Below are 72,089 nucleotides of genomic sequence, written 5' to 3' on the forward strand. Positions count from 1 at the left end.
ACCATGAAATTAGTCTACTGCTAAGAAAAAATGCTCCGTCGGTGGTACTTTTTCTGTCATCTACATCTCCTACCCAATTTGCATCTGTGTATGCACATAAATCAAAATTTTCATCTTTAGGATACCATAAACCAAGATTTGTTGTGCCTTCCAGATACCAGAAAATCCTTTTCACATCTGATTCATGATTTCCCTTAGGATTACTCTGAAATCTTGAAACAATACAAATTGCATTCATAATATTAGGTCTTTTTTGTTATCAAATATAGTAAACCTCCTATCATAGACTTGTATCTTGTTGGATTAACAGGTGTTGATTCATCCTCCAAAGATAGTTTATCAGTTGTAGTCATAGGTGTGCTTACCGGTTTAGAGTTTTCCATGCCAAATTTCTTAAGTAATTCCTTCAAGTACTTTGATTGATTTATGAATATACCTTTATCAGTCTGTGAAATATGCAATCCTAAAAAGAATTTTATCTCTCCAATCATGGACATTTCAAATTCTTCCTGCATCTTATTAGAAAAGTCTTTACACAATCCATCCTCTCCTCCAATGATTATATCATCAACAAAAAATTCAATAACCAAGATGTCATCATTAGTCACTTTGTAATATAGATTGTTGTCAGCATTACCTTTAGTGAAACCAATCTTCAAAAGATATTTGTCCAATCTAGCATACCAAGCTCTAGGAGCTTGCTTCAATCCATATAAAGCTTTCTTTAACCTACAAACCATATTTTTGTCATCTGTCAAAGAAAATCCATCAGGTTGTTCAATGCAAACTTCTTCTTCAAGATCTCCATTCAGAAATGCACATTTAACATCCATTTTATATACTTTATAGTTCTTGTGTGCTGTAAAAGCTAAGAATAATCTGACTGCCTCAATTCTAGCTACCAGTGCAAGGGTTTCATTGTAATGAATTCCTTCTTTCTATGAATATCCCTTACACACTAATCTTGCTTTATTTTTAATTACCTTACCATCTTCATTGAGTTTATTTCTGAATACCCATTTAGTTCCAATTACATTTTTTTCTTTAGGCTGGGGAACTAATGTCCATGTGTTATTCTTTTCAATTTGTTCCAATTCATCTTCCATAGCTTTAATCCAGTGTTTATCTTCACATGCCTTATTAACTGATGTTGGTTCAATTTGAGAAATAAGACATACCTCTTCATTTGCCAGTCTTCCTCTAGTCATAACTCCTTGATACTTGTTCCCAATTATCTAATTTTTAGAGTGATTCAATCTTACATACCGGGGTGTTTTTACTTGCTTTTGTTCCTTAAACATTGTGGAATTTTCAGATAATGCCGGTGTGACTGGATCAACATTCTGTACTGGTGTACTCATTGTAGGTTCATTTGATATTATCTCTATTATCAGTTCAGAGTCCATGTACCTTGAATTATCTCTAAATTGTTCATCAATCTTCACATTTGCACTCTCAACAATTTTCTGCAATCTCTTATTAAAACATATATATGCCTTGCTCTTAGATGAATAACCAAGAAAAATTCCTTTATCACTTCTAGGATCAAATTTGCCAATATACTCATCTCTTCTAATATAGCATTTACTTCAAAATATTCTGAAATATTTAAGAGTAGGAGAATTACCAAACCATAGCTCATGAGGGGTCTTACCGGTTTGACCTTTGATGTGAACTCTGTTGAATGTGTAAACAGTTGTATTGATTGCTTCTCTCCAATACACATGAGGTAGATTTGCTTTAGATAACATACTTCTAGTTGCATCCAAAATTGTTTTGTTCTTTCTTTCCACAACTTCATTCTGCTGGGGTGTCCAAGGTGCTGATAACTATCATTTAATTCCATTCACTTCATAGAATGTATAAAATTTCTTAGATGTGAATTAACCTCATTGATCTGATCTCAAACATTTGATTTTCTTACCAGTTTCATTCTCTACCATAACCTTGAATAGTTTGAATTTCCCAAAAGCTTTTGATTTCTCCTTGAGAAAAGTAACCCAACACATTCTAGAATATTTATCAATGATTAGCATAAAATACCTATCTTCTTGTAAACTTCTAGTTCTTGTTGGACCACATAAATCAGTATGAATTAAGTCAAGAACATTATTGGGATTTTCTGGTATACTCTTAAAAGATGCTCTAACTTGTTTTCCAAATTGACATTCCTTACATACCAGATTATGAGGCTCAACAATCTTAGGTAAATCTCTTATTGCCTTAGTTGTATTGATTTTCACAATGCAATCGAAATTTACATGACAAAGTCTCTTATGCCACAACCAATTTTCATCAATATGTGCAATTAAGCATGCCTTCTCACTGTTATTCAAATGAAAGATATTACCTCTAGTCTGACTACCGGTTGCAATTTCTAAGCCAGTTCTGTTCATGATTTTACATTTACCATTCTTGAATTGTAATTGAAATCCTTTTTCAATTAATTGACCAAAACTCAAAAGATTATGTTTCAAACCTTCAACATAGTAAACATTATTTGTATTGTGCTTACCATCAAAAGATATAGTGCCTTTTCCTCTGATCAAACAAGCTTTTTCATCCCCAAATATTACTAGACCTCCATTGTATTCCTGAAAGGTTAAGAATTTACTCTTATCACCAGTCATATGATGTGAACATCCGGAATCAATAATCCATTCATCTTTATCTTCAATCTTAGCTACCAGGGCATGCTCTACCAGTTGAATAGAAAGTGTTGGTTGATCTTCTGTTATAGCAACAAAATCCCATCTAGTGTGTGTCGGTTCCTCATAAAAATCATCAGTAACTCCTTCATCATCATAGTAACATGATTTGTCTCTATTCTTCTTAATTTTGTACCTTTGATATTCAAGGTTAGGCTTGTATGTTCTTTTAGCTTCTTCTTTCAATCTTGCATGTCTATCAGGACACCTAGATGCCATATGGCCAATCTTATTACAGTTAAAACATTTAAATGGTGTTTTACCTTCATACTTACTTCCAACTGGACATTTAGGCATTTTCCTTGCAAATAGTGCTTCAAGTTCTTCCAGTTCTTCATTCTCCTTTCTAATTTCTTCAAGTTATCTTGCATAAAAGGCTTTCCAATCAGATTTCTCAGATGATGATGATGCCTTGAAAGCTAAATCTGTCTTAATAGCAGCAACAAGACCAAATTCCTCAAGTTCAAAAGCTAAAAGTTTTCCAACCAAAGTGTCTCTAGATACTGATGTATTATGAATTGTTCTCAATTCATTTATAGCAGTAACTTTCATTTCATATGCTGGTGGCAAAGCTCTTAAAACTTTAGAAACAATTTCATCTTCACTTAAGGTTCCTCCACAACATTGTATGCCCAAAACAATTTCATTTACTCTTTCCATAAAAGCAAAAATCCTTTCATCTTCTTCCATTTTTAGATTTTGATACCTGACCCATAAGCATTCCATTTTTACAATTTTGATAGTGGTATCACCTTAATTCAATGTCTCCAATTTATCCCAAATAGCTTTAGCAGTAGATCTATCTGATAATCTCATGATTTTTTGATCTGACAATGTGCTCAAAAGTGCTTCTCTTGCTTTGCAATCATTTTCCTCATCTTTAGCCAAGGTTGGTGGAATAGGTTGACCTTGAGCAGGAACAACATAGCCATTCTTTGTAACATCCCTTATGTCCTTCCCAATGTAATTGAAATGTGTTCACATCCTGATATTCCATATGCCATAGTTAGTTCCATCAAGTTTTGGACTATCCTTCCTGAAATAGTTAGAAGACATTAGATCTCCTCAAGCTGTTAAACTTCTACAAAAAGAGGACTAGGCTCTGATACCAATTGTTAGGTCCCAGAGGCAACTGAGAGGGGGGGGGTGAATCAGTTGTCTATTAATTTCAAACCAAAACTAACTTAACCAAAATTAATTCTTAATGCCGGTAAACCAAACTTTAATGTTGGTAGACAGTTTTATCAGTTAATTGCAATACCGGTAAAGTTTAATGCAAGAAATAAAAAAGCAATAACATCCACAACACATAACATAGATATTTGTATGTGGAAACCCTATAAGGGGAAAAACCACAATGTGAAACCTTACCCACAATCAGATGATACTACTGCAGATAGTATGTGTGTACAATATGGAGTCTGTACATGTAGAAAGACCAACTACCTAGAGATCATTGCTCAATCATAAAATGGGAGTCACACTGACTACAATTGGATGGTTAAATCCATTGATAATTTACTGTTCAAAATAGCATCTTCATATGCTGGATTCAGTATTGGTTAAAATCTGATTTGCCTTCTTCAAACCTTCCTTCAATCTTGAATGATGTCTGTGTGTATAGGTCTGCTTATATTTGCATATACCTTATTATATTTCTCTTCCACTATCCTTATTTTAATCTCACAAATGAGATCTTACATTTATACCAAAACCTAAGACCAAATGAGTAGGTCGACTCACTAAAAGATATTACAATAAAATCAAATTACAAATGAATCAATATGTGATGCCTCATGTCAGCTCAATACATTTACAATAATAATGAATCATCTTGATGATGTGCCATGCTGATCTGGAATATATATGCTTGTCGGTGCATATCCTAGTCCTATTTGTCGATAACAACAAATATGCAAACCCTAAGAATCAATGGTTAAAATTTTCCTATGGGAAATCATCCACCCTAAGAAGCAAATATTAGGAGTAGTTTTAGAGATCCACAACAATGACCAATTAAAGGAGGGCCTAGGGAGAGGAGATAAGAGCTCAAAACCTAATTTGACAATTTACAATTCTCATCCTTAGAGGGAGCCCAAACAAAGTTATCAACAACCTCTAGATTAAGGAATCTCAATGGTTTGAGAATCCTAACTAGTTCAATAGAAACATCTCTTAGGGGAGGAGCAAAATCCTCCATAGTGAATCTCCATAAAAGAAAAAAGGAACTAGGAACCCAATAGTCAACCAAGAAAACACCCAATTTATTCACCAGAGCCAACTACAATGCCAAGAAAATAGGGTGGCTCCACAAAGGGGTGGTCAAAAGCCAAGTGTCATTTAAGAACATTATGTTTTTCCCATCACCAACCTACTGCAACATACCTTTCTGCGTCAGATTTTTTTATTTTACCACGTTGTTCCAAATGTAAGATCCCGTCGTGAGGTCATAATAGTAAAGAAAGGATAAACCATTGCCACCTGATGCCCTCCTAAATGGCACAAGGTTAGCAAATGATAAACAACACCAAAGACACAAAAACCGTTAGTGTTAGTCAATCAAAAACTAATCTAAAAAGGCATACCAAGAGAGACACTAAAAGCATGCTAATATATCTAATAAACAAAGCAAAGATTATGAGGCATCTCCAACTGCCTCTTAGCATGGCTTTAGCTTCTTCTCCCTTGTTCCTCTCCTCTCCAAGTTCCAAAATAGTGTAGCTCTCAGCAGCTTTTTGCACTATGGATGCTTATGGAGGATTGAGATTGTAGTATAGCTCTAAATATGAAATGAAAAGCCAAATACTATGCTAGTGATGCTAAAATGATTGATTTTACCAAAAAGACAAGATTTTAGTTATGCTATGCTAAATGCTCTCTAAAAATGTCTATAGCCTAAATGCATACAAGTTTTCAGGATCGGGATTATGAAGAAATGGGCTCTATTTATAGGAAAAATGGAGCAATGGATGGCCAGGATTGAAAGGTTTAATCAAGGGTCAAGCTTGAAAGTTGGGGATCCATGTGCACAATTTGAACCAATGAAATGGTGACAAGTGTCAACATAGAGTTGGGTTGAAAGAAGGGGTTGGAGGCATTGAATGCCTGAGAAGACCTCATGGTTATCTAAAGGTTAAGGGTCAAGTCTAAGTTAAGATTACTCATTGGATTAAGAGTTAATGCAAGGATAAACCTTTGTGCAAATGATTAAGAGATAATCATGGTCAAAGCATTAAAGGCCTGATGAGACCCTTGGGTTGGGTAAAGGTTGAGTCAAAACAAATGTTTTAACCATGTAGGAGGGTTTGGGTTAACCATTAATGGTTATTGGAGACTTTGTGGATTAAGTGGTTGAAAGTTGGAAGCTTTTAATGGCTATCAAAGACTTTGAGGAATTAAGTGGTTGAAGGTTGAAAGCCTTTAATGGTTATCAAAGACTTTGGGGTCTTTGAGAAGTGACTCCATTTTGCTTAGGAATGTGACAATAATTAGGGGATGGATTAGACTAATCAGGAAGGGGTTAGAAGAATCTAGAAGGGGATTAGATTTTGCAAGTGGATTTGGTGGGTGAGGGAAAATAGGATTTTATTTAAAATAAAAATTCATTTATTTCAATAAACATGTGCAAGTTGCATTTGTAGGAAAGTGCAAGTGGGGTGGGGATAAATGAATTAAATAAATTTTATTTAATTTATTTAAAAGAGGAAAAGGGTGATTTTAATTAAATAAATTGATTTTATTTATTTAATTGAATGGAATTTGATTTAATGAATTAATTAAAATAAATTGAATAATTTATTTAATTAATAGAAGAATGTTTGGGGATGAATTAATTAAATATTAATTTAATTAACTGATGGCTAGTGGATTATTAATCAAATAAATATGAAATATTCATTTAATTAAAATGGATAGATTTGTGTGACTACACCACCATTTAGATATTTGCTTGATATCACCTTAGTCCAATCTTGAACTCCTTTGGAGATTTTCCATCCAATTTTAGCCATTAAGGCGAGATTAATAGATTTAGATTCTCTGATACCAAGACCACCATTAAACTTACTAGAGCAAATCATGTTCTAGTCCACCAAGGAGATTCTATTTTTAAGTTCCACTCCTGACCAGACAAATTATATATCCAATGTTACTAACAACTTTTTAAAATCATTTACTATTATTTATAACTTTCTTATAATTGGGGTTAAAGAAAAAGTAAGATGAACCAAAAAATATTATAAATAACAACAGTGGGAGGGAAATATAAAATGTTGTAAAAACATACACGTAACATGAAAAGGACAACTGTTACAAAATTTATTAAATGATAAACACGAACAATTAATTTCAATGTGTTTTTGTTATTTCTTTTTAATGTTTTTGTTTTATGTTTTAGATTTTAATTTATTTATATTATGATTATAAAAATAATTTTAGTCAAAATTAAAATTAATGAGGATTAAGATTAACATTAAAACTAGTTAATTAGTATTGAGTTTAAGATTATAGATAAAAATAATTATAATTTATTTATTATCTTTTTTAAATAATTATATTTATGGATTAGATTTAAGATTAAATTTATTATTGTAATTATAATTAGAGATTACATTACAATTATAAATATATAGTTTTAATTAAATCACTATTACACTTAAAATTAATTAGGATATATTTTGTTAATTTTAGATTTAACTGTTTAGAATAAAAAATTTAATTTGAATTATTTAATATTTTTAATTATATAGTTTTTCAATTTTAGGATTGATACGTATATAAAATATCAAACATAATTTATTAATTTAATTGTATTTACTTTGTTTATTATATTCTGTAATAGTGAGTGATTGTGGTATTCTAATATTATGTATTATATATTATTTATATTTATATTTTTATAGTTGTTATTATAATTATATACTATTTAATTTAGTCTAATATATATTAAATCATGATATTATTTAAAATTAATCTATACAAAGTTAGCAAAATTAATTAGAGAGGGGACTTGTGTGTGTGTGTATACATACATACATACATACACACACACACACACACACACACACACACACACACACACACATACACACACACATATATATAGAGAGAGAGAGAGAGGGGGGGCGGGGGTGGGGGGGGTGGGGGGGGGTGGGGGGGGGTGTGCAATTGAGAGATAAGGAAAATAGAGAATGACATATAGATAGGTAAACATAAAAATAGAGAAAAAAAAAAAAGAGATAGAAATAGGAGGGGTAGATATAGAGAGCTAGAGAGGGAGAAAAAAATAGTGCCCTACCAATATCTCTCTTTCTCTCTCCCTCCCTCCCTATCTCCATATCTATCTCTCTATCTATACATATCTCTCATTTTTTCTTCCCATATATCTATATCACTCTTACTTTCTCTTACCATATTTTGGTATCTCTCCTTCTTTCTCTCTTCATCTTTCTCTCTCTCCATGTTTATCTCTCCATCTCTAACGCTTTATCTACCTCTATGTCATTCCCCCCTACCTATATCTCCTTGTATTGTTATCACTCTATCACTTTATTCCACCAACTATATCTCTACCTATCTTACCCTCCTCATCTTCCTCTTCCTCTATATCTCTCTTCTTCTCTATCTATATATTTATCTCTCCTATGTCTATCTATTCCTCTTTCCTCTCTCTTTATCTCTCCCTCTCCTTCTCTCCATCTCCATATCCATCTCTATCTCTATCTTCATCTATCTATATATATCCCCTATCTCTATCTCCTTACCCCTCTCTCTCACACTTCCCCCATCTATCTTTCCTTCTTTCTATCCACGTATATATATATATATGTCCCTCTCTCAATATTGCAAATGTAACATGAGCTTGTTGGTAACAGCCTCATTATCTTCCAAATTCGGTGGTTTTGTTTAGATCATGTTCAAAAGGATGCATGCATACTTGATTCAAAGCTATCACTTCTCCATATCATTTCCTAAATAGCCTACCAATTGAACTCATGTACTGCACATATGTATACAACTAATAGACCCATTTTTTTTTCTAATTAACTTTCTACACCTTTTCGACATGCCCCATTTTACACTAAGATTAACTAGTGATTTCCATACAATCGTATACTTGATGACTTCACATTATTTATACAAATTCCTTGTTGTCCTGATTGAATGATATGAACATGACTACAATTGTCTTCGCATTTTCCAGGAACTAAAGGAGGTCGTGGCGTGTAATTCACTGCAAACAAAGTATTGTTTTGTTCAATCTAGTTACTGTTCACAAATTGAATCCATTAATTTTCACATTGATTTTTTTTTCACCAATGAAGTCACTGCGGGGTGCATTGTACTATCATTTCTCTATCAAAACCGAAATTATTGAGCATGTTGGACAAACAAGTAGTTTTTTAAAGCCTTCAAAAGACTATTACTTTTACCCTTTCAAATGATCGAATTTCCATGGACATAATTTCATGGTGGACATCCCTATCTATCTAGTCATCAGATTCAATAAAATTCGAGTGTTACTGTGCCTCTCAAATATGATTTTGTCTGTTTCTTCCTCGCTCCTTTTGTCGAACAACATTGAAAAAAGTATTCGCAAGTTTTTTAATCACAGTCACGAGTTGGATCAAATTTAAATCTCTCCATTGTCGAACAAGTAGCTTTTAATCTGTTCATCAATATCAGGATAGAGCAATGGAGAAAAATCTGTACACAGCAGTTATATCAGGCAACTTAAAGGCACTTACAAGATTGCAAGGTGACGGTCTCAACATTCTACAACAGCTTACACCCACAAGGAATACTGCACTTCATGTGGCAGCATATCATGGCCACTTACAATCTGTGAGAATGTTGCTTTTGCTGATGAATCAAGACATAGAGGCTGGTAATCAGGATGGCCATCGATTTCTAACCGCTAGAAATGAGGAAGGTAACACTGCCTTACATGAAGCGGCCATTGGAGGACACTACGAGTTAGTAGAGGCTTTATTGGACTATCACACTAATCTGGTGGATATAATCAATCACAACGGGGAGACCGCGCTCTTCAAAGCTACAGAGGAAGGTCATAAGAAAATAGTTAAGAAACTTTTACCTCTCACATCTTCACCCTACCACAGGAGGACATCTGATGGCCAAACCCTTCTGCAGTGCGCAATCTACAACACACACAAAGGTATCCGAATCAAATCTTTCGATCTTTCTAGCTCTTTGTAAGGGAAATCTTTCACAACAATATTATATATAATTTTCTAAATATTAGCTCCTTGTAATGAAAATGTTTTGCAGGCGTGCTTAAAACTTTAATTGCTGTTAATCCAGAGCTCCTTCAACAAGTTGACAATTTAGGGAGAACCCCATTGCATAACGTTGCCTGTCTCAGTGGAATATCGCTTATTGCGAAGATTCTTTTGGAGAAAGATAGTTCTTTGTGTTATAAAGTGGACAACAATCAGCAATCAGCACTTCATATAGCTGTTAAAGAAGGAAACCTGGATTTGGTCAACGAGATATTAAATTACGCCAAAGATTGCATTGAAATTGTGGATAATGAAGGGAGAACTGCTCTACACTTGGCCGTTGAAAATGCAGTAGAGATATTTGACAGAATCTCCAGAAGTATAAAAACTCTGGTATTACTGGTAACATCAAGGAGGCTGATTAATAAACCTGACAAGCTGGGCAGAACAGCTCTAGACATAGCAATACACAACATGGGCAATGACGAACGCCTTTTCTATGGGGTAAGGAATCCATATCCTTCGTTTTTAAATTGAATTTCAATTCCTATAAGTATTCATATAAATCAATAGATTTCACTCAAAACCTATATAATACTGCTTAACTTACATATTCTATATAATACTTTCTACTAATAATATATGTAAACGAATCAAAACGAATAAAATCAAACCCTAGCATGTTCACAGGTTAGACTAAAATTTTCCCATTTCAGATCTCTTTCATTTACTCTGGAAGTTATTTCATTAGACTAAATTAAATGTTTAATACCAATCAGTTTCCTTTAATTTAAAATATTTAAATTTTCGTATAGATAAAAAGGTTGCTAGAAACAAATGGTGCACGAAAGACTGCAAAGACGATGGAGGAAACAAAAGAGTGCTCATTAACATCTCCAAAGTCATCATGGAAATTCCAACTTGTTTCAGTAAACGCAGTGTTGATCGCAACGGTAGCATTCGATAAACCTTTCAATCTCCCGGATAAAGCACCCTCTCAGAAGTATCGTGTTTTCTTTCCTATAATAGTGATGTCCGACGCATTAGCATTCTGTAGTTCAATTACATCCGCAGTTCTGCTAATTTATGCACTTTATGGTAAACAAGAAGACCCTTTGCTTCTCAAAACCTCTCTCACAGGATTATGGATAGCCTTGATATCTCTATTGCTGACATTTGGGGCAGGCACTTTCATCATCGTGGAACCACACAATAAATTGGTGGCAGTAACTGTGTTAGTAATGGTGACCATTGTTCCGATTTGCATAAGGATAATGATATTCCGTTCAAAGAAATACATCTTCAGAGAAGACGAACATCACCTCTGGACACTCTTAATAGTAGGCTCCATCCAGATGACACTTTTATATACACTTAGGAATACTGTTGGAATCTCGTTAGGAGAGGGAATGGGTATGGTTCTGGGTTTGATGATTGTGTGGATTGGCATATCTATAGGCCCCAAGAAATTCTTTCGTCCTAAGCGCGACATTTCCAGAGATAATGGGTATTACATCTGGTTTTTGCTTATTGGTTCGATGGTGGATGCCTTGTTTATTTTGGTTTTATTAGCAGCCCAGTTTGAATGGTAATGATGAAGAATTGGGCATTTTGGAATCAGCTCTATATCTTTAAGATATTCTATTAGCCTTATATATTTTTCGAAGAAAGATACTATATATGGCTTTTAATTAAATGAAATATATATTCAAAATATGGAGATGGGTTTTTAGTTTTAGAACTAAATGTAATATCTATATTTTTAGATATAATTTTTCTTTTTCACTTGAAATTATTAGATCTATATTTTTTAGATATATTTTTTTTTCACTTGAAAGTATTATTTACAATTTTCACTGATAGACTTGTTTAATAATAGGGATTTAAGTTAGATTACTCAAGTAAAGAAAACTCATAAACAAAATATAGACAATCAAGTATCAATTAACAAGAAAGGGGAACTCTTATGTATTTTATACTAAATAAGGCCAAGTAGGGTGACCATGTAGATTTAAAAGGGACATTTAAAGAAAAATGTAAATAATAACTCTTAGCAAATCATACTATATGTATCAATCTACATGAATAATTTGTTGCTAAATAATTATTGTATTAGCTTATGGGTAGAGGACCAAAAACCATCATTTAAAATTAAGAAGCCATGTATGCAGCCATGAATGTAAGAAAAAAATATGCCCTTAATGTTATTATCGTTCAAGATCATATTTCATACAAAAATTAAATGATATAAAATTGTAATATATAATCAACCCTCTAAAAATACTTACAAATATTAGCTCTTATAAAATATATCAAGGTGTGTTGCTATTGCACTACACAAATTGGTAGAACAACTAAGACTAAGATGCTATGGAAGAGGATATATATTTGAATTATTTTGGAAAGTAGTAAAAGAATTAGATGGCAATACCTATTGCGTTGACCTTAGGGGTGACAAAGTCAATATCTAAATTTATGTACAAACGCGTGTGTAAATATTAAGCCTTTTGGTAAAGTGGACCAAGACTAAATAAAGAACTAATATATACTTAAAGTTCTATAATATTAATTGTATATTCATCCAATTTTATTCATTTAAATATATTAAAAAATTCAATAAGGAAACATACTAGTAGTGCTTTTACAAATTTTAAGGTTTTTCTTGAGTGTCATAGGGCTTATTCTTCCATCCTAGCTAAAACCCTAAACACTTAGCATGGCTCTTGTGTTTTATCTTATAATTTTAAGTTGACATGTTTTGCCAATTACCTATCACTTAATTTGTTTCATCAAGTCTTGTTGAAAATGTGATAACGACACTCTTTGTCCTTGAGTATACTAATAGTCTTATTTTAAGCACATGCATTTAAAATAACTTGTCATAAATTTTACCTGCTCGACAATTTTGGTATCCACATTTATGTACATGGCATCTTCTCATTCCATCACATCTAGGTCCTCTATCATGGTTTAAATTCTGAAGTAAAAGTCCTCCTTGCAAAACCAGAATATCCTCTACTGCCTTCCATGTAACCTGCCATACCAGCCCCTACGCTAAGTTGTCATCATATCATAGTTATCTTGTCTATTGCAAATGCAATCCCTTTCTATTACCAAAAATTGTGAATCCCCGATATGTTGCCCTGCCATTTAAGCGATTAATATTTTCTTTATCACAATTAATTGTTCTATTATAGGTTCCTTGGTGGGGCCCATCTTTGAAGTTGTGAAAGACCAATATCCTGACATAGATCTTGTTGATGTCCAAGTGGTAGCTCCATATTGCTATTGCAATTTCGTAGCATGAGGATTTCTTTTCCTCTCTAGCTTTGTGCAACCGCTATATGTGTGCATGGTAGTACCGAGCCATGGGGCCTACTCTTTGCAATGTGGTGGCATTTCACACATCCTTAGTCAATCATGAAAATATTTTAAAGAAAGCTTCATTTCCCGTGAATCCATGAGATTGCACCATATATCCTTAATCATTTTGATATAATCAAAAGTGCATGTTTTGTAGTTGTTTAATGCTAATTTTTTTTATGAATGGTAGCCATTTCTATTAGTTAATATAGAGTGCACTATTCAGAAAAAAAAGGTAGGGGATACAGGATCACCCTTTAGGAATCAAATGTGCAAAGCCCAGATAGCCAAAAAATGCAAGCCAAGCCTAGATAAAATGTAAGTGGCTAAAGAAGTGACTAAAGGAGGTGGATTTCTATCATCCTTAGAACCCCAGACATTAGCGAGGTCAAGGTTATCATCCACAAGGGACCACCCTTCTTTAGTAGCAATATTTTCTTTCTCCTTGCCTTGAATAGTACGAGAGAGTGATATTGTCAGAGCTAGATGTCACAAACCTTTCGAGGAACTAGGACATCCACTATCAACACCAAAAGTTGGCTACCACTGTTACCAATAGAAGTCAACCACTCACTAGTACCACCAATAGTTGCATCCACACCCCTTGATCCCCACCCAGAAGCAAAGATCCTGCATAGCAAAGAGGTAAAGCATTGTCTATTAAAATTATTGCCACCACTATATTAGTGGTGCGGAGCTTGAGACTATGGGATCTGAGACTGGCGAGTTGAAGAACTACAACCATGGTGAGAGCCACGAGACAAAGATCGATTACAAGTGGTAGAAGGACTAGCAGAGGTGTTGGCTAAAGGATCTAGAGGCATTCTTGTAACCATACAATAGTATTTAATTAATGTTCTAGATGGGTATAATGTTGGACCACCTCCAATGCAACCTTGTTATCTTTCACTTGAATTTGAAGGATCATATTATTACATATACATGCTTTAGTGAAAAATAAAACATGACCATCAATTGAGTCATGAGAAAACAAAACAACATTTCTATCTTCCCATATTGTAAATAGGCTTTTAACCCTAAAAGCATGCCACATATATTTAAATTTGAAGGAGATACAAGGTGAATCCTCACAAAGGGCCATATACCAATAAAAGGGCTCTGGTTGAAAGGCTAAAAGAAATCATGAATCAAATTCCATAAATTTTAGGCACAACAATAGAATCAAAAAAGGTGTATGAAAGTTTCAAGTTGTCTATACGAAGGTCAACACAGATTAGGAGTACCCATATTCGTCAATTGAGAACCTAGAGGAAAGCCTTGGAAAATAATGTACACCAAGAAAAATGAGTGAGTTTGGGCTCAAGGATACAAAACCAAATATTATGGAATCTACGACTCCAATTTTCTGAGAGTATTTTAAATGCCAAGATTCAAAGCAAGCACCATAGGCAAATGCAGAGAGAAGCAGCAGTACCCTAGCCAAGGTTCGTAGCTACAAAAAGAGGTATTGGGGAACCAACACTAATCTTTCTACCAAGTTTTCATAAAATGAATACCTAGCTTGTGTAGCATACTCAAAGGCAAGAAGACTTGATAGTGTCAAATGTCTGTCAATTTGGCCAGTCAAGCTAGGATGGGGTTCAAGCATATCTTACCATGAGTGGATATTCATAGCAACTCTAGAGAATAAGTTTTGGGGAATGCAAGTGTCATCCTTCCGAAGGTGTAGAGAAAGAAATCTGGGCACGTGGGATGGTGGAAGCTACTGAAACCGAATGAGTGGAGACCACAAAATATTTTGCTGGTTGAAAGAGAGACCATTGCTAAAATTGAACCTAGTTCACCATAGCCAAGGTTTAACAACTTCCCAAGAATGTGATATGCTCTTGGAAATGAAGGCCCCTTTAATACAAATGGTATCCTTCATACTAAGAAGGGTTTGAAAGCTAATCCCCTTCTAAGAAGGCCTGCTAATAGGAAACCTTAATGAAGTATGATGTCATAGAAGGATTTTCCAAGCCTTATTGCTAGAAATGTCATGAATGATCCATTTAGCACATAGGTGTGCAATGGGTACACTAAAGAGGTGTGGAAGGTCAATTAGGAAAAAAATTGGTCTATTTTTTACATGTATTTTTTTAGTACAAAAGAGAGTGGGAGATAGAGAGGTTTAGAAAGAGGGATAAATAAAGAGCGCAAAGCGAGAGAGAAAGGAGATAGAGTTAAGGGATAGAGATAAAGATGAAGATAGAGAAGGAGTTGGATAGAGAGAAAGATAACTTGGAGGAGAGAGAGGTAGAGAGAAGGAGATGGTGAGGTAGAAATATAAAGATATAAGTAGAGATAAATATTTTTGAACTATATCGGAGCCTACCAGATCATGTCGGGTCCAAATCAACTAGAAACCACTCAACGTACTGGGACCAGAAGGGTGCCAATAAAGAATCCAAATAGTTACTGTTGGAATCAATGAAAAAACATCAATGTAACACATAATCAATTCCTCCAAATGACCAACAATCTTCCCCTTTGGCATTGATGGCAACACTAGATGTGAAAAAAAACTAAGTACCAAGAATGCCAAACAAGTCTCCCCCAATGGAAGACAACCAACACTCTCCCACATACATATGTAGCAATGAGGTTCTGAAACAAAGACCAAACTCCTTCTATGAATGATATCTTTGTAAAGCTCTAAATTGTACACATATGTCTCCATAATCAATATCTCTCCCTTTTACTTTTTCTTATTAGTATCTCTCCCCCTTTTGTTTTTTCTTTTTCACATCAATATCTCTCCTCCTTTGACATCAATGCCAGAATTCTAACAAATATATCAAAGCAAAAACATAAACCATTGAATCACAAAGCTCACTAATCCTCCTGAGCGGTAGCATCCCCACATCAGTACCAGAATGAATAGTATTTTTGATAATGCATACCAAAATGATGCCAAATCGCATCAATCAAGTCTCTGCCAAAGGGGCAAAAACTCCCAATCTGTCTCTTAGGTACTCAAACGATTCCTTGGGCAAAGGTTTAGTGAAAATATATACAATCTTCTCTTTATTGTTTACATAAACCAATTTAACTTCATTTGCTTCCACCTTTTCCTTCAAAAAGTTGTACTTGATAGATATGTGCTTTGTCTTAGAATGAAATATCGGATTATTTGATATATCAATAGTAGCAGAGTTATCACAGTGAATAAATACCAATGCATTACAATCCACCTTTACATCCTTTAGCATTTGCTTCATCCATAAAACTTGTGTACAATTCATAGCAGCAGCAACATACTCAGCTTCAGCAATAGATAAACAAGTACATGATTGTTTCTTGCTGATTCATGAAAACAACTTCTTTCCAAGAAAGAAAGCTCCACCGGAAGTACTTTTTCGATCATCAACATCTCTAGCCCAATCAACATATATATATGCACATAAAGTAAAGTTATTATCCTTAGGGTACCACAAACCATATTCTGACGTACCTTGTAAGTATCTAAAAATCCTCGTAAGTATTTGATTTACCTATTTAATATTTAATATAGTTAAAAAAGATAAAATATCAAAAATAAATTTAATAAATATTGTATAAATTTAAAATAAAGTTCAAAATATAATTATAGTACAATAGTTCAAATTTTAAAAGAAAAAAAATAGTATCAAATTTTAATATAAATTTAAACTGGAAATAGAGTTATAAAATGCATAGTCAAATTATATAATTTTTAAATGTTAATAGAAATAAAAATTTAAAGTAAATTAAATTACTAATAGACAACAATATCCTTACTATATAATAAGCTTATTAAGTTAAAAAAAAATCAAATAAAATAGTAAGTTATATCTTAAAGAATATCAGATGCACATTTGTATATTAAACAACTTATGCTATAAAAAGACAATGAAGGAAAACTTGGCCTAGACATAAGAGATTGAGAATTCTTTGGCATATAATATTAGTTTGACTATTAAGTGAAGTGGTGAAATGAAGAATTGACGTAATAGAAAGAGTTGTTTGTTTATAAAGTATTAAAAAAATTAATTTGACTATTTTATTAACAAGATACAAACATTTTGAAATTATAATAGAGTTAAAACCAGTCATGTTTTAACTTTTTAAGTAATTTTAAAGGGTCATTTTTTTCCTCTAGATAATCATTTAATTGGAAAATAATTTCTAAATTTTAGATATTATATGTAATCTAATATTGTTGATGATATATTATTTAAGTGGATTAATGGGAAAATTAAATAGACATCTTGATTTTTGTATACTTATTAAAGATATGTATGCTAGTTAATATCAATAATTTAAACATTAATTGAAATGTAAATTACTATCATTACTAATCAATATAATGCAAACACATTTAAAATATAACGTAATGAGTATAAATATAAAATTTTATAATATGGAGCTCACATAGGCAACAGAGCTAGCTAGCTTGGGTCATGGGTTTTCTCCCCATAGGTCACAAGTTTGACTCTGAGGATAGGATTTCACCCGATGCACATGGAAATTAGGCTTCTTTGTACATCCCCAAGGACTATTCTTGCCTCATCTTGCCCCTAATGGGTGTTGGGCTGGGTTGTGGGGATACCATGGGGATACCCTATAGTTTGCAAGGATGACCTCTTGCACCATTTCTTTTTGTCCTCATAGTTGATGCCCTTGGATAACTTTTACATCACGCTCAATCAAACCACCTCATCCCTAGTATTTCTCTTCCCAGTAATAGTGCTTCTCTTAACTTTCAATTTGTTGATGAGAGCATGATATTCATTCAAAACATTATTGATGATTTCAATAATTTGCTTGATATATGCTTAAATATATTTTTTATTTTCTTGGGCTCTAAACTTTCTATCCATAAAACTAAATTCTAGATTATACACCCCAACACTCATCCTCCTTAGATTCCAAAATAGTGGCAAGAAACTAAGCATGTTATCATTACTAGATATATTGGCATTCCCTTTGCTACAAGGGTTTCATTGAAAGAAATGTGGAGGTGCTTCCCAAACAAGTTTAAAGAATTTTTTTTATCATGGACAAATTGGTTTTTATCTAGATGACTACATTTATTCAAAAGGCTAATATAATTATTTTGGCTAGCTAAGTCTATACCTCTTCTAGTTTCCCTTTAAAACTTGTTACAATCAGTTAATGCAACTCTTATGATATTTTATCAAGTTGATAAAATGTGAAATAAAAAAGGCATGTGAACTACATCTTGGTCTCATTGCATTCTCTCAAAAGACAAGGGTCTATTGGGTATCAAAGATCCTTTCATCAAGGTGTCTTCCTCTTAAGTAAATGAAACAACAGAGCTTCAGAAGGAAATTCACCTTGAAGACTCCTATTTAGGTTTCATATTCAAAGAATAGCTAGGGGTAAATAATGATGTGCTATCCAATGGTGTGGAAATATTATTTTAGCTCCTTACTTTTAGGCCCATAGATCAACTAGGATCTTAATTGCATATGTGAAACTTGGAAATATATCCCACACAAGCTATCTTGGTTTGATCAAACATTTAAATATAAACTCAATTTTGTAATGTCTTCAATTTGGTGGAATTGTTTGATATAAGAAAATAACAACCCACCTTCTATGATTCCTAGATTCAAAGCTAAACAACTCTTCAAAAAAATAATTTAAACCTTAAAATATCTTTGGGAGTTGTCAAGCTTCACATGGAAATAATGACACCATCTCAAGTCAACTTTCAATTTAAACTATAATGGTAAGATTTCTATCATGGGAATTCAAAAATTTGTGCATTCCAACCTCCTTTTTCGTGCCCTAATGGTTGCAGCCTTGGATTTTTCCATCTCAAACTCCTATACAAGCATGTGCTACCTAATCTACCCATCTCTAAATAAATCAACTCACTCTAGAGATGCAAATTTTAGTGGCCTACATGGAATAAATGTAGCTTACAAATTTGGAAGTCTAATTTTGATGCCTAGTTTGAATTCACTACTTAGAAACTTCTGCATGCTAAACTCCCAGCGAGTTCCCACCTAAAATTCTTTAGCCCTCTCCCTTATGTTCCTTATCCAATAGGAATGAAACCTTAAAACATTACTTCTAGGTCTTCATCATGTCAAAGTGTTACAAGCTAAACCTTTTGCCCCCCTTCCTACACTTTTCCAAATTCCCATGGTAATAGAAATCATCTCTTCTAGGATATTCTTTAGTTCATAAAATAATGTCCATCTTTTCTCATTTGACCATTATCAAATTAATTTGGAAGTTTATGTGTCTTGCTACCCTATCATACTCCTTTTCTCCTTAAGACCTTAAAGTGAATACTATCTACTCCAACATTCTATCCCAAATGAATTTCATAAATTTAATTTTTGATTTATTCTTCTAATCCCAACTCTATTTAAAAAAATAATTTAATTTTCATACTTCTCGTAAAACCATCACAAATATTTTTTAAAATACGGTCATGGAGACGCTAAATTATGAATCACTCGAAATAATACACATTTTTGTTGTACAAATTTCAAGAATAAATCCACTAATAATATGAATGTAGCTTCATAGATCTTAAACATAAAGGTAGTTGTATTAACACTAACAAAATCACCATGGTTGGCAAATACATTAATGTAATATATGCATTGTAATTAATTACGATTGCATCTTAATTATATTAAAGAAGCTATAATAAATTTTTACTATTAAGAGAAATGCATAAATTTTGTTTGCCAATAGGGGAGGAATGCCAATTACCACCCATGTTCCACTTATTGTTCACTCATTCCTCACTCAACCTCCCAATTTATAACTTTAAAGAAACGAAGAAAATGATAACGAAAAGCCCATTAATGGATTTCATGTGTACCAATAGTTGCCTACTTTTCCCTGAGTAGTTAGAATTTGTGTACTTTAATTAAAGGAGTTGTGCAACTTTATTGGTACCCATAGAAAACAACTATTGGGGCATTTCTGCATAAGTATTGGCAAATTTTTAGGTAGTTATAATACATGATCGTTGGAGCATCTTTAAGTAGGTATTGGGTGACACTTTGAAATGACCACTTTTTACCCCATGCATGCATAACAGATCTCATAGTGTGTGTCATTACTAAGAAGAAGCCATGACAATAGTTTTAAGCAGTTAAGTTACATATAGAGACAACCAGAACAAACGTCAAATTTTGATCTAGACCTTTTAGGATTTGTGGGTTTGTGAAGTTAGCTATAGCAGCAATAGTATGCTTCCCCTATCCATATCAAAATAATTTAAATTACCTATTGTGTGGGTGAAATAGAGTCATTTTATAGGCATAGATAAGTTAATATATGGTAAAATATCAAATTTGTCTAGTTGGAAGCAACAAACATTTGAACTCTACAAATGTTGATTATAACTTTTAGATGATTCTAACACATTTCTATGAGTTTGATGTATTTTTGTCAGCAATAAGATAAAGAAACCGAATTAACATAATAAGTAGAACATCCAAAACCTAACCTGTACAACAAACAAAATTAATGTCATTTTTAGAAAGAAAAAAAAAAGTGAAAATCTTACAGTTGGAGTTGTTTCAAAGTTAATTTCAAAGTTAATTATACTTATCTTTAAATTGGAAAAATATAATATAATATAAATAAGATATAATTAATTTAAAATTTAATAAATTTTATTATAATATACAATATATTAAAAACAATCATTTTTAATATAAATTAAATATAATATACTGTGAAAAATAAATAATATATATAATGATAAAATCTAAAAAAGAAATAACAATGGAAAGACATAAATTTGCAATACGGAAATCCTTCCGCAAAGCAACAAAAAATGCATATCTCCTACAATTTAAAACTTGCACTTAATTAGAATATGGGAGATAATCTTTTTCGTATGGCTTAATCAACAATTAAATATCAACATACATTTATTCTTAAACAAAATCTAATTTCAAAATAAATTAAATTGTCCATAAAAAATCAAGCTAAATATCACATTTAATTTATTTAAATTTCATAAATATAATTTTATATTTATTATTCTAATCCCTACAACATTTAATCTATCACATTTAATTTATTTAAATTTCATAAATTTAATTTTTCATTTATTCTTCTAATCCCAACTCCATTTAAAAAAATTATTCAATTTTCATACTTCTCGTAAAATCATCACAAATATTTCTTAAAATATGGTCATGGAGACACTAAATTATGAATTACTGAAACAATATGTATTTTTCATTGCTCAAATTTCAAGAATAAATCCACTAATAATATGAATGTAGCTTCATAGATCTTCAACATAAGGGCAGTTGTATTAACACTAACAAAATCCCCATGGTCGGCAAATACATTAATGTAATATATGCAGTGTAATTGATTAAGAATGCATCTTAATTATATTAAAGAAACTATGATGAATTTTTATTATTAAGAGAAATGAATAAAGCTTATTTGTCAATAGCGGAGGAAAACCAGTTACCACCCATGTTCCAATTATCATTCACTCCTTCCTCACTCAACCTCCAAATTATTAACTTTAAAGAAACCAAGAATTTTTGCACTTTATTATCAATAGCTATCAACTTTGCCCCCACAGTTAGAATTTTTGCACTTTAATTGAAGGAGTTGTGCAACTTTATTGGTACCCATACCATCGAACCATTGGGGCATTTGTGCATAAGTATTGGAAAAAATTTAGGTGGTTGTAATACATGGTCGATGGAGCATCTTTAAGTAGGTATTGGGTGACACTTTGAAATGACCACTTTTTGCCCCATGATTGCATAACAGATCTCATGGTGTGTGTCATTACTAAGCAGAAGCCGTGACAATAGTTATAAGCAGTTAAGTAACATATAGAGACAACCAGAACAAGCATTGAAATTTGATCTACCATTTAGGATTTGTGGGTTTACGAAGTTAGCTACGACAACACTAGTACGCTTCCTCTATTTATATCAAAATAATTTAAATTACCTATTGTGTGGGTGAAATAGAGTCATTTTGTAGGCATAAGTAAGTTAATATATCGGTAAAATAACAAATTTTTCAAGTCGGAAGAAACAAACTTTTGAACTATGCAAATGTTGATTTTAACTTTTAGACGATTCTAACACATTTCTACAAGTGTGATGTATTGTTGTCACGAATAAGATAAAGAAACCAAATCAACGTAATAAGTCAAACATCCAAAACCTACCCTGTACAACAAACAAAATAAAAAGAGGCACATGAAAGCATCTACTTCAAGATTGAAATAAGTAAAGATATGCAATATTGGAGCATGATAAGGATGTAGATGTGTGTCAGAGTAAAACAAGATAAAATGATTGCACATCCCATGGAAAAGTTGTGGTAAAATGGTATAACGTGCAATAATAAGAGATTCTATCACACATTCAAAAGAAAGAGAAGGAGAAACTATAGAATCTGAAATGGCCCTGTTCTTTAAGCCAACTGATAAACCAAGATAATTATGACAGAAAGAAACATATAACAACAATTATCTTACTACAAAAATATAGATAACACAATCCAGAATAAATAAATCAGAAGTGCCCCTGTTTAAGAACTACACACATAATTTTATTATAGTAGCATACTCTTATTATTGCAGCACTAAAAAATTACAAAGAGGCTGGCTATTTAATGAGTTCACAGCCTTTCAAAAAAACAATCCACGCTATCTCTTAATTTAGACTACTATTCACTAAACTACATGCATAATCAGTTGCATTACAACCTCTACGGTGGGAAAAAGCAAACTGGAGTTTACTGTTTCAAACAAGAACTTATTACATGCATTATTCCTAGATTTTATTCGATCACCTATCCTAAAAAAACTAACTGCATGCATAGCATGTTTTATTTGATTGAGCAATAAAAAATATTAACTAAACTAAAATAATATTCGATCCTCATAAATTTAGCTACGTGCATGCATGTTGGAGTTTGGCGGTGGAACTTGGACTGAGCCAACATAGCGGTGGATGCAAAGAATATGGGTATGCATGGGGCTGCATGCTCGAGCAGCATCAGTTCTCAACAGAAACAATTATTCATGCTCATCCATCCAAGCATTTCGACGATACGAAATGAAAGATTAATATAGAATTAAGTCATGAACTTCAAATAAACAAACACATTCCACAATAAAACAAGATAAGATGAAACAATTATTCATGTTCATCCATCCAAGCATTTTCACAACATGACATGAAAGATTAATATAGAATTAAGTCATGAACTTCAAATAAACAAACACATTCCACAATAAAACAAGATAAGATGAAACAATTATTTATGTTCATCCATCCAAGCATTTTCACGACAGGAAATGAAAGATTAATATAAAATTAAGTCATGAACTTCAAATAAACAAACACATTCCACCATAAAACAAGATAAGATGATTGCACAAACACATTCCTCAATAAAACAAGATAAGATGATTGCACAAACACATTCCCCAATAAAACAAGATAAGATGATTGCACATTTTGTAGAAAAGCTGTGGTGAAATGGAATAACGTGCAATAATGAGAGATTCCATGACATATTCCAAAAAAAACAAAAGAGAAGCAATTATGTATTCATGCACATCCATCCAAGCATCTGGACAATAGAAAAAGAAAGAAACAAGTAAAACAAGGATACGGAATAGAATAACGTACAATATCGAGAAAAAAACCTGTTATGGAATAGAATAACGTACAATAATGAAAAATTCCATAGCCATAAACAATTATTCAAATGCATTTGGACCACAGGAAAAAAGGACTAATACAGAATACTTTCCAACAGACGTCTAATCGTGTCATTTTCAAAGTATTTGACATACGTCAATCTTGTGAGCCTTTTGGATGGATTACTCTGTTTCCTGTGGTCCAAATTCTTAAAATGCCGCCAACCCTATAATTCAAGCGGAAAGGATGACGACGTAGGGGGTAAAAATATATTTAGGTTCATCTAAAGATAAATTCTAGTTTCTTCCTATTCCATATCACCGGTTTCTCCTTCATCATCATTTTCCATATATTTTTGCCTGTTTTCTGTGACGGGTTACACTATTTCCACTATTGCGAGGGAGTTTTCACTTTATTATGCTCACTTACCGAGGAAAGTCCATAGATTGGCGTGCCAAAAGGAGAGCACTTAATAAAATATTTAAATTATTTTTAACTTTTTAGATTTAGAACTTTATATTATTTTTTTACATACGTATCACATTTTTCTTTTTCCTTCTATGAACACGGAAGGGATATATTTTTTAAAAACAAAATTTCAAGTTTGAGAATAATTTTTTTTATTTTTATTTTTAAATTTTGCTTTTTAAAAAGCTTTTATTAGTGAAGTAATAAATATAATATATTAATATTAGTTTTATACTTAAAATTTTTAAATAATAAATTAAATGTTTAATATTTTAAAAAGTATATTCTTATTTATTTTAATGATAATTATATAAATAATTAAGTGATTTTGAAATGCATATTATATAAAAAAATTAATAATATTATTATTTAATTTTGATAGATATATATAGAAAATAGTAAATTAAATATAATTATTCTTTAATTATATATTTAAAACTTTCACATAAAATATTGTATGTTTCAAATTTTTGAAATTTTGGTTTTTATTCATTTTAATAATTATAATATTATAGCATCTATAATATATAATTAAATTATTTTAAGATATATATATTATATGAAAATATTCAATAAATATAATATATGAATATAAGTTTTATATTATAAAAATAATAATTATTAATTATATATTTAATATTTTAAAAACATATATTCTTATTTATTTTAATCATAATTACATACATATATACACATGTGTGCACGACACACACACACATACATACATACATACATACATACATACATGTCATTTTAAGAAATATATTAAATGTAAATTTCAATAATATTATTTTTTAATTTTTAGAAATACATATTCACTCTAAATAATAGTAAGTTTTTACTATATATATTTTTAATTATATATTTAAAAATTTATATTTAAAAAATAATTATTTTTTAGTTATATGAATAAGATTTTTGAATCTCTTTTATTTTTATTTATTTGAATAGTTATAATATTATAGCATATATAAAATATGATTAAGTGACTTTATATATAATAAAAAATAGGTAATATTATTGTTTCACTTCTAAAAATACAAATAGGTAAATAGTTGTAAGTTTATAAGAAAGATAATTATTTTTTAAAATAGTAATATGAAAAAAAAATTATGAATTGATAATTTACTTTTTCAATTGGTTTTATTTCATTTTTAATTTTTTAAGTATTTTGGGTTTACTTATAATTTTTAATATAAAAAATAAAAATTTTGGGTATACTTGGCATATGGATGTTGACTACTACACATTACACTATTTCCTCCCTTATTATCATTGTATGATGGCATCACAAAGAATTATAAGTTAAAATATATTTTAATCATTATTAATAATAAATGTTATTTGCATTCTATCTAATATTATATGATAATTTATAAACTGTATTGGTGCTATTTTATGATTATAGCAACAATCTTGTTGTATATAATGATATTATATTTACATTATTCATCAATAACAAATACCAATTTAATATTACATAATAAATAAGAAATTATTTTAATATTATTTTGTATTTATCTTTTCTTAATTTAACATCATTTGTAATATTAGAAATGATATATACTTTAGTTAATTAAATATATGAAAAATAATGACATAGTTTAATTTAACACTCCCAAAGGTGAGAAACAAGTATAAACAACAAAAGTGACAAAGAAGATACAATAGATCAATTGCAATGAAGTAAAACTTATAAATAATTTCTGACCTCATACATATTCAATGAAAAATGACACCTCCTATGCAATTTGTAAGTAGCTTCCTTCCTTGGCAATTTCTTAGTAGCTTCCTTTTTTGGTACTCTCTCTATACAATCCCTCAAATGTTTTACGTCTTGAGAAGTATATGTGGATAAGGGAATTAAAAGATAGTGCATATGTGACAAATAAAATAAAATGAGGTTATGCATGTCAATTCAAATATTTAACAAAGGCATAGCCACCATACTAGGTGTAAACCCATGTCAAAATATTCATTGAAGAGTTAGTTACAAATTGGCCCAAACATCTCTCTCTCTCTCTCTCTGTCTCTCTCTCTCTCTCTCTCTCTCTCTCTCTCTCTCTCTCTATATATATATATATATATATATATATATATATGTCATGTATTTGTGTGGTGTACCTGTTATACCTGTTCCTGCAAACACAAAACACTCAATAAATCATTACAAGCATGGTTAATGAATTTGAATCAAAGAAATATAAAACCATAGCTAATCAATCTATTGCCTCCTAGTAAATGCAAGTATGAATTTTGCTCTTAGATCTTGTTATGCAAATTCTAGTGACTTGACTACACTTAGATGGAGGATTTGAATAATGAAGATGCATGATCTAGCAAGAATAGAATGATTAAGCTATATGAATTCATGATTGATCTAGCACGATTAAGCTAAAATTGAGCATGATAACATTGCTAAAAATGATAAACTATAAGCTAGATGCCTATAGTAACAATGCATAAATGAAATATAAAATGATATGAATTGGGACCCTTTGTGCTCCAAAATGGCATCTATTTATAGGATTTCCAAGGCTAGGGGTGAGGTGGCAGGAATCAACGCTCAAGATTGATCTAAAGATATCAATGGTTAAATTGGAGGAGGTTGGCAAAGGGGGTTGGATTAAAGGGAGCATCTATCATCTCTATGGTGACAAGTGTCAAGAGGCTTCTAGAAGAGCCTGGATGAAAGGGGACACTTACTGACAAGTGTCACAAAGGTTCTAGAAGATGTTAGATGAAAGGGAACATGGGGGTAGGTAGAATGGGTTAGGTTTACGAAGGGGTGGGTTAAGTGGTTAAAAGTTAGGAGAATTTTAATTTATAAATTCAATTAATAGGAAAATGGCTAATTAATCTCAACAACTCATTGATTTGATTTATTTTAATTAATTAGAGGATTGGAATAATGATGGATTATTGAAATGAACTTATTTAATAAATCCTTAGATTTATTAATAAGTAGATGAAAGGGGGTATTTAATCAAATTATTGATGAATTCAATTAAATTGGGGAGAGAGATTAATTAAATAATTGCTTATCCAATTAATTATCTTCAGACCATTTTTTAGGTGTATACATTTTTCCCCTCTTTGAAGTGAGGTGTGATGACACGTTGATTCAAAGAATATTCTCATTTTGATGATATTGGTTTGATAGGATGCCCTAGCTCTTGATTGCTAAATTCTGGTATGATGATGCCCCCTCGGGAGATTAATTGAGATAATTTATCTTTGGATTTTTTGCGAGATTGATATCCTGATAGATTTGATTTGATTTCTGCAACTGTGGTTTGATGAAAATGCGAGTTCTTTGATTAGCTTGATTGCTTAGATGAAGAAGATTGAAAAATCTTGGTTGATTAGATTCAGTCTGGTTTCAGGAATGACACCTCCCGTATAAGACAAAGATGATCAAAGCGTCTGGTTTTAGGAAGGATTCATCCTATTTAAGACATGATTAGAACATCTGGTTTCAGGAAGGATACATCATGTATAAGACATGAATCAGAATTAGATTGTCTGGTTTCAGGAAGGATACATCCTGTATAAGACATGATAGATTGATTAGGTTTGATTGATTAATTTGATAAAGTTGATATAGATAAAGAATTGACAATTTATTGATATCAAGTTGCAAAAAGATTTGGATATGCTAATGTTGATTCCGTTGAGAGAGATAGCATAAGATTTTTGTTGGGTTGACAATATCTAAAGATGTATGAGTCATTCGCCTGATTGCATGTACACTTGTGATGATACTTTGATGATTCCTACGATATATTTAACCTTGGATAAAAGGAGCATGCAGGATCCCATGCAATAATGAAATGCAAGCTAAAATGCAAATGAAAATGCAATGGAATACAAAGACACAACTGGACCAATCACTGGATTATTTTGCATTTTTGTCATCATTGAGCTTTTGAAATGTGGGAAGTGAGTGCAAACATCAATGGTATAATTAAACCATGATGACCTGAGCACTTTTTTCCTGGATTTTGATATAGCAAGTTAGCACAAGCATCGAGGTATAATTGAACCGAGATGACCTGAGTGCTGCTTGCATAAAACAGGCAGTATTAATCATTTCAATACGCAAATTAGAAATGTCTTCAATGATGCTCCGATGATCATGTCTCGAGACAAATTTGCACATATTAATGATTAATTTTCAAACAGAAGACAAGAAAAACATCATGTTCCTTCCTTGTTCCTCTAGTCAAAGACATCTTGGAGTCACTCAGAAATCATGATAGCTAAAAGCAATATAGAAAAGTTGAACAATCATGTTAAAATCATTCAAAAAATATTATCCACTAAAAAGTGTGTGATGTGCTTAGATTGACTTCGTGATAGCTTGATAATTGATAGTTTGATCTTGTGTTCAATGTTGGATGTGTCTCAGTTTTTGCTTGAGAAGAGTTGTCTAACTGTTGTTCTACCTGTTTGATTTAGCTCAGAATGATCAAGCGTTTGCCCCCAGCTAGGTGTAGCATTTTTCCCCACGCCTAGAAATAAGGTTGTTATGATATATCCAATTATCCAAACCATGCCAAGAAGCCACCCGGGATGTCTATGTATGTACAAAGGCTTTATGATGGTCAGCGCTGATGGAAAATGAATGAATGCAAGGGGAAAGATGCATGAAATAATAGATGGAAGAGCTAGCGGACAGATAGCACCTATTTGCCAGGTTTTGACCATCTATTTTTATTGCACTTTTTCTCATATTTGATTTTTTGATTTTATTTTTCACTGTTTTTTATTTTTTTGATTTTTCACTGTTTTTGAAATTTTTTGATTTTTCTGTGTTTTTGAATTTTTTGATTTTTTTCTATTTTTGAATTTTCTGATTTTTTAGAAATAATTTTTTTTTCAGATGCATTCTATTGATAGGCTCCTCGAGTTGATCTTCATCCTGTGTTGATAGCTAATATGCTCCTGACCCAAATACTGCTTGACCATAAATGGATCTAACCAGTTTGGTTCAAACTTTCCTTTATTTTCTCGATCTGCCTGGTTGCGTGGATTTTCCTTTAGCACTAGTTCTCCAACTTGAAAGACTCTTGATTTAACCTTATGATTATAACTCCGACACATTCTTTGCTGATATACCTTTAGATGATCAAAGGCATTTTGTCTTCATTCATGGATCAGTTCTAACTCTTGTAGTATAGATACTCATTGTTCTTCATCTGGGATGAGACCTTTTAGTGATACGCGTAGAGAAGGTATCTCTACTTCGATTGGCAATATGGCTTTTGATCCATATACAAGAGAGAAAGGTGTGGCACCTGTTGGTGTGTGGATACTGGTGTGGTAGGCCTAGAGAGCAGGATTCAGTTCAATGTGCCAATCTTTTCCAGCATCGTTCACTGTCTTTTTGAGGATTTTGAGAATAGTTTTGTTAGATGCTTCTGCTTGCCCATTTCCCTATGGATAATAGGGTGTGGAGAATCTGTGCTAGATTTTGAACTTCTCACAGAGCTCTTGTACATCTTGGTTCTTGAATGGTCGCCCATTATCAGTGATAATGGTCATTGGTATTCCATAGCGACAAATGATATAATTCAATATAAATGCAGCAATTTGTTTTCTTGTGATGTTTGTGAGAGGTACGGCCTCAATCCATTTTGTAAAATATTTTGTAGCTACAAGGATGAATTTATGTCCATTAGATGAGGAAGGATTTATCTTTCCTACTAGATCCAAATCCCATTGACAAAAAGGCCAAGATGTTGCTAAAGCATGAAGTTCTTATGTTGGTGCATGAATCAAGTTCCCATGGATCTGATATTGTTTGCATGTTCTAGCTATCTGAAAAGAATCTCGTTCTATAGTTAGCCAATAATATCCCAAGCGTATGAGTTTTTTCGAAAGGGTAAGACCACTTGAATGAGTGCCACAAATGCCATTATGGACTTCATGTAAGGCCTTCTCAGATTCTTCTTGTTCCAGACATCTTAAGAGAGTGCCATCTAGACCTCGTTTAAATAGGGTATCCGCGATGAGAGTAAAATGAGAGGATTGGTGAATAAAGTTTCTCTTTTGGTTTTTCAATAAGTTGGGAGGTAGGGTGTTGTCTTTCAGGTATGTATAAGTTTGGTCATAGTGGGAGGAATCATGTTCGACAAGGTGACAGATGGTTTGGGAATCAGGACAATTATGAGCAGGGTAAAACAATTGTTCCACCAAGAATTCATAATGCTGTTGAATTTCTTGTGTCTGAAGGAGAGAAGCAAGTGTAGCCCTGGCATCTGCTGCTTTGTTGTCATTTCTTGGAATCTGCAGGAAAGTTATTTCTACAAAGTACTTCTTGATATCATCAACCATCTTTTTATAAGGCATCAATTTTTCATCTTTTGTTTGATAGTCATCATTAATTTGATTGATGACGAGCTGAGAGTCTCCTTAGACTTGTAGTTGTGTAATGTTCCATTTTATAGCCATTTTGATACCTGTAACCAAAGCTTCATATTCTATTGTGTTGTTGGTTCATGGAAAGCTTAATTTGTATGCTTTTGGGATTGTATGACCTTGTGGTGTAATGAATAGAATACCTACTCCTGGTCCATGTTGTGTTCCATTATTGATGCTTTCTCCTGGACTAATATTCGGGTGATGTATTGTGAGATATGGATTGACCCTACAGTGTATGTATATGACCAGTCGAAATTGATTTGCCCTTGTTTGGAGGATTCAAAATATTGTTGCCTTGCTAGTTCTAATAGAGAGACTGCTGGATGTAGATCAGTTGTACCAATGATAACTGCCTTTGCTAGTGCTATTATGATAGATGACTTCTCTTGATAAAGTTCAGGTAAGGTGTCAAATCTCCCATCTTTCGGTGCCTCGAGGAGGTTTTCACCATTAGATGCGTCCTTTATTTTTACTTTTTCTCTATCTAATATTGCCAAGAAATGGTTTTCAACATTAGACTTGATATTGTTTTCTTGATTTTTACTTTTGCGACTAGGAGATTTGGCACCCACTTGACATGAAGATAAGTTAGTGGAATCCCTAGTGAAAGTTGTTGCAGGTTTGATTTCATTAAGATATATGGATATGGCATGGTCATTAGGTAAGGTGTCAATGGTAGTATGTCCTTCATTTTCCCAGTCTATAGGTTCAGGATAGCTTAAGGATAAAGGATCCTCAGGTTGAATTATGTCAAAGATATTTGGGGTCATGATAGAGATGTTAGAGCTTTTAGTATGTATTTCAATGTCTAGAATGATACTCTCATCAGAATGACCTCGCATAAGAAACTCTTGATCGTCCTCGGTTAAGTCCATATCAACCATATGTGATTCTGATTCAAGCAGGCTAGTTCCTAATGTTTGTTCTGCATATGCGTGAACTACATTGACTCCTACATCTTCTTCTTCCCTTTCATTTTCAACTTGCTCTTGTTTATTTTTCTATGATAGCAAATATTCTCTGGTCCCTTGATCGTTTAGCTACATTTGTTTTTCCATGTTTGATAGAATTGCTACAAATGATTGTTCTTTGGATTGTGTTCTTGTAGATGCTGCCTCTCTATTATGTGAAACAATGACCTCTTGAGCTGATTTCAAACTACTACAACATTGTAATGGATTTGAGTTTGTTGATATTGTGATTTCCTATCCATTGTATGGAAACTTTAAGCATTGATGACTTATTGATGGAATAGCTTGTATGTCTTGTATCCATGGTCTCCCCAAGAGTATGTTATATGGTAGGTCCAAGTCTAGAACTTGGCATGCTGTGTCTTTTTGTAAGGGTCCCACTGTGAGGGGTAATACCATAATTCCTTTAGAGTAATGTTCTTCTTCACCATATGCTTTGATTTTTATCCTTTTTAGGGGATCAACTGCATCTTTTGAATATCCTAGAGAACGGACAAGACTCAAAGAGCAAATGTTAAGCTAGCTCCTCCATCTATTAGGACTTATTTAACAAGCATTTTATGAATGAGGACTTCAATTTGCAAGAAAGCGCTATGGGGATGCTGTAAGGAATCAATGCTTGGATATGAAGGAGATGAGCTTTGAATAGGATCCTCTGAAATAGGTTTGATGCAATCATGGATGTCCCTTGGGGAACTTCCTCTTTGGATGTATTCTTTGTTGATGATGCTATGGAAGATTCTTGCAAGCTTTTAGGAAGTGTAGGAAAAGATGCCTTTGGAGAATCAATTTTCTTATGGGGGGATGAGCCATTGCTAGACATAGGTGCATGATCTTGATCTTCTTTATCCAAATCCTTTAGGGATCTTTTTAAGAGTTGCATAAAAGAGCCACCTTTATTCAGAGATGTGTTTGAATCCTTTTGAGGTTTTAACATAGTTGGATTTTGATTTTGAACTTGTTTGATTGCTCTGATATGTTGACTTGTTACTTGCATTTTGCTTTGGTATGTCATGTTGATATGATTTTTAGCTATTTCAAATGTTTTTGTTTCCATTTCAGGGGTTTGATTGTCTAAATGTTGTTTTGATAAGTGATCAATTGTAAATGTGGGTACACTAGAATGATATGACATGCAAAGATAATCCAGGTGTTTAAAATTTTGCAAGTTTTGCAATCTTCAGTTTAGGAGTGCAATGATGATGATTTGATAAAAACCAAGTCCAGTAGGAACAATATATCCTACAATGTGGGACAAGATTATTCTGACCAAATGTTTCAGTTTCATGATAAAGGATGATTGATCCTGATGAGAAACTATGTTTGAGTGATCAGTTTACCAAAGAGGGTGATAATGCACTTTGAGATGTTTAGATCTTGAACTTGTTAAGGGTGAGCACTTTGAAAATCTTAAGGTGTATATTTTCTAAAGTCTGATTTTGATGGATGATAACTTCACCAAGTAGACCAAGCAGACAATTTAAGCACAAAGCGATAGATAACAGGTGTTTATGTTGACTACAAATTTATCAGGCAAAAATGACAAATCTGAAATAGGCATGCAAGACACAGCTCTAGATTGACCAATACAGAGTTTCATATGACTAGATATGCAGTTTAGAATGACACAAGATATGAGTCTATATGATGAATCAAAAAATTTCATGTAAAAAGCAGAGGCTCATACGACACACTTTTCTGAACCATACGACAAAAAAACTGACTTGTACGACACCGAATGTTGTGTAGCATGACACAAAATTTTATGTAAACAGGTTCATATGATAGAGATCCTAACTCGTATGACAGATAACCAGACAAAGATAAAAAATGTTTGTTTGGTTGAATTTTTGATAACTGAAGTTTAATGTTTTGCTTATGTCTTCTAGTTTTTGGATGTTTGATTTGTCGATTTAGGGATGAATACACATCAAACACATGATGTGATAAGTGACTCCAAGCATGCTAAACCCTGAGGAAGTTGGTTGAGAATGAAAACCTTTGCTTGCTGACTTAGGTACACACCCAATAGCGAGTCAAAATACGACCGCTGAGTCTCACGCAATGGATTCTCAACGCCGTATTATCCGACTCCAAACGCTAATGGGGGCATGATATGGAAAGTGTCTTGGGAGAGTTACTAGTTTTAGGCCCAATATGGAAAGCTAATGTACTAAGAGGGGAGGGTTGAATCAGTACTTCAAATCCCTTTTATCAACAATATCTTTACTGTTATGTATAAACCAAAAACTGTTGTAACATAACATAAAGCTAAAACAAATAAATAACAATCATACATGATTCACTCCATAAAAACATATATTTTGGTTATGTAGAAACTCTTGGTTAGAGAGAAAAACTGCGGTGGGGATGGCACCCACAACTTCACTACTGCAATAATAAAGATTGCTTGGTTAGAGCTACATGTTTGGCTATTTTTGATAGCTTACCCTGTTAGGAGTATCAAGATCTATTAGATCTACCTTGCTAAAAGATTTTACAACACTTAATCTAAATGTTGCACCTGGTTAGAGGCTTTACAATTTATAGACTTGATTAGAGTCTTTTACCTGTTAAAGGTTTCTCTTAAAACTTCAAAATTTTCAATAAAATCTTTACAACTATCTGCAACTTTACATCTGGAATGTTATAGCAGATTCTATGTGCTCAAAATAAGATTACCTTGCCTATAGCATACCTCAGTAACCTATAAAGTAACTTGGTAAACCCTTCTGTTTACTTTGTTCTGTGACTGTTCTCTGAAATCCTTCTTGGTGACCTCTGTGTCTCTGTAACAGTCATAACACTTAGTGCTCTCTCATGATTCACATAAGTCTTGCTTCACACTTGTGTATATCCATATCTCACATCTTATATCCTTACTCCATGTTGTATAAATAGATCTCTTATGTCGGTGATCTGATTCATTGCTTCGATCTTACAAACATGATTTCTTGAATGAATAACCATGCAAAATACTTCATTGGTTATATGACCTCAAAATCATACAAAATCTTTAGGTGCAATTTCCAATGTGATAATGGTTCTATGTTCCTCGATCTTGTAACACATTTTCATATGTGTGTCCAGGTTCAATGAATCTGGTAACACGTTTCACTTGGTGTATATCATCTCAGTGTATCATCTTTGCTACTCGATAGACATGGAATGATGCTCGGTAGACAGCTCGATGCATACTGGGCTCTGCAACTACTTTCTTCTATAACTGACTAGACTGTGCATACCGACTGAATATTTCGATAGTAGTAACCGACTAGAGTATATAGAATGACTTTGGATATAAAACTAATGGCAATTTGATAAGTAGTAACAATCTCCCCTTTTGACATTAGTTGAGATGTTTGAAAAAACTACTTTCAAAGTCATAACTCAAAAATCTATATACTTTACAAAATTTGACTAAACATACAGTATATACATTTGTCAATGAAATAGTATATTTAGATATACTCCCCTTATCAATATACTGTACAAAACTTGATGATCAGTGTGTTGCTCTTGTTCTTTTCTTACTGTTCTGTTCACTGCTCAATTCACTACTCACTTTGCTCGGTATACTCCCACTGTATACTACACTCTTGTTGTTTGATACTTTGAATACTATACACTCTCCCTTTTTGACAAACATCAAAATTCAATTACCATTTGGAGGTGGCAACTGGTCAAAAATGGATTTGTACTTTGTCTTGGCTTCAATGAGTCCGATAGAGAGTGCATCCTTTACACTGTCCATTAAATAATTATGCACTTGAATATTAGCCAATAATGATATTAAGCCATCTAAAGTGCTTCCCTCTTGTGTAGTAGAGAGGTATGTGGCTCAGTTGATCTATTCTTGGACGGATGAAAGATGAGGAAGAAATAATGTTTGAAGTGTCATTATGTCCATCCTAATCTTGTGTTCTTCATTCCTTAGTTCCAATTGTTGAGTCACGAGCTGTTGTAGCTTGGTATCAAAATTTTGAACTGAATTGGGCTCTGGGATCAACTTATTTGAGAGATCGGTGATCTCTTTCTCAATTGCTTCTGTTTTATTTTTAATATCCTTAATGAATAAAGAGAATGTACAGAGTTTCTGAAATAATGAAAGAATGTGCTTGAGTTGAGGGGACAACTCAGCAATAAATTTGACAAGTTTTACTTTGCCAACAACAATGGATTTCTGTACCTCTTCTATCATTTTAGCAGTGAGCTTCTTGTCTTTTAGCTTGCTCAAGTATTCAGATGCATCTACTCCAAATGTCTCTATCTGATTAAGGAGTTCATCCAGTTGAATATGGATGGCTGCATCGGTTGACACTGTAGTTGTAGGTAGCATATCTGATAATAGTGTCTTTACCTTCTAAAGTACTTTATTCTTCTTTTGTATGGCCATTTGTTTTTCTTGTTCGGCCTTTGCTTTGCATAGTTCAGCGAATTTAGTGAGTGCTTGCCCTTTTAATTTGGAGATGTCTACATTGGGAAACACTATTGGTTTTGACAAATCTATTTTGAAACTATGCTTTTTCATCTTCTTTTCTTTACCTTTGGCTGAGTGAACCAATATAATAGCTTGGGAGGCTTGATGACCCTCGGTAGGTTGCTCGGTAGAGACAACACTTTGGTCAGTTGCTTTATCCTCTGTAGTCTCCATTGGTGTCTCGGTACTGGGTGTCTCAGCTGCAACATTTTTAGTACTAGAAGGTTCTTGAGAGGTCTATTCTTGAGTTGTACCTTCTCCTGTTGTAGACTTGTGACCTTCGGTGCCTTGATCTGTATCCTGAGGGGCTTCGGTTGAGACAGGTTGATTGATTGGTGGATAAGGCTAAACTTGTTACAAAACTGATTCACTAGATACAAGATTTGCATATGCATTGCCTTCTATCATTTCTTGTTCAGGTGCCTCTGTATCCATGAGATCTTCATCTATTTTAATGGTGTTAGCAGGGTCTTGCTCAGTGACATCAAGATCTTGCTCGGTGACATCAATTATTTCAACTGTAGATTGTTCACCAGCATCCTTTCTTTGAAAGATTTCCTGTCATTGTTCTTTTGTTTCCTTCTCTACTTCAATATATAGGCCATTCATCAGTTTCAAGGCCTTTTGTTTGAATGTAAATTGTGTCTGGTTGTTTTTCAGATGTTCTTTTATTTCATCTACCGACATGTCAAGAAAGAGATGTACAAGACTTCTTTCTCTGATTTGTTTCTCCGAGTCTAGAGTATATTGCCACTTGTTATCAATATGTGCATATAATTATTTTGGAAGAGAATTACATACTTCCAATGGGACCACTTAGAATTTCAGAAGTGTGCAAATGACAGCTTCTTCAATTTATCTCTTTTCATCAGCAGATCTGGATTCATATTTAACATATCTAAATCCTCCAAATCCAATATATTCCTTCAGATTAGTACAAAAATTTTCAACACTATGTACATCTACCTTCTTGCTCTTGACAATCTGAAATTTGCTTGCATCTTCAGATTCGGTGTCACTAGACTCTTTTGACAAAATGAGTCTCCGGGTAGATTTCTTGTAAGTTTTTGTTACCTTAGGAGCAGCAATAGTCTTTTGTTTCTTACTCGGTGAAGCTGCAAATGCTCTTGTGTTGGGTCGCTTTGTTGGAGGAGTCGGTAGGGCCTTTGAAGTGTCCTGTTTCTTTCTTTTCAACATTTTTCCCTTAGGCAATTCAGTGCTTAGAGTGATAGCTACCTCTTGGGCTTCTGATTCCTCCTCAGTAATGGCTAGAGTGCCTTTGACAAGTGTGGAGGAAGAATCTTCTCAAAATTTCTCTGTTAATGCCTTTATCATTTTTGTTACCTTTCTTGTAGCTTTGGGTACTACAATGCTCATTTTTACTTTTTCTTTCACTTCTTCATAGGTTCCATACCTCAGCTCAGTAGCATGCCTTGTTAATGTTAGAAATGCATCGATTTGTTGTTGTGTGATGTCAAAATCAATCTTGTAACCCATAGGTGGCAAAGATTGAGTTCTCGGTTCCACAACATTCATGTAACAATAATCAGTGTCTACTTCAAAACATATCTCATCCTTGTATTTCTCCACTAGCTTGGGTGGAATCCGGTATCTATTATGCATTTTCTCTTGAAACTTGCTGAAGTAATCATCCATAATATCATTAAAATTATCACCTAGCTTCTTGATGAAGTCATTGATCTAATGGGCGATTGGTCGGTGTAGTTCCCAAAAAACTTTACCAACTGTTGGAAAGAACTTCTCAAAGTAGAAAAACATGCATACAAGTAGTGATCCAAACTTTAGTGTATTTGCCGAGTTGTTCTTCTTCAGCTTCCTGATGGTGTTCAGATTCTCAAACACGTTTTTCAGTAACACCTCACATAGATCAATTTTCATGCCTTTCTTCACAATTTTGTATGCTAAGTCTACTGCTACATAGGGTACACTGTTTTCCCTTGCTGATTGGAAGAAACAGTAACCAATTACTCTAATGGCAAATTTTAGTTCTGCATTAGTGACATTGTTTAATTTCAGTCCTTTGCATTCTAATTCTACTCCGGCCAAACTAATCAATTCCTTCTGTGATATTATTTTCTGGGCTCGGGCATGATCATAGATAGGGTAACCGGTGATCAAATGAATGATTTCCTTAGTGATCTTAAACGGTTGCTCTTCTAGCCACATGAAGTCATCATGAACTCTGCTTAGAAGAAACTTGACCCATTGGGGTTTGAACACATGGGGATAGGTTAGGGCTTCAGTCAATCCCTTGATCTTGATGTGCTCATACTTGCTGTCCATTTTACCATCGGTGCACAATTCATCATATGTGTCTTTGATTTCAACGTGATGAGCTCTTCTACACGGCATTTGGTGAAGAATCTCACATCCTCGACTAATAAAACTCAATCCGGGATGAGTGAAAATGTGGTTTTGTCATCTGGTTTAGATGCAACTTTAGGAGTTAAAGAGTATTTTAGTGAGGGCTTTTCAACATTCTTGACAACAATGGGATCTTGGATCTTAGGTGCCATTCTAGATTTCAGATAAAAATTAATAAAGGAACCTTAGGGTTTGAGGACTAACAAACGGTAGACGCTTCACACTTAACAGATAATAGCAAATTGATAAGATCGGTAAACCAGCTTAACAATGTGTTGAGATTGATGTAAATACCTTGAATTTTGCTTTGTAGGAGGTTTGATCACCTTGATTCGCTTTGCTCTGCTTTCTCAAAAACTTGGTGAGTGAAAATGACCGCATAAAATACTTTAAGTACACAATAAACCTTATCGGGTTCCATGCAGGTTAGGTCAAAAACATTAAATGCACTCAGTTCCACTTTACTTTCCCCTTTCTTTGGCTTTAACTGAGTAACCAAACTTCCTTCTTTTACTGACTTGACAAGCTTCTTGTATTCACCGACTTGACAGGTTTCCTGTAAAGTGCTCCAAAAGACTTTGATAGAATTTCAGACTTACTACTACATCTTAACTATGCAGATTTTGAGTTAAGTACATAATAAGGTAGGAACTATTAAGATTTAACCTTGAGAGAATGCAGTCCCTTCATACCTTTACCAATTAATTTGGAATAGGAGCACCTAACTCAGTAGGTAAGTTGCTTTCTTCATTTGACACAATTTCCTTCTTTTTCCTAATCATCTTTAATTTCTCTTTTATTTCCTCAGTGTCTTCTCTAGTTTGATCTCTACAATCTCCAACCAAGTGTCCAACTTTGTGACAATGAAAACATGCCATACTAGGATTTCTCCATGATCTTCAGTTGTTCATTCCAAACCTTATAAAACAGTTGGCACTTATATGTCCATATCTTCCACAACATTCACACCATGTCCTTGTATTGTAATCCCATGGTACTACAAAATATTGTTGGTAAGGATCTGTGCGAGTTCGGTAACCTATAGTATTTGCTCGGTGTGCAGACCACATGTAGTTCTTTTGCTTAAACCAACACTTCTCAGTACTATGTCCATATCTATTACAATTTTTACAAAACCCTTTGAATTTTGCCTTCTAATAATTGTTAACAGACTTTGTCCTACATTGGTTAGTGTTGGATTTTGCCAAGATCAAGAAGTCATTGAAATGGACAAGATAGAGACATAATATGGGACAAGAATAAACTGTATTCTCATCAATAGAAAATGATCAACAACTGTTACATACAATGTAGATGAGCCTGCTTATATAGGCAAGGCTAGGGATATGTATGAGCACACAAACATGACATGTGGCTCAATAAGAAACAAGGGTAGGTAGGAAATAGGTGTGGGTAGGTAGGAGAAATAATATAATATTCCACATGAGGTGGATCACCCACCGAAGGTGGAATTATCACTCCACAATAAGTGGATATGATAGTGTAATAACAAGATCAACACCATAAGAGGTGGAATTTCTCCTACACACACTATCCCAATGTGGCACAAACACCCAAGTGTCTCATATCCAAACTACTATGAAATGCATTATCCTAAGTAAACTTAAGTAAGTGTAATAATATCCATGATGAATAATTATTTACACCAACAATTAGATGTGTGACCATATTTATTGCAATTGTAACAATAACCATTGGACTTAGTGACATTTGGTTGCTTACCTTTTCTGATTTGACACATGTTGGCAGTATGACCTTGATTTCCATAGCAATTGAAAATAGGCTTCTTTCTTTTGATGTTCTTCTTGATTCTAGCTTGCTTTGATGATTCTCCTCTCTCGGTAGAGTCTTTTCCTTTGTAACCGAGTCCTGCATCTTTGTAGGGTCATCTTGTATTCAGTTGCTCATCCAACATCTTTGATGCTTCATAACTCTTCTTCAGTGTTTCTTTGGATTTCTTCTCTGTTTCAAGTTCATTGGTCAACCTTGATACTTCAAGTTTCAATGCTTGATTCTCATCATCTTTCAGATTTGCTTCATGATGTGCATAACCAAGTTGATCTGACAGATTTTGTTGAATCCCAGTCAACCTTCTGATTTCATCATTCTTATTAGATAATAAAGCTTCAAGTTGATGTTTCTCTCTTTCTAGATCTCTTACTTTATCCTCGGTTGTCCTCAATGCATCAAGATTTTCAGTCATCCGTGTGCTGAAATGTTCATGTTCTCTTTTCATTGCTTTTAGTTGATCAGCCAGTGCTTTGTTCTTTTCTTTCAATACTCCAATCATTTCTTCAGTCTCTTCAGACATACTATTATCAGATGATGTCTCAATTTGTTCCACTAACACTTGAGAGTCCTACAAATCATCAGACAATCTTCTTCTCACTTTCAGAAATTTTTGCATTTGCCTTTGCATGTCTGCAATCACTTGATTAGCATGATCCAGCTCTTCTTGCAGATATACAATCCTCCAAGATTGTTTGTAGTCTTCCATTGATAAGATCTTTCTCTTTAGGTAGTTAAACCCTTTTCCAAGATTCAATCTCTGATACCAATTGTTAGGCCCAATATGGAAAGCTAATGTACTGAGAGGGGAGGGGTGAATCAATACTTCAAATCCCTTTTATCAACAATATCTTTACTGTTATGTATAAACCAAAAACTGCTATAACATAACATAAAGCTAAAACAAATAAATAGCAATCATACATGATTCACTCCATAACACATATATTTTGGTTACGCAGAAACTCTTGGTTAGAGAGAAAAACTGTGGTGGGGATGGCACCCACAACTTCACTACTGCAATAATAAAGATTGCTCGGTTAGAGCTACATGTTTAGCTATTTCTGATAGCTTACCCTGTTAGGAGTATCAAGATCTATTAGATCTACCTTGCTAAAGGATTTTACAACACTTAATCTAAATGCTACACCTGGTTAGAGGCTTTATAATTTATAGACTTGATTAGAGTTTTTTACCCTGTTAAAGGCTTCTCTTACAACTTCAAAATTTTCAATAAAATCTTTACAACTATCGGCAACTTTACATCTGGAATGTTATAGCAGATTCTATGTGCTCAAAATAAGATTACCTTGCCTATAGCATACCTCGATAACCTATAAAGTAACTCGGTAAACCCTTCTATTTACTCTGTTCTTTGACTGTTCTCTGAAATCCTTCTCGGTGACCTCTATGTCTCTGTAACAGTCATAACACTTAGTGCTTTCTCATGATTCACATAAGTCTTGCTTCACACTTGTGTATATCCATATCTCACATCTTATATCCTTACTCCATGCTGTATAAATAGGTCCCTTATGTCGATGATTTGATTCATTGCTTCGATTTTACAAACATGATTTCTCGAATGAATAACCATGCAAAATACTTCATTGGTTATATGACCTCAAAATCATACAAAATCTTTAGGTGCAATTTCCAATGTGATAACGGTTCTATGTTCCTCGATCTTGTAACACGTTTTCATGTGTCCAGGTTCAATGAATCTGGTAACACATTTCACTTGGTGTATATCATCTCGGTGTATCATCTTTGGTGCTTGGTAGACATGCAATGATGCTCGGTGCATACTAGGCTCTGTGACTACTTTCTTCTATAACGGACTAGACTGTGCATACCGACTGAATATTTCGGTAGTAGTCACCGACTAGAGTATATAGAATGACTTTGGATATAAAACTAATGGCAATTTGATAAGTAGTAACAACTATCTCTCTTGTACAAAGATTATCACCCTCTCGGAGGTGAATTAGGTAGCTTCTATTTTAACTGGAGCTACTAAGGGATTCATTCGGCACGTCAGGGTATAATACTCAATTAAGAGGTCTCCCAGCCTTGAAAACCAAGGTTTGATATACCTAAAGGTACGGAGGAGAGCTATTCCCAAGCACTACCATTGACTTGATTTTCATCAAATCACGCTTATTTTATAGTGGGTTGGATTACTTGGCATTAGCCATTCCCACTTAGGTCGTTCCCCTCTCACCGGCTTTAATGGCTAATAGTTATTACTCCTCGGGAGGGCAGGCCTGGTAAAGAAATGCACTAATGAAGCAAAAGATGAGTCTAGCTTTCCGATCACCTAAGAAAGGTGAGAGCATACTCGCCTATCATCACAATCACATAAGACATGTTTGTTCATTTTCTTTAGCAAAATTGAAGTGTGCCTAGAAAAAATAATTGAATACACAAAGTTTAGTCAAATTTTTCGTAGGCAACCTGCAAAATAAATTCATTAGTAGTCTTGATTGTGTTTTTGTATTATGTCCTTGAAAAACATTTCTTTGACAAGTGTCCTGCAAAACTTGTTAGGTTGTCAAAATCTCATAAACCAGTCAGGGTTAGCATTAGAAAATTTCAGATTAAAACCAAAAAACCCTAACTTGCAGTTTATTAAAATTCATAGAAACAGAGACTCGTACGACATGATTTTCTAGTTAGTACAACACAACATGAGATTTCGCACGGGAACAAAAAGTGATTCATATGACACAGGATTCAATAACCAGAAATTCATACAAGATGAATTTAGCTCTCGTACAACAATGAAATTTAGTTCATATGACACATAATTTACTTAGTTAAAATTTCATACGACATCAATTTATACCTCGTACGAAAAGGGAATTATCTTGTACGATAGAGGATGAGGTTTCATCTGAGAAGAGAAAGGAATTCTTACGAGTTGGAAAATCAACTCGTATGACATTTTGATTCTATCCCGACAGAGATGGATGTTTGTCGAAGCTTGAGAGGTCGAAAATGATGATTTCTGCCCCACGATGGGTGCCAAAATGTCGTGTATCTGTGTGATGTACCTGTTATACCTGTTCCTACAAACACAAAACACTCAATAAATCATTACAAGCATGGCTAATGAATTTGAATCAAAGAAATATAAAACCACAGCTAATCGATCTATTGCCTCCTAGTAAATGCTAATATGAATTTTGCTCTTAGATCTTGTTATGCAAATTCCAGTGACTTGACTACACTTAGATGGACGATTTGAATAATGAAGATGCATGATCTAGCAAGAATAACATGATTAAGTTATATGAGTTCATGATTGATCTAGCATGATTAAGCTAAAATTGAGCATGATAACATTGCTAAAAATGATAAACTATAAGCTAGATGCCTATAGTAACAATGCATAAATGAAATAAAAAATGATATGAATTGGGACCCTTTGTGCTCCAAAATGGGGTCTATTTATAGGATTTCCAAGGCTAGGGGTGAGGTGGCAGGAATCAATGGTCAAGATTGATCTAAAGATATCAATGGTTAAATTGGAGGAGGTTGGCAAAGGGGGTTGGATTAAAGGGAACATCTATCATCTCTATGGTGACAAGTGTCAAGAGGCTTCTAGAAGAGGTTGGATGAAAGGGAACTTTTAGTGACAAGCATCACAAAGGTTCTAGAAGATGTTAGATGAAAGAGAACATGGGGGTAGTTAGAATGGGTTAGGTTTACGAAGGGTTGGGTTAAGTGGTTAAAAGTTAGGAGAATTTTAATTTATAAATTCAATTAATAGGAAAATGGCTAATTAATCTCAACAACTCATTGATTTGATTTGTTTTAATTAATTAGAGGATTGGAATAATGATGGATTATTGAAATGAACTTATTTAATAAATCCTTAGATTTATTAATAAGTAGATGAAAGGGGGTATTTAATCAAATTATTGATGAATTCAATTAAATTGGGGAGAGAGATTAATTAAATAATTGCTTATCCAATTAATTATCTTCAGACCATTTTTAGGTGTGTATATATATATATATATATGTCATCCCCTTTCTCTCTCGCTCTATCTTCATCTCAACCTCTATCTTCCTTTCTCCCCTATCTCTAGACATATCTCACTCTCTTTACCTATCCATATATGTCCCTCTCTCCCTCTCCCTTTCTTTCTTCCTAGACCTCTACTTCTATATCTCTTTGCCTTTTTATATCCCTTTCTATATATTTATCTCCTCCATCTTTACTTGTACCTCTCTCCTGTCTCCCTTTATTTCTTCCTCTCCTTCTCCATCTCCATTTCTATTTCCATATATATATATATATATATATATATATATATATATATATATATATATATATATATATATATATATATATATATATATATATATATATATATATATATATATATATATATATATATATATATATATATATCCATGTCTCACTATCTTTATCTATCCATCTCTCTCCCTCTCTCACTCTTGCAAACATAACATGAACCTGTTGGTAATGGATTTCAATTATCTTCTTTAATCAAAGGTTTTATTTCAATTATGTTTGGTCCCCTATAAATGAATACACAATTGATTTAAATCTATCACTTCCTCATTGGACCATTATTGCATAAACATCATCATTTTCTAACTTCCTACCAATTGACCTAATGTACTACATAAATGTATGGAAATAAAGACTAATTTTCTTCCTAATTTACCTTCGACAACTCTTCGGCCTACCAATTGCACACCAAGGTGCAATCGCTAGTTCAAATGCATTTGGACCACATGAAAAAAGGACTAATACAGAATACTTTCCAATAGACGTCTAATCATGTCATTTTCTAAGTATTTGACAGACGTCTAATCACGTCAATCTTGTGAGCCTTCTGGATGGATTACTCTGTTTCCTGTGGTCCAAATTCTTCAAACGTCATCGGCCCTATAATTCTGGCGGAAATGATGACGAAGTAGGGTGTAAAAATATATTTAGGTTCATCTAAAGATAAGTTTGTGGAAAAGATAAATAATTATTGTGTACTAAATTTTGTTATAAAAAATTGTAGTTGAACTTTTTTATAATAATATATTTAGATTTTACATAAATAATCATTGAAATAAAGAAATTTAATAAAAGTATTTATCTTTAAATTTAATGTTGATTTGATTATAGGATGTATCATCAATTAGTTTTTGTCTTGGCAATATTTTGGAATATGTTAGATAAATGACATTTCTTTGTCAAAATGAATGTATTTCACTTAAGTTCAATTGTATGGTCATAAAAATTCTCTCTATACCTATATATTTAAATCATGCCCACATGTTGAAACTCTAACACACAAAAATGATCTAGGAAGTTTTCCACTTCAAGTGCTTGTTTGCATTGATGTTTTGAATGAAAATAATTGTGTACAATGTTTAGAACTACAATAAAAGTTTTTTTATGTAAGAATCTTCTCCTTTGATGAAACTCTTAGATTTTGGTACAATTTTGGAACAATGATTGAATGTTCTCCTATTGATCATGCAACATGTCTAGGTAATATATATGCAAATATTGTCTTGATTCTATGTCCTAGCTCTTGAAATATGCAAAAGTGACTTCATGTTGTTTGTCATTAAAAAAATAAAAAATAAAAAGGATTTTACACAAAAGTTAATGCATTTGAGAAACCTTGGTCAAAGTGAGCTTACAACAAAGGTTTAAAGTATAATGTGTGTATTCTTCAATATTGCATTCACCTCCCCAACCCCTCACTCTACCCCCACTTAAGCTTGCATGTCAAATACTATGAAAATGCATGTCAATAAAAATTAACATGAAACTAAACATTTATACTCATATAAACAATAAAAATAAAGACAATAATTTTAGGCATTCTCCTTGTGGTGAGTGCTCTATTTGAAAAATTGTAAGCACATTCTTTTTAATGAATTTCATCTAAAAATAAATTTGAAATAACCATAATTAATCATTTTTTTTGTTTATAAACATGCTTAGGGAAGCATACCCTACTATATTGAAATTGCAATCTTTTTCACAAAATTAGATGCTCTAGAGGGTCATCCTATTATCTTGCCTAGGTAACATAAATTTGTACTGCTACAAAATATTGTAAATATAGCTACACTCGGTACTAAGTTGGGCAGCTAGGTCTAAGAAACATTCACCAAAGTTTGTACGGACTTTAAAGGTGAGAATAAATTATTAAGGTTTTTTGAAGGAAACAACCCCTATCATGTAGCACCAAATTTTCATGTTGTAATTGTTGTATCAGATCAAACTTTTAGCATGTTGGTATGAGAAATGGATATTCATTTTCAAGATTTGGCATATGAATTGTGAGTTAAATATATCCACGTACAAATCTAAAACCACTGAATTTTTATTTTTGAATGTAGCATTATTTTGTTGCAATATGATACTTCAAGATTTACATATAATGTAACATGAAAACTTGTATTTTTGTTTATTGCAATAAAGGTTGGAGGATGTATTTGTTACAACTAATCTCAAAGGTTTCATCATCTTGAGTTTTATTTTAGGCTAAATATTATATGGTTTAGGGTTTTAAATTAATCTTGATTAAGCTTGTTATCTCTAAATATGCATTTACACACTGAGCACAAATATAATTCTCATGATTAAACACTATAAACAAATAGAGATTTTTAGACTAGCAAGTTAATGTTCTTTATCAATGAATGAGTACTAGTTGTTTGACATAATTCGTTTGTATCTAAGTGGGTGAATGAAGTGCAAAATAATCTAGTGGTAAGTAGGGTACGACCTTACGTTGACATTAATTTCCTACCTTGACCTATTGCAAAAAGTCAAAAAGTAATTTTCAGATTTAAACATGGTATTCAATGATAGATTTGGTTAGGTTGAAGTAGGGGAAGAGCACCAGTAGGTGTCATAGCTAACTTTGTGCACCCATAGATCCTAAATGGTACATTGGATTTTGATTTTTTTTTGAGTTGTTTTCGTATGCGACTTAACTGATTATAGCTATTGATTTGGCTTTGGGGTAGTAACGATGCACATTGTGAAATCCGTTATGCACACAAAGGTGAAAAAGTACACATTTCAAGGTGTCACCTGATACCTAGCTCAAGATGTTCCAGTAACCGTCAACTCAAAATCTATAGTACTTGTTGACAAATTTCCCAATAGTGGTGCACAAATGTTCCAATAGTGGTGCACAAATGGGCCAATTATGAACAAAAAATTACAAAAATGATCAGCTATTGGTACAAAACAAATTTATTAATGGTGTTTTCACTATGACAACTACTGGGGGGTCAACATGACAATAAGGTGACGATTATTGGAACTATGTTATCTATTGGTGCTCTTCCCCTACTTTATGAGACTAGTAGAAAACTTAGTTTAGAATTAAAAGCAACAAAAAATATTCTCATCGCTTTGATCTAATTAGATGGATGTTTGACAATTATGGAGAAATCACCTCATAATTTGTTGCAGATTTCTTTTGCTCTTGTAGTGACTACTTTGAGTCAACATGGGTGGTTGAGGCATTTAGATAATGAGATAAGGCTATTGATTACTACCTGTTTGATGCAGATCACAATAATCTTAGCATCACAAGAAACCTATGAAGATGACACATTGAAGGAGGTACTTTAGCTAATCATTGATAGATTTGAGGATATTAGGGACATCATAAGTCATCGTGTTTCGAAAAGGGCTACCATACTAAAAACATTTTCTTGAATCAGATTGAGTAACCTTATACTAGACTTGGAATTGCATGATTTAATACATATCTAGTTTCAAGATTTCTTGGTCACAATAAGGAAAAAACACAATAAATATTTTATTGAAGCCATGAAGACAATTATGGTTATGTCATTTAATGAGACTAATACTATTTTCCAGCCACTTATGCCTATGTTGTTAGCTATTTCAAGGCAAGAACAAGATGTTTCTAAATTGGCTTATGAGTTGGTTAACAAGGTGTTAAAACAATGTGAGAGAAAGATGGAAAACTTCTTTGAAGTTGAGGAGTCTAATGCAACAAGAATTGATGGAGATATTAACATGGAGCATGAAGACCTTCAAGATGACTCTTTGGTTATGTTTGTAGCTGCTAAAAATGAGGAATTGTACAATTGAAGTGTCATAACAACAACATTTGATCTAATTTTAAATTTATCTAGTGATGCTATTGAGACTAAGGAGTTATATGATGTGTCTTGTGATGATCTTCCTAGTATCCTTATTCATGAAAGGCATGGTGAAAATGAATTTTTGGATGAAGTGCCATAAAGAGTACAAATGTAATGATGACTCCCAATTATCTTTAGATGATGGGCATGTTGAGAACATGTATGATGATGTCACATCTCAATTTTTGTTACCTTTATTTTTCTTATATATTTAATGAGACTATTGGACATCATCTTATGTGTTTGATTAAGTGGTTATTTATATGTGTGTGATTGGTAAATTAGATGGTTAATTTTAAATGCATCGAAATAAAATTGAAATGGAAATGATGTTAATTAGCATATTATGATTATGAGTTTAATCTTGCATATTCTTTGACTATGATTTATGGTATCGACCTACTGATGTGAATCTGAGTGCAAGTGAGTGCAGATACTATCGAAGATGAGAACTTGGCTGAGGCAGAGGTGTCCTAGCCATTTGGCAATAATGTACATGATGGAACCCAATGTTTATGGACACACTCACGTAGGATATTCATACCACATTCATGATGTTTGTGCATTTTACATTTCACGGGTTACATAGATGATTGAACATGATGTACAATGGTGTTATAGATAAGTACTTTCTTATTGCATGATGGCTTGAAAATAAGATGTTACAAAAATAAAAATCACCTCTTTTAGTTGCTTTCTTATAATTACGTAAATAGCTTATTTTGAAAAATAAGATTTATTTATATTTATTTATCAAAATAATCATTTTTTTTAAACATATATATTATTTTATTTATAATATTATTAAATAGTTACATTTTAAATACACATATTATTTTAATTTTGAATTAACACACACACATGCATATACATATACTCTCTCTCTCTCCCTCTCTCTCTCTCTATATATATATACACACACACAAACATATAGATATATATATATATACACACACACACAAACATATAGATAAATATATACATACATATATATTTATACATACATATACATATATACATACATACATATATACATACATAACATATGCATACATACATATACATATATACATACATCTACATATATATACATATATGTATATGTATATGTATATGTATATGTATGTATATGCATACATATATATACATATACATATATATGTATATGTATATACATATATATGTATATGTATATAAATATATATATATATATATGATATACATATATATATATACATATATATACATACATACATAAATATATATACATACATATATGTGTGTGTGTGTGTGTGTGTGTGTGTGTGTGTGTGTGTGTGTGTGTGTGTGTGTGTGTGTGTGTGTGTGTGTGTGTGTGTGTGTGTGTGTGTGTGTAGTTAGGCCCAATATGGAAAGCTAATGTACTGAGAGGGGAGGGGTGAATCAGTACTTCAAAACTTTTCTTCAACAATAACTTTACTATTAAGCATAAACTGAATATAGCTGAAACATAATATAATGCTAAAACAAATAAATAACAATCGTACATGATTCACTCCATAACACATATATTTTGGTTACGCAAAAACTCTTGGTTAGAGAGAAAAACTACGGTGGGGATGGCACCCACAACTTCACTACTGCAATAATAAAGGTTGCTCAGTTAGAGCTACATGTTTAGCTATCTCTGATAGCTTACCCTGTTAGGAGTATCAAGATCTTTAGATCTACCTTGCTAAAATATTTTACAACACTTATACTAAATGCTGCACCTGGTTAAAGGCTTTACAATTTATAAACTTTGTTAGAGTCTTTTACCCTGTTAAAGGTTTCTCTTACAACACAAAATATTACAATCAAAATCTTACAAAATATCTACAACTTCACATCTGAAATGTTGTAGTAGATTCTATGTGCTCAAAATGAAATTACCTTGCTTATAGCATACCTCAGTAACCCATTAATTAACTCAGTAAACCTCTCTGTTTACTCTATTCCTTGGCTGTTCTCTAAAATCCTTCTCGGTGACCTCTATGTATCTCTGTCAATCATAATAGTCATAACACTCAGTGATTTCTCATGATTTTTCTTTTCTCATATGTCTTGCTTCACACACACATTTGATACTCATTTCATGTTGTATAAATAGATCTGTTATGATGGCGATTTGTTCATGCTTCGATCTTACAAACATGATTCATTAAATGAATAACCCTAGAACTTATTTCATTGCATAGAAGTCCTCAAAATCATACACAATCTTAAGGTGCAATTTCCCATGTGATAATGATTTCTTGTTCCTTGATCTTTGTAACACGTTTCCATATGTGTCTAGGTTCAATGAATCTGGTAACACGTTTCACTTGGTGTGTATCAACTCAGTATACCATCTTTGCTACTCGGTAGTCATAGAACGTTACTCAGTAGATAGCTCAATGTATACTAGGCTCTGTGACTTCTTCTGTAATCGACTGCTCTGTGCTTACCGATTGAATATTTCGGTAGTGTTAATCGACTAGAGTATATAGAATGACTTTGGATATAAAACTAATGACAAGTTAGTAAATAGTAACAATCTCCCCTTTTGATATTAGTTTTGAAATTTTTGACAAAACTCCTTTCAAATTCATAACTCAAGAATCTATATACTTACAAAATTTTGACTAAACTGACAGTATATACAATTGTCAATAAATAGTATACTCAGATATACTCCTCTTATCAATATACTGTACATAATTCTGATTATGCATGCGCTATGATCAATATTTTGTATTCACTGCTCGGTGATCACTGCTCACCCTATCAAAATTATCTATATACTTGAATGTGCTGAACTGCTTGGTATACACCTCTTCTATACACTATACTCCCCCTTTTTTACAAACATCAAAACTAGTTACCATTTGGTGGAGGCAACTAGTCAAAAATGGATTTATACTTGGTTCTTGCATCGGTGAGAGCAGCAGAGAGTGCATCCTTGACATTATCCATGATTGAATTCTGAGCTTTAATGTTAGCTAATAGTGAAATCAAACCATCTAAAGTGCTTCCCTCTGGCTGAGTGGATAAGGAGGTAGCATTGTTGATCTATTCTTGGACAGAGGACAAGTGTGGAATGAATAAGGTTTGAAGAGTCATAATTTCCATCCTTATTTTGTGCGCTTTATTCCTCAGTTCCAATTGTTGAGCCACGACCTTTTGTAACTTGGTATAGAAATTCTGAATAGAATTTGGCTCAGTGGTCAATTTGTTGGAGAGATCAATGATCTCTTTCTCAATCACTTCTATTTTATTCTTGATATCTTTAATGAATAAAGAAAATGTACAGAGTTTCTGAAATAAATAAGGAATGTGCTTGAGTTGAGGGGATAACTCAACAATGAGTCTGGTTAGCTTAACTTTACCGATAGCAATGGCTTTTTGTACCTCTTCAATCATTTTTGCAGTGAGCTCTTTGTCCTTCAATTTGCTTAGGTATTCAGATGCATCTACTCCAGATGTCTCGATCTTATTGAGGAGTTCATCCAGTTGAATATGGATGGCTACATCTTTTGTCACTGTAGCTTCAGGTAGCATGCCTGATAATAATGCTTTAACCTTATGAAGTGCTTTATTTTTCTTTTGTATAGCCATTTGTTTCTCTTGTTCTACTTTGGCTTTGCATAGTTCACCGAATTCAATAAGTGCTTGCCCTTTTAATTTGGATATTTCTATATCCAGCAACACAATTGGTTTTGACAAATCTAACTTGAAACTATGCTTTTTCATTTTCTTTTCCTTAGAGGATGAGGCTTTCATCGATTGAACTAGTACAATGGCTTGGGAGGCTTGTTCACCCTCGGTAGGTTGCTCGGTAGAAGCAACACTTTTGTTGGTTTCTTTAGCCTCAGATGTAGCCTTCGATGATTCCATGCTTGGAGTCTCGGTGGCAACAATTTTAGTGCTTGTTGGGGCTTGAGAAGTCTATTACCCAATGTTCTGAGAAGTAGCTTCTCCTTTGGTAGACTGTTGACCCTCGTTACCTTGTTCAGTGTCCTGAGGTGTCTCGGTTGAAACATGTTGACTTACTGGAGGATAGGGCTAGACTTGTTCCAAAACTGACTTACTTGATACTAGTTTGGCATAAGCATTCCCTTCTATCATTTCCTGTTCCTATACCTCGGTAGCCATGATATCCTCATCAAGTTGTATAGTACCAATAGGATCTTGCTCAGTGATATCCAGTATTTCAACTTCACCTTGCTCATCAACACTCTTGATTCGAAAGATTTGTTGCCATTGTTCTTTAGTCTCCTTCTCTACTTCAATATAAAGGCCATTCATTAGTTTCAAGGCTCTTTTCTTGACTAATAAGTTTGACTGGTAGTTTTTCAGATGTTCACTTATCTCATCTACCGACATGTCTGGAAAAAGATGTACCAGACTTCTTTCTCTTATCTATTTTTCTGAGTCCATGGTATATTTCCACCTATTATCAATATGCAAATATAATTCTTTTGGAAGAGAATTAGATACTTCCAATGAGACCAATCAGAATTTCAGAAGAGTGAAAATTATAGCTTCTTCTATTTGTCTCTTTTCTGCATCAGATCTGGATTCATATTTTACATATCTAAGTGCTCCAAATCCACCATATTGTTTCAGATTAGCACAAAAATTATCAACACTATGTACATCTTTCTTTTTACTTTTAACAATCTAAAATTTAGTAGCATCTTCAGATTCGGTGTCACTGGACTCTTTATTCAAAATGAGTCTCTGAGTAGATTTCTTATAGGTTTTTGTTACCTTTGGAACTGCAACATTTTTCTGCTTCTTGCTTGGTGACACTGTAGATGATCTAGTATTAGGTAGCTTTACTGAAGGAGTCGGTGATATCTGTGATGTATCCTGTTTCTTTCTTTTCAAAATTTTCCCTTTTGGCAACTCGGTGCTTAATGTAATAGCTGCTTCTTGGGCTTCTGATTCTTCCTCGGTGATGACTCATATGCTCTTGACAAGAGTGGAGGAAGAACCTTCTCCAAATTTCTCTGTTAATGCTTTAATCATTTTTGTTGCTTTCCTTGTAGCCTTAGGTACTACAATGCTCATCTTAACCTTTTCTTTGACCTCTTCATATGTACCATATCTGAGCTCGGTAGCATGCCTTGGCAGTGCAATATAGGCATCTATCTATTGTTGTGTAATGTCAAAGTCAATTTCATAACCCATAGGTGGCAAAGATTGAGTTCTTGGTTCTACCGCATTGACATAGCAGTAGTCAGTGTCCACTTCAAAACATATATCTTCCTTGTATTTCTCCACTAATTGGGGTGGTATCCTGTACCTGTTATGCATCTTGTCCTGAAACTTGCTAAAGTAATCATCCATAATATCATTGAAATTATCACCTAGCCATTTGATGAAGTCATTGGTTTGATGGGTGATTGGTCGGTGTAGCTCCCAAACTACTTTACCGACTGATGGAAAGATTTTCTCAAAATAGAAAAATATGCATACCAAAAGTGATCCAAACTTCAGTGTGTTTGCTGAGTTGTTCTTCTTTGGCTTCCTTATGGTGTTGAGATTTTCAAATTGATTTTTCAACAACACTTCACAAAGATCAATCTTCATTCCCTTCTTTACAATTTTATATGCTAACTCAACAGCAGCAGAGGGTACACTGTTTTCCCTTGCCGATTGAAAGAAACAATAACCTATGACTCTAATTGCAAACTTCAGCTCAGCATCTGTGACATTGTTCAGTTTCAGACCTCTGTAATAAGATTCAACTCCGGTTAAAGTGATCAATTCCTTCTGTGGAATCAAATTCTGAGCTCGCGCATGGTCAAAAATAGGGTAACCGATGATCAAGTGGATGATTTCCTTAGTGATCTTGAATGGTTGATCCTCCAACCACATGAAATCATCATGAACCCTACTCAGAACAAACTTGACCCATTGGGGTTTGAAGACATGGGGATAGGTTAGGGCTTCAGTCAATCCCTTGACTTTAATATGTTCAAACTTGCTGTCTAGTTTTCCATCGGTACACAGCTCATCATAAGTGTCCTTGATCTCAACATGACCCAGTTCCTCAACATGACACTTAGTGAAGAATTTGACATCCTCCACTAGTAAAACCCTAACTGGAATGAGTGAAAATGTAGTTTTATCATCCGGTTCAGATGCTACTTTGGGAGGTAGTGAGTATTTTAGTGAGAGCTTCTCAATATTCTCAACAACAACGGGTTCTTGAATCTTAGGCGCCATTTCAAACTTTGAATGATCACTAACAAAGGAACCTTAGGGTTTGAAAACTTTTAACCAGTAGATGCTTTCCACTTAGTAAATATAAAACAGATATTCACAACTGATATTGCCCGGTTAACTAGCTCTTAAAAATGCTTGAGATCGATGTGTAAATACCTTGAAATTCACTTGAGAGGTGTTTGATTTCCTTTGAATCAATTAGCTCTACTTTCTGAAAACTTGGTAAGTGTAAAATGACCGCATAAAAGATTTTAAGTACACATTTTACCTTATCAAGCTCCGTGCAGGTTAGGTCAAAAACATTAAATGCATTCGGTTCCACTAAACCGATTTACCTTCCTTTTTATGCTTTTACCGAGTAGCCAGGCTTCCTGCATTTACCGACTTGATAGACTTCCTGCTTTTACAGACTTGACTAGTGCTCCAAAGGACTTGATAAAATTTCAAACTTGCTAATGCATCTTAGCTATGCAGATTTTGGATTAAGTACATGATAAAATAGGAACTATTAAGATTTAACCTTGAGAGAATGAAGTCCTTTCATACCTTTACCGATTAATTTGGAATAGATGCACCTAACTCGGTAGGTAAGGTACTTTCTTTATTTGACACAATTTACTTCTTTTTCCGAATTGTCTATAATTTGCTTTTTATTCCTTCAATATCTCCTCTAGGTTGATCTCTGCAATCTCTAGCCAAGTGTCCAACTTTGTGATAATGAAAACATGCCATACCAGGATTTCTCCATGATCTTCGGTTGTTCATTCCAAACCTTATAAAGAAGTTGGCAATTATATGTCCATATCTTCCACAACATTCACACCATATCCTTGTATTATAATCCCATGGTATTGCAATATACTGTTGGTTAAGATCTGTGTGAGTTTGGTAGCCTCTAGTATTTGCTCGGTGTGCAGGCCACATATAGTTCTTCTTCTTAAACCAACACTTCTCAGTGTTCTGTCCATATCTTTTGTAGTTTTTACAAAATCCTTTGAATTTTGCCTTCTGATAATTGCTAGTAGACTTTGTCCTACATTGGTTAGATGTGTGACCATATTTATTCAAATTGTAACAATAACCATTAGACCTAGTGACATTTGGTTGCTTACCTTTTCTGATTTGGCACATGTTGGCAGTATGTCCTTGTTTTCCACAGTAGTTGCAAATAGGCTTCTTTCCTTTGATGTTCTTCTTGTTTCCAGCTTGCTTTGATGATTCTCCTCTCTCGGTAGTGTGAATTCCCTTCTCGATAGAGTCTTTTCCTTTGTAACCGAGTCTTGCAACTTTGTTGGGTCTTTTTGTATTCAGTTGCTCATCCAACATCTTTGATGCTTCATAACTCTTCTTTAGTGTTTCTTTGGATTTCTTCTCTGTTTCAAGTTCATCAGTCAACCTTGATACTTCAAGTTTCAATGCCTAATTCTCATTATCTTTCAAATTTACTTCATGATGTGCATAACCCAATTGATCTGACAGATTTTGTTGAATTCCAGTCAACCTTGTGATTTCATCATTCCTTTCAGATACTAATGCTTCAAGCTGTTGTTTTTCTCTTTCTAGATCTCTTAATTTATCCTCGGCTGTCCTCAATGCATCAAGATTTTGAGTCATCTGAGTGCTGAAATGTTCATGTTCTCTTTTCATTATTTTTAGTTGACCAGTCAGTGCTTTATTCTTTTCTTTCATTTCTCCAATCATTTCTTCAGTCTCTTCAGATATACTGTTCTTAGATGATGTCTCAATTTGTTCCACCAACTCTTGAGAGTCCTGCAAATCATCAGGCAATCTTCTTCTAACTTTCAGAGATTTTTGCATTTGTTTCTGCATGTCAGCAATCACTTGATTAGCATGATCCAATTCATTTTGAAGATTCATAATTCTCCGAGATTGTTTGTATCCTTCCATTGATAAGATCTTTCTCTTTAGGCAGTTAAACCCTTTTCCAAGATTCAAGCTCTGATACCAATTGTTAGGCCCAATATGGAAAGCTAATGTACTGAGAGGGGAGGGGTGAATCAGTACTTCAAAACTTTTCTTCAACAATAACTTTACTGTTAAGCATAAACTGAATATAGCTGAAACATAATATAATGCTAAAACAAATAAATAACAATCATACATGATTCACTCCATAGCACATATATTTTGGTTATGTAGAAACTCTTGGTTAGAGAGAAAAACTATGGTGGGGATGGCACCCACAACTTCACTACTGCAATAATAAAGGTTGCTCAGTTAGAGATACATGTTTAGCTATTTCTGATAGCTTACCCTATTAGGTGTATCAAGACCTTTAGATCTACCTTGCTAAAGGATTTTACAACACTTATACTAAATGCTGCACCTGGTTAAAGGCTTTACAATTTATAGACTTTGTTAGAGTCTTTTACCCTATTAAAGTTTTCTCTTACAACACAAAATATTACAATCAAAATCTTACAAAATATCTACAACTTCACATCTAAAATGTTGTAGCAGATTGTAAGTGCTCAAAATGAAATTACCTTGCTTATAGCATACCATGGTAACCCAGTAATTAACTCGGTAAACCTCTCTGTTTACTCTTTTCCTTGACTATTCTCTGAAATCCTTCTCGGTGACCTCTATGTATCTCTGTCAATCGTAATAGTCATAACACTCAGTGCTTTCTCATGATTTTTCTTTTCTCATATGTCTTGTTTCACACACACATTTGATCCTCATTTCATGCTGTATAAATAGATCTCTTATGATGGTGATCTATTCATGCTTCGATCTTACAAACATGATTCATTAAATGAATAACCCTAGAACTTATTTCATTGGATAGAAGTCCTCAAAATCATACACAATCTTAAGGTGCAATTTCCTATGTGATAACGATTTCTTGTTCCTCGATCTTTGTAACACATTTCCATATGTATTTAGGTTCAATGAATCTGGTAACACATTTCACTTGGTGTGTATCAACTCGGTATACCATCTTTGTTGCTCAATAGTCATAGAACGTTACTTGGTAGACAGCTCGGTGTATACTAAGCTCTATGACTTCTTTCTTCTGTAACTGATTGCTTTGTGCTTACTGACTGAATATTTTAGTAGTGTTAACCAACTAGAGTATATAGGATGACTTTGGATATAAAACTAATGACAACTTAGTAAATAGTAACATATATACATGCATACATATATATATATATATACATATACATGCATATGTATACATATACATGCATATATATATACATATGTATATATATATATATGTATATATATATATATATACATATGTATATATATATGCATGTATATGTATATATATATAGATAGATAGATATATGTATGTATATATATGTATGTATATATATAGATAGATATATATGTATGTATATATATGTATGCATATATATATGCATGTGTATATGTATGTTATATGTTTTATATATATATATATATATATATATATATATATATATATATATATATATATATATATATATATATATATATATATATATATATATATATATATATATATATATATATATATATATATATATATATATATATATATATATATAACATACATATACATACATATACATACATATATATGTATGTATATATATATATATACATATATATATGCATGTATATGTATATATATATGCATGTATATGTATATAAATATGTATGTATATATATATATATGTATATGTATATGCATATATGTATATATATATGTATATATTTATATGTTGTATACATATACATGTATACATATATATACATACATATATATATGTATATCTATGTGTGTGTGTGTAGGGTGGCTGCAAGAAGTTGAGTCCCACTTTTGGGCAAAAAGTGGAAGTGTTTTTTCTGTTTTTCAAATTTTCTATCAATTGATGTTAAAATTTGAGGCACTTACAGATTGAATCTCAAAAAACTTTAGTAATTAAAAATGTAGTGTTCGGAGTCTATTTTTCAAATATGTAATTGATGCTTTGCAAAAAGGATGTTAGGATGACAAACACAAACACACAAGAAACAATCCAAATGTTAGTGTTAGAAATCATGAATCAAAAACTATCCTAAGCAAGCATATCAAGAGAGACAGAAAACACAAAATAGAAAGCTTAACCAAACTAAGAAATGCAAAAAAACATATCAAAATGCCCTCCACCATGTTTGTAGCTACTCCTCCCTTGTTCCTCTCCTCCCCAAGTTCCAAATTAGTGTAGCTCTCAGTATCTTTTTGCACTATTTTGGATGTCTTATAGAGATTCAAGATTGCAGAGTGAAAACTTATGAGAATGTAAATGTCAAAAAGCTAAGATGAGATGTTATATAATTATCTAATATTAATTTTAGCCAAAAAAGACAAATGTAGATTATTATGCTAAAATGCTCTCTAGAATTCACTATAACTTAGATGCATACAAGATTTGAGGATTTGGATTATGAAGAAATGAGCTTTATTTATAGGTAAAATGGAGTAATGGATGGTTGAGATCGAGTAATCTCAACAAGGGCCACGATCCATGGGTTTATGATCCATGTGGGGGCTTTCAATCCAATTCCAAGATGACAAATGTCAACAAGAGTTGAGTTGAGAGGAGAGGGAATAAGCATTAAATGCTTGACATGACTTGAAGGTTAACTTCGGAGGTAAGGTTAATGTTGAGTTGAATGAATAAAACCATTATTACATAAATCCAATGGATAAACTCTTGTGCAAGTGTTAGTGAGGATAACCATGGTCAAAGCAATAAATGCCCGAAGAGACCCATGAGTCAAATGAGGTTTGAGTTAGAGGTAAAGTCTCTAACCATGGGGGCAAGTGGATTTAACCATAAATGGTTATGTAAGAGTCGTTAATGGTCATGTAAAAGCCATTAGTGGTTTGGAAGACTTTAAGGGTTAGCTTTTTGAACACATAAAGCATTAAATGCTTTTCAAAGACTTTGAAGGCTTTGAGAAGTGACTTCAAGTTGCTTAGGAATGTGACAATATTTAGCAAATGGGATTAGGCTAATTAGGAATGGTTTAGAAGAGTCTAGAAGGGGATTTAGGATTGCAAGTGGGTTTGGTGGGTGAGGGAAAATAAGATTTTAATTATTATAAATTTAATTTATTTCAATTGTGGTTGCAACTTGCATTTGTAGGAGAATGCAAGTGGGGCGGAGTTTAGGGATTTAAATAAATGTTTTAATTATTTATTTAAAAGAGGAAAGGGGATAAATTAAATAAATAGGATTTATTCATTTAATTGATTGTGAATTTGGTTTAATGAATTAATTTAAATAAATTGAATAATTTATTTAATTAATAGAAGAATGTTTTGAGGATGAATTGTTGGCTAGTGGATTTAATAATCAAATAAATAGTAAATATCCATTTAACTAAGTGGATGGATTTATGTGACTATATTTGCCCCTGTTTGAGATGGTTCAGTTTATCGCATCATTTCAAAGAAGGAAAAATAAGCGTGAAGAAATATGCCCCATAAATTTTAATTTAGTGGGTGGTATGCCCCCTCAAGAGATGGGCCAATTTTTTTTGAAAAATCAGGCGATCTCTTGAAAAAGATCGAGAATTGGCGGCGAGGTAGAAGAGAAGAAAATAACAATAACGGTGGAAGAATAGAAGAAATTGGAGTAAAAATAGAGGAATGAGAGACGTTTGAAGTTCACGAGGACCATGATAATGAGTGAGGTAAAATTAGGGTTAGGGCTAAGGGTATATATGGGGGTGAAGGAGTAAAAATAGGGCCATTTGCATCCATCTCCATAGCAATTTAGAGCTCTGATAGTGACTTTTGGTGAAAGAGTGAGTAGCAGTCAGCATGCTGGCACCTATAGCAGATCATCGGCTAGAGCGGATCTGTTGATTCCAGTAGCTAGATGACTACGGAACAACAGTACACAAATTTGAATTTTTGTTTTTAATGCATTTTTTATATGTTTTGCAAGCGTCCAAGTCAAATCAAGACAATAGTGCTAAACCTGTGTTTTAGCGCTCTTGTCACCTAGAATAGAGCTTTTGTGCCACTATAGCACTATTGTGTAGTGCTTTTAGCGCTATCAGTTGTTGTAGCATAGTCATGTAGTAGTATGAGCGCTAATGTATTGTTAGTGTGAGTGAGTCAATGTTGTAGCACTATCACCATGTAATGGTGCGTTTGTGTAGGTCATTTAGCACTTGTGTTGTTTTAGCGTGATTATCAGTAGGATAGCACTATTATCTGAAAAATAGATGTCCCAGTGTTAGGAAAATGATCTCCTAATGCCTGTGTTAGGTGGATGGCTAGATGAGTTGTTTTGAATCATAGCAGCCCCATTGGGACTAGGTCATTATGATAAATGCCTATTGTAGTCTAGGTTTGCCATGATCGCTTAGCTATTGAGACCCGAAGATACTTGATCAAATTATCTATTGATAGTCTAGGTTTAAACTTAAGAAAGTTTGAAACAAAATAATTGATGATGATGTTGATGTGTGTATGTGTAGGAGGATCTTCCTATTTTGTAGATGCGGGAGCAACATCCGGCCACGCAACAGTTGCGAGAGCAGTTGACTGAGGTGGAGATTGATTGTGTCATAGTGACTGGTTTATATGAAATGATGTATATGCCCGTGATTCAGATGAATCACGGACTAGTGATGACATTAGTTGAGCGGTGGCACAGTGAGACCTACATGTTCCATCTGGCAATGGGAGAGATGACCATTACACTAGAGGATGTGTGGTGGATATTGCACATCCCTATCCAAGGGGAGATGGTGATGTATGACTAAGGTTTAGGGATAGTAGTTGTACAACGGATGTTTGCAGAGGATGTCTATATTCATGATGGCTTGATTGCATGGGAGGAGATAGCGAAATTATATGAGCCATTACCAGCTGTATTATCAGGAATTATTGGGGGTTTGCTTTGCCTCGATCGATGATCGCATGGAATGGCCATGGGTTGGGGCTAGATTATTGAGCGCATGGTGATGGATGGGACCCATTATGCATGGGGACCATGCGTGCTATGACACTTATAAAGGGGGTTGCATGAGGTGGTATACCGAGATACAAGTTCTCTAGGGATCGACATTACTTTGCTACACATCTGGGCATGGGAGCACCTTCTAGTTACATAGTCAGTGTGCCTGAGATTTAGGGTGGAAGATCAGCCCTATTTGTACATGTATGTAGGTATGATGAGCTAGCTACACTTGGGGAAGTTGGAGTGGTGGCGGCGGGCATTGGATGATTTAGATGTAGTGATATGGAGGCCATATATTAAGTGTGAGCCTTGGGAGGATGATGCAGAGGCTTTGCTGTATGTATTTATGAAATGGTTTTTGATTGGTAGGACATCCTACAATGTAGACAGATAGGTACCAAGTAGAGTGATGAGACAGTTTGGTCGGAGGCAGGGGTTGCTGAGGGGATCAGGGGAGTATGCATGGGCGGTGTGAGAGAGATTCCAGTGGGGGCCAGTGTTACCATATGATTAGGCTTTAGCTGAGTTTTGGACCCTACAAGTGAGACCATTTCACATAAGGCTAAGGATTGTGAATGCAGGGGTGACAGAGGAGTATACGTAGTATCGTACCACACATCCTATTCCACGCATTTCAGATCCAGTTGAGCCAGTACCATCATTTGAAGATAATAGGAGATAGTGACAGAGGAGAGGAGGCAAAGGAGTAGGAGGAGGTAGAGGTGATGAAGGAGGAGGAGATGGAGGTGATGGAGGTGGGGGAGATGGTGGAGGGGGAGGTTATGGTGGAGCAGGAGGAGATGGAGGTGGTGGAGGTGGTGGATTTGGAGGTGGTGGAGGAGGACGATTGTAGAGGAGATGGAGAGGAGGGCAGCCATTACAATTGTCACAGGGTCCTTTGATTCAGGGAGTAGCCACAGTAGGAGGCAGGGATATTGGGGAGGGAGAGGTGCCTATGGAGATAGGAGAGGGAGCTATAGGTGGAGGAGAGGATCCTATGGTGATGGGAGGAGGAGATTTGTGGGAGCATATGATAGTATATTTGTAGACTTGACTTACAATAGCCGAGCCATGGGTGGAGGATAGTGAGGTAGAGATTGTAGCTAGAGATGTTCAGCTATTTGCATGGGAGTCAGAGTTGACAATAGTGAGGCGAGAGTGGGATGATGTTGTTGATAGGGTGATGTAGCTATAGGAGAGATTTTGTGTCTCAAAGGGAGTATAGGGACAGGGTTCGATGATTGATTCATTGGTGAGGGAGTTACGACAGGTAGGTGGAGAGGTTGACTATTGGCAAGGTTTATATGAGCACGCGATGCCATCCAATGAGCGGGCACTGAGTTATTTGCAGATGCATTGGGCGAGATCAGAGTAGTCTCTGAGAATGTAGAGTAGTGGTGGTGTTACAGGCCCTCCATAGCGAGATAGTGCAGGGGAAGTAGGGGGTAGTGGTGGAGCAGGGGGTGGTGGTGGTGCAGCATTGGGCCAAAGTGCCATTTGAGAGAGATTTATGTACTTGTGACATTTGTTATTTTGGATTGTGACTTGGATGGCTCTTGGTAGCCAATATATTTTTGACATCATTGTACTTTGATACATGTATGCTTTTGCGAGATGATATATGATATGATATATGAGGAGATCCCATATTTTGTGATGATATGCATATTGATGATATGTATGGGTTTATGTAGGATGATGTTTATGATTTATGCTTAGATGGATGCTATGGATGATTTTTCTTTCTAAATGTGTATGATGATGATGTTTATGATTTCTATATGCATGTTTATGAATGTGGTGCTAACATGTGGATGCAAGTTAATGTTAGGTCCCAGAGATAACTAAGAGGGGAGGGGGGGGTGAATCAGTTGTCTTAATAATATTAAGCAAAAACAACTTAATAAATTTACTTCTTAAAACCGATGAGATAGTCTATTATACCAGTGGATAGATTTAACAGATAAATGTAATACTGGTGAAGATTAATGCATGAAATTAAAAGATAAAGTCATCAACAACACATAACACCAATATTTGTACATGGAAACCCTGTAAGGGGAAAAACCATGGTTGGAAACCTTACCCATAATCAGATGATACTACTGCAGATAGTAAGTGTACATAAATGGGGTTTGCACATGTAGAAAGGCCAAGTGTCTTGAGCTCACTGCTCAAACACATAAGGGAAGTCACACTGACTTACAGTTGGATGGTTAAATCCAATAATAGTGTATTGCACAAAATAGCATCTTCATATGCTGGATTCAATACCGGTGTAGTTCGGATATGCTTTCACAAAAACCTAGCTTTATCTTCAACTGATGTTTGTGTGTGTAGCTTTGCTTAATCTTGCATATACCTTCACACAAAACCTTTTTTTTCCATCACTCTCCAATCTTACAATTAAGATCTTACATTTATACCATAACCTAGGACCAATTTTAGTAGGTCAGCTCTACAAGATATTACAATAAAATATTTTATGAACAAAACAAATGTCCGATGTAATAACTGATTGAACATGTTAGCTTAATGCATTTGCAACATTAATTAATCCTCTCCATAGCATGCCATGTTGATCTAGAAAAGATAAACCTATCAGTGAAACCCTGGACCTATTTGTCAGTAATAACAAATATGCAAATATGAATATGCCATTAAACAATTCTCCAAGATAAGATGTCCAAACAATGTCTTCGACATTACCAAGTGTTTTCCAAGTCATTCCAAGTGTCGGTGATCATTATTTCCTGCCGGTGTACCATATACTAGTGACTGTGCAAAAGTCACTTGCTTGCTAGTGAAAGTTGTTGGTTCTCCACAGTGCTAGAGTTTTAGTAGCTGTTGACATCAATGACAAAACCATACCAAAATACCAACAATCTCCCCCTTTGGCATTGATGGCAACACAAGATGGAAAAGCCATCAAAGCGTCAAAACAGAAATGCCAAGTATAAAAACCAATAATCTCCCCAAAGTAACAATCTCTCCCCTGGGAATAATATGAGTTTCTTTATGTTTTTCTGTACCAATCTTTTCTAAAAGATAGTATATAATGTTTTTCAATGTGTTTTTCCAATAGATATCTCTCCCCCTTTGACATCAAATGCCAAAGTTACAAAAATAGTGTACAAAATACCAACCAATTATAATATACCAACTACTCCCCCTGAGAAGTAGCTTTCTCATCAAAGTCAGAGAAAAAAAATATCTCTGTTAATTCTGTCGGTTGATGACAATCATCAACTGTCTAAGTATCTACCGCTGGGGGTATGACCCCAATCTGATCTCTTAGATACTCAAAAGTCTCCTTAGGTAGAGGTTTAGTGAAAATATCTGCAATTTGCTCTTTAGTATTCACATAAACCATTTTTACTATTTTTGCTTCAACATTTTCTTTCAGAAAGTTCAATTTGATAGAAACATGTTTAGTTTTAGAATGTTGTACCGGATTCTTTGATATGTCAATTGCTACAATGTTGTCACAATAGATAGTTATAGGTTCCTTGCAATGTAGAAACAATTGAAAGCCAAATCCAATCCAGGAAGATAGTAAAGAAAGTTGATGCAACCATGAGAAGAGGTTGTAGACAAGCAAAGGCAATAAAAGAAGATGTACTTAAGAAAACCAGTATCACAGAGGATGAGTTAGCTCAATTACAGCCTGAACCTCACATATCACCGATAGGAACATCTTTGGAGAATGACATGCCTGCAACTTTCAACAGAGTTGTAAGGAAAAGAGATCCCTCACCGGGAACCACACCCTCACCTAGGAGGACAAGATAGAAACAACAAGCAGTGAGATCTCCGGTTAAGAAGACTACACCCAAGAAAAAGCTGACAACTAAGAAGAAGAAGAGGACTCAACAAGACATGGCCCCTCTTAACAAATTGCTAGATTAAATAATGGAGGAAGGAAAACTAAAGAATGTAAAGATATTATATGATACTTTAACTTCAAATGAAAAAGAACAAGTAGAAAATAGTGTTATACTGCACATGGACATGTATAAGAAGTTTTTATTGGAAGTAGTAGATGAATTGCTTGAAGAATTGTTTAGGAGACTAGAAGCAAGGAGACAAGCAGTAGTAGAACTTGACAAGAAAATCAAAATAAAAAAGCTACTTGCGTATACCCAGTGAACTCAGCTAAAGAAATAGATGACTTAATTGCTGAAGCCAACCGGTCAGTATTTTCTACTACACACTAACACATTGCACTAATGGTTGGAAGAGTCAATGAGATAAAAGAGGACACAAAAAAGGGATGGGATATTTTCTTAGTAGAAAAAGAAAAACAAGAAGAATACAGGAACCCCAAACCAATAAAGGTATACTAGAAGGAAAGAGACAAAGGTAAAGGTAAAGTTGGTGGACCACCTAGTATCAAAGTTAAAGATAACTTACCCCCACCTCTTTTGATTACTCCACCAGTAACAACAACAATAGAAGATCAACCGACAATTGAAAGTATGGATATAGAGGATGTCAATCCTAATCCTGAAGTCTTATATACAGTGGATGTTGATACACAAAATATCAACATTGTGGTAGATAAAGATACAAGAAGTAAGACTCAAATGGCTAGTGAGCCACCGGTAGCTAAGAAAACTGACAACACACAAAAGAAACTGGCAAATGAAAACACAGGAGAACAGGTAGAGACAAGGACTCAGACTAAGACAGGGTAACAAACAGATCAAAAAGCAGAGCAACAGGCTCCAAAGCAGGAATAGCAACAGATTCATGTGGAAACTGTGCCACCGACAACTGGTGAACAAGGTAAACCACTAGTAAAAGAAATGCAAACACAAAAAAACCTACCAGAGGTCAATACAGGCTTGGTTACTTCCACCACCGGTAGTATACAGAATGTAGGTTCCTCATTAGCAGGCTACGAATCAACTAATGTGACTGAAGTACTCCTAGATTCAATTAAGAGGATAACAGATTGTAGTTCACAAGCTTACAAGGTTATAGATGATACAATACCAATTTTGAAGAGGCTAGCTCCTAACTGTAACATAGACAATAAGGATTCATTGAGTCAAATTGAAATTTTGACCAAATACATTACTGAAAACATAGTAACAATTGAGCAAATACAAGAAGAGGCAATTAAGAAGAAGTTGGAAAAAGAAAAAGAAAAATTCTTTGAGGATCAAATAAAGAAGTGTAATAGGGAATTTGACACACTTCTACTGGAACTTTGCAACTCAATAAAAGAGTTAAAAACTCTGTACAAAGATACTTGCAAGACAAAATTTTTGACAGTAGACATAGATAAGAAGATAAGTAAGATACAGGATGATATCAATAAACTTGTAGACAATTTTGTAAACTCACCAGATACACTATCAGTTTTTGAATAACAGATAACAAATTTTGAGGATGAATTACTAAAGTTGGGAAGAGAAAAGGAAAGAATAGTGGATAAGGCAAAAAGTTTAAGATTAAGACTGAGTCCAAGATTGGACTATCTAGCATCACTACGGAAAGAAATATTTGAGACATTGGTACAATAATTGAGGACACCGACAGAGTATATGCAGCACCTCACTAGTATAGTTCATAGAACAGAAGCAACAATAAAGGATAATAAGAAATTTTTGGAGAGTATAAACTTAATTTTGGTAGATCTTTTTCAATTGGTAACTAACCAGCTACAAGGGTAGAGCAGAAAACTATAACTTTATTGACATCTTGACAACCTTTGTCATTTATGCCAAAGGGGGAGTAGTAGTATGAGAAAATAACCGGTAGAAGACTGATCTACTCAGGGGGAGCTCCTATATGTTTTTGGTAACACATTTTTGGAAACAATTTTTGGATCACAAGTTTTGGATACACTTTTGAAATTTTCTCATGAGTGTTGCCATCAATGCCAAAGGGGGAGATTGTTGGCATATGCACACTCCAATGAGACATTGTAGGTGATTGAAGGTTTTGTCATTGATGGCAACCTTACAATCCTATGGCACTAGCATCAACAAAACACACTCTACACCAACATCAACATAACACACTCTACACCGGCACTCAGAACATCGACATCGGCATAGAGAAAGGAAGCTTACTGGCACAGAGGCCGACAAGATTTTTGATATATTATATTTTGTTAATTATTGTAAAAACTTTAGAAGCCAACTTGATATCATTGTAAAATGACTTATATATATAATAAGTCATTGTAGAACATTTTGTGAGAAAGTGATAGGAAAAATAAGGCAGACCTATTATGCAAAATATAGGTTAAGGGTATATGTAAAGAAAAGAGCAGAAACCGGTACTGAATCTGGCATTGAAGATGCTATTGTAAAGTAGTACAAGTTATTGGATTTATATAATCCACATTGTAAGTTAGTGAGACTTCCAATTTGAGTAGTGAGCTCTAGGCACTTGGCCTTCCTGCATGTGTAGGCCCCTCTTGTAACTAATATTCTCTTATTGGCCAGTAAGTAAATATTGTTGGTCACAAATCCCACCGAGGTTTTTCCCACACTAGGTTTCCTCGTTAAAATATTGTGTTATGGTGTGTTTCTTATGTGGTTGCTTTCATTTCTATTTATTGCATTAATTCTTGCATATCGATACACTATTATAATATGCTCTACATGTTTTAAAGCAAGAAAATCTATACACCGGTTAGATACTGATTCACCCCCCCCCCCCCTCTTAGTATCTGTGGGAATCCTAATAGTTAATACATGTATGATGCTTTGTTGTAATGCTTTATGTGATGCCATGATGACTATGTATGCATAATGATGAATGAATGATGCTGACTATGGGATAGATAGTACTTGTGTTTATGTTGATGATATGCTGATATGATGTATGTTTGTTTTAGTATGAACCTTAATGAATCGAATGGTTATGAAAATGGTTATATATGGTTAAGAATGAATCCAACAATGAATAAACAAATATAAATACAAATGTTTATGTGATGATCTTAAATGAATGCACGTTTTTTAAAATGTATAAACAAATTTTGAGACAAATGTTTATGTTATGATTCTAAATGAATGCACTTTAAAATGAATAAACAAATGTTGAGACAAATGTTTATGTTATGATTCTAAATGACTTAAAATATGACTAAGTGATAAATAAAAGTAAAATGATAATGCAAATAAATGCAACTAAGGGATAACGAATAACTGCACCTTAATGTAACTAAAAGGATAATTGAATAACTGCACCTTAATGCAACTAAAGGGATAATGAATAACTGCACCTTAATGCAATTATCAAAAAAGGAATGCCTAAGGAATGTTGTGAAAATGAATGCACTATATGAATGAATGAATGTTCTTGATATTAAAATGCACTTTAAGGGAAATAATAAATGCATCTGATGTGTTAAATGCCTTAATGGGATGAACTAATCAATGTACTTAAATGAATATCTACATGAATCTAAAATGCAAGTAAATGATAATGAACTAGATGCATTTACATGCTACTAAATGTAATGGAATGATAATGCCATGCATGCATGATATATGAATGCAAGTTGGGGAGAATTTGTATGATGCAATGATGATGTATCAGAGAACTCCGTCATGATTGTATCCAAGACCAATTCATATTTAAAGAACCTCTCGTATTTAACTTGTTAACACATGCATACAAACCATAAATATGAATAATGAATGATCAAATGGATGGGCGATATGCAACATAATGCAATATAAATAGATGAGATGAAATGACGATCCATAGTGCTTTATTTTTTTCATCATTGAGCAGGGTAGTATCAATCTTGGATGAGGCAGTAGGAACCAAGTTTGAAGCATTGTACCTATAAGCAAGTAGCATAGATAAAAGAATAGGGACCCTCCATTCTGGTTCATGTGCAAATGGTCGAGGTATACGTTGTAGTCAGTAAGACATAGTGATCTATGACTAGATTTTGCATATGATCATGTAGCTTAGTGAACTTCCCATGTAGATGCCTCAGAACTTGATTGGAACAATTCGTAGATAATAAACAAACGATACTTAGGAACCATCCCAGCTACTCTAATCACTTGTGGATATCCTAGAGGAGCGTAGGAACCTGATATAAATGAATAAATAACTTATCAAAACCGACCAAGTACTTGATAGCTTAATCATAATTTTCTTGTCAAAGAAAATGTTATCTTGTCCTTGTTTTGGTAAGGAAGGATGCATCCTTGTTAAGATAGTTGTGTGTACCTATGTTGATTGATTGAATGATTTGAAAAGTGATCATCATTTGAGTAGCTCAAAAAAAAAATTTGGGATGTTTTTTTCGATGTGTATGTACAAAGGGTTTTATGTGTCGCCATGTTTTTGATTGATTTTTGATGTTTTATGATGTTTTTTGGATTTTGTGAGTGTTTTTGAATTTTTTTGGATTTTGTGAGATAGTTTTGAATGAAGAACTCAATGAATCACAAGTAATGTAGAATCCACTTCCATCAATAGGTTAAGAGCATTGCCCCTAGTGTTGATGTTACTATGAAAAGCAGGATGCAGGACTCATGAAGTACTATCTCTGATTGCAGATCAATAACAAGCCATGGTTTGACTGATGGATGAATGGATGCAATGGATATGATCACAAGAAGTTTGAAAGACAATGGAGCCATAGCCTTTATGAGTGGCACCTATTTGCCAGGTTTTCACCATCTCACTTACCCAAGGTGCCACTAGAGTGGTTGTTCACCGTTTGGATGCATGATTTTTCTCTTTACTATTTTGATGATTTTTGTTTTATTTTTTATTTTTATTTTTTTGTATTTTCTTCAGGACTTTTATCTGAATGTTTTTTGATATTTTTCTAGTATGTATTAGAGCTTGATGCTTTGTACAACTTACGTATGAAACCGTTTGAGGTGCATGTTGTTGATCGGATCTGCTAATGGTTCTCCTTCTAAAGTAGCCAACTGATATGCCCTAGACCCAAATACAGTAGTGATAACATATGGACCCAGCTAGTTTGATTCAAACTTTCCCTGATGTCCTCCGTTTGGTTGGTTATGAGGATTCTCTCTAAGAACAAGATCACCTACCTCAAATGTACGAGGTTTGACCTGATGATTATAGCTTCTGCTCATGTGCTGCTAATAGGCCTTGAGGTGGTTGTATGTAGCTTGTCACCTTTCATCAAGTAGTTCCAAGTCTTGAAGATGAGAGACTTGGTATGATTCATCATCTATCAAATTATGCAAGGAAACCTATAGAGATGGTATCTCAACCTCAATAGGAAGGATGGCTTCTGTGTCGTAGACCAGTGAGTAGGGAGTTGCGCCTGTAGGAGTTTGAATGCTAGTTCGATACGCCCATAGTGCTTGATTTAATTGAGCATGCCAATCATGACCAGCATCATTGACTGTCTTCTTGAGGATTCTCAATATATTTTTGTTTGATTCTTTGTCTTGACCATTGCCTTGTGGGTAATAAGGAGTGGAAAAGCAGTGTTGGATGTGAAACTTCTCACAGAGCTCAAGAACATCCTGATTTTTGAAAGGAAGTCTGTTATCTATGATGATGGACATGGGTACACCATACCAGAAGATTATGTAATTATGGATGAATGAGGTGATCTGCTTGACGATGACTTGGGTAAGTGGAATGACTTCGATCCACTTTGTGAAGTATTTGGTGGTGGTAATGATAAATTTGTGGTCGTTGGATGAAGATGGATGGATTTTACCCACAAGGTCAAGTCCCCATTGATGAAAGGGCCATGGTGTTGTGATTGGTTGCAATTCCTGTGCTGGTGCATGTATCAAGTCTCCATGAACTTGGCACTTCTTGCATTTTATGACAAAATAGGAGTCTTTTTCCATGGATGGCCAATAGTATCCAGCACACATGATCTTCTTTGCTAAGGAAGGATTGCTTGAGTGAGTCCCACAAATTTCTTCATGTACCTCTTCCAAGGCCTTTGTTGTCTCATCCTATTCAAAACATCAAAGGAGAGTACCATCAAGACTGTGTCGATATAGGGTTTTAGCAATGATGGTGTATCGAGCAGTTTGGCAGATGAAGGTTTTGCGTTGGTTATTCGATTGGTTAGGAGGAAGTGCATGATCGTGAAGGTAGGTGTAGAACTCATCGTACCAGGGGGATTAAGAACCGACAAGGTGACATATCATCTCGGATTCAGGGATATCATAAGAGGGAATCCAAAGTTGTTCTACCAAG

The 72,089-nt window shown here is 33.8% G+C and overlaps 1 protein-coding gene across 1 annotated transcript; it reads left to right on the forward strand.

Moving 5' to 3' along the window:
* Positions 1 to 9,266: 9,266 nt before the first annotated feature.
* On the forward strand, positions 9,267 to 11,669 carry LOC131026720 (ankyrin repeat-containing protein At5g02620). The gene is made up of 3 exons (XM_057956657.2): positions 9,267 to 9,885; positions 9,999 to 10,453; positions 10,765 to 11,669. Exons 1-3 carry the CDS (start codon positions 9,402 to 9,404, stop codon positions 11,539 to 11,541), a joined length of 1,716 nt encoding a protein of 571 aa, XP_057812640.2. The 5' UTR covers positions 9,267 to 9,401; the 3' UTR covers positions 11,542 to 11,669.
* Positions 11,670 to 72,089: the final 60,420 nt, after the last annotated feature.

The sequence above is a fragment of the Cryptomeria japonica genome, chromosome 10, assembly GCF_030272615.1.
Source record: "Cryptomeria japonica chromosome 10, Sugi_1.0, whole genome shotgun sequence".
Classification (NCBI taxonomy): domain Eukaryota; kingdom Viridiplantae; phylum Streptophyta; class Pinopsida; order Cupressales; family Cupressaceae; genus Cryptomeria; species Cryptomeria japonica.

Excerpts from the sequence above, each read along its gene's own strand:
- LOC131026720 (XM_057956657.2), top strand. The coding sequence starts at position 9,402 with ATGGAGAAAAATCTGTACACAGCAGTTATATCAGGCAACTTAAAGGCA. Across the intron at positions 9,886-9,998 it reads AATCTACAACACACACAAAG|GCGTGCTTAAAACTTTAATT; the intron begins GTATCCGAATCA and ends AATGTTTTGCAG. Across the intron at positions 10,454-10,764 it reads ACGAACGCCTTTTCTATGGG|ATAAAAAGGTTGCTAGAAAC; the intron begins GTAAGGAATCCA and ends ATTTTCGTATAG.